The following is a 59,099-nucleotide window of genomic DNA, read 5'->3' as shown; positions in this document are numbered from 1 at the left end:
CTAAGCACATTACAACACACTTCTTCTTTTCGAACTGGTTTCCTGCACATGCAGGATCAGTTTTATAACTGTCTTTTCCAAAGGTCATGATCTCAAGTGTCTTCTGGCAACTCTGGTCATGATTTTGAGTGTCTTCAAGTTCTTTGCCTTCAGGTCTTCATTGATTGTGTCCATCCACCGTTTTTTGGGTCTGCCACCTGGGTTGTATCCCCCAGGTTCAAGGTTCAGGGTTGTCTTTGCTATGGATATTTCCTCATGGCGCATGACGTGGCCATACCACCTTAGAACATTACAACACACAATAATGATTTTTTAAAACGAGTATTTCAGGGCCAAATTTGTTCTTTCAGAGTCAAACATCACGATACTGTGGGAATCCATGACTGCACTCTGTGATGTATAACCTAACTGAAAAAAATAGGATTTATGGACGCCACCACATCTTGTTTGGACCTCAGTTTCACAGACTTTACATTAGGGATGCCATCCTGCAGTTGGGATCTGGGGATCTCCTGGAATTACAGCTCATCACCAAACTACAAAGATCAGTTCCCCTAGCAACAGTGGATACTTCGGAGGGTACACGGTACGACACTGTGCCCACTGAGGGCCCTGTCCTCCCCACACTCAATTCTCAAATCTCCAGAAGTTTCCCCATCTGAATCTGGCAACCCAACCCCCTTCCCCATCCCTGCTGGTGACCAGGAGAAACCTGGCAACTCAATGTTACATAGGACAAGGCAGAGAAGCAGAGGCGTAGCTCCAAGGGGACTGGGGGGGTTGCGCGATGCAGCGGGCGTTCACCCCTGTGGGGGCATAGTGAGGGTGTGGTGGGGGCATGACAGGGGCGTTCTGGGGCAGGATGGGGGTGTACTGGGTCTGGGCAGGGCGGAGGACACACCAGTGCACTGGGTGCTTTCCCACCCTTGCTACACCTCTGCGGAGAAGCATATGGATCTAGTCTTTAAATGACTTATGCTTATCACTGGCAATTAATTAAGTCAGATCTTAGCCTATCTTGAGGCTTCGAAACAGGTTGCAATATGTTTAAAGATGATATATGAAAATAAGATCTGAAAATATAATGTATGCACTAAACTTGTTTAACTAATGGAAATCTCCCACATGCATTTTTATTAACTATTGCATGTAGCTGCTTTGCAAAACATCTGGTGCTTCATCTCTGTTAATTGTAACATATTGTAAGAAGTTAGCATGTTTCCTTTTTTTAAGAAAGCAGGAAGTAAAGAAACGGTGTGAATTTCCCCATCTGGAGATCATGACAATTTTGTCTGTGTGATTGGTTTTAGGCCTGTAAACTTGACACCATTATCAAACTACCAGTATATGGTATCTCATGGGAGTTTATGTTCTTTTAGATTTTGTCAAATTACTTTGGTGGCCACAGCAACAATACAGAACTCCTGGCTGACTGTACTTTACACAAAGACATGTGGAATAAAGCCCTGATTTTTATGGGAAAGAGAGAAATGGAAATTGCTCCAGGAAGCTATATTATTTGAGTAAGGAGGAGAAAAGAAGAGCAAATAACCCTTTCTCTCTTGGCCACTTTTCTTCTCAAAATCACCTCCAGTAAATCTTCTAGCTATGTTCCCACTCCACAGAGTACCACATACAATTACACACTAATTCTTGCAAACATACCTCTGGGAGGTTAAATACCCGTTCCCTCCACTCCTAGTTGTTTATCCACTCAAAATCCAAGCCTCCCAAGGTTGCTTCTTCATATTTTAAATTAGAATGTAATTTTCCTTCAGTGCAAAGGCCAAAATGATTAATCCTTTACCAGCATAGAACATGTTGGAAAATAGACGCACTGGTGATAGTGAATACTTGTCTCCTGATGTCAACTCCTTTTATGCAGTTTAAGATATTTTAAAAATATCTTAATATGACAGATGAAGAAGTCAATTGAACTCTGACCAATTACATAAGAAGTCATACATGAGATGCTTCCCATGTGATCAGTAGGCAACAAGGTGGTTCTGTGGGATGGAGGGAGGTGTGTCATTGTCAGCCTCTTCTGTTCTGCTTTCTAGATTTTTCAGAGCAGTTCCTGAATCTAAATCCATTGCTAATATTGCCAGATCCAAGTCCAGACATAGAATCTTAACCCTTCATGAAGAGAATTAATTCTATTTGTCAGTGAGCCAGTCTCTGTCTATCCCTAATGAGCACTATTTAATCAGGCTGGAAACATGCAAAAGAATCCACTTGGGAAATGACTGATAAGTACAGGTCCAACCCAGTACCAGAAGTCCAGATCATTCTTCATGGGCTCCAAAAGTTTCCACCCCTTCCTAATGTTTAGACATATCTCTGTGTATACAGATCTGCTTCCTCCACTGCAATGAAAAAAAGAGCTCTCGTTAACTCTACATGTGTACCAGACATCTTGCACTCATAAGAAACTGCTGGATTCAGGTGTGTATTTCTGTGAATAACAATTATTATACAAAAGCTTAAGAGCTTCCTGCTCAGACCTCAAAGGATAGCAGCTGCAGTGCCACATGATTGCGTTGCAGGAAGGATTTAGAAATATATCACTTTTCAACAGAACAGCTGTGGGCAAAATTTTATAAACAGCAGCAATGATCACTGAGGCCTAATCATTGCGCACTTTAGTGTTGCACACAATGAACTGACTCCTGTTTTAAGAGGAGATCTTGGTGACACATGCAATATCTCCTGGGAATGTGTAAGGCCCTCTTTGTGCTGGGATCAGGCAGACATGCCACTTGCATGCATTGCTGCCTCTGCATCAGTGATGTCTGCACAGGCACCCTGATTCTCGCAATTTCAGTGGCTTAACCCTGAGGCTGAAAAACAGTGTGCCAAAAGCCCAGTTGATCTGTGTCCTCCAGGAAGCTTTCCCATGAGTTTCATAACATGTGTGGATTGGGCCTAAAGGATGGTTTAAATATACATGCCTGATAATTCGTAAAAATTCTCTTTGCTGCTTTGTTTTGCATTCTCTGATGAAAATAAAATGCAGTTATTACACCTGTCTTTGAAGAAAAATATGATCAGAAATAGGACTCGTTGCATTGTGATTTGTGCATGATCCCCTAGAGCTGTCAGAAAGTCATTGCACGATGATTTGTGAATGAAACTTTTTCAATTTACGGCAAAAATTAATTCATTGATGATGTGGAAAACATTGTATTTGTGGATGAAATGTCTAAGTATTTCCCTTTGGTTAGCCTTGCTTTGACTTCAGAGCAGCATTGTTAGACTATTTTTTTTAAAAGTAAAACAAAAAGTCCTCTCTCCAATTCCCCGAAGTCACCCACAAGGAAGAGAGGGAGGAGATGGGAGGAAGTAAGCAAGCAAGTGAGCACGCTTGGAATTTGAGCAATCTTCAGGGACCTAAAAAATGAGTATTTATTTATTTATTTATTTATTTATTTATTTATTTATTTATTTATTTATTTAATTCGATTTTTATACCGCCCCATCCCCGAGGGGCAATAAGGTGCTAGTTTGTTTTCCTCAAAACAAATAAACAAACCAACCCTGTCAAATCCAGCCATAACTTTAGCACTTATAGAGACCTTTTTCATAAATCAGAATTGTCTGTTTGACTTTCTGCTGATATATCTATACAATCATTTCCATGTAGCCAGAAGGGAGTTCTACTAAACTATGAGTAAACAGTAAAAAAAAATAAATGGAAAAAAGGATTCTTTTTCATACAGTGTAATCTAAAAGATTGCTTTCAATATATGCAAACCAAAAATCTTTTGTTTAACTTTAAGGAAGGAACTATGTAGCTACACGCCAGGCCTATTGCAAATATATTATTGACTTTGGGATTGAAAAGGCCTGCCTATGATTCAGAGCATGAACTTTGCTCATTATACACTGCAATAGATACCATGAAATTCAGTGAAAAGTAAATTCACCATCAAGGGTGACCACACCAGGTATAATATTTAGAGAGATGACATTGACAGCACATTGCAAAAAGCATACCGTATATATGAAGCTGCCTTCTATTAAATCAAACCATTGGCCAGGCCAAGTCAGTACTGTCTGTTCTTACTTCACAGTTTCAGAAAGAGGTCTTTCACATTTAATCTAATCCTTACAACTGGAGATGAAAGGGTCTGAACCTGATCTATATATATAAAAAGCTAACAGTGACTTTGTTAGTCACACCCTAACGCCGAAACGGCTGGACAGATTGCCCCCAAATTTTCACAGGATGTCCTTCCCCGTTCTGGGCAGGTAATCAGACCTTCAAATCGCCAAAAGTCCATACCTGAGCCAGGTAAAATGTCTTTTTCCTGGCACACCATGCCATGAAGCTGGCTGTGTTTAACTGTCACCCTTTGAATGGAGAGGAGACGTCTGAAGGGGGATATGATTGAAGTCTATAAAATTATGCATGGGGTAGAAAATGTTGACAGAGAGAAATTTTTCTCTCTTTCTCACAATACTAGAACCAGGGGGCATTCATTGAAAATGCTGGGGGGAAGAATTAGGACTAGGTGGGCCACTGCGAGTAGCAGAGTGCTGGACTAGATGGACTCTGGTCTGATCCAGCAGGCTAGTTCTTATGTTCTTAATGTTTGTGCAGCATGACTGTGGCCTGAGGGTTTGGTATGCCCTTAGAATGTTCGCGCAGATGGCCAGAGATGAGCAGTGAAAACAGTAAATAGGTAATACTATTAGATAATACGAGTGGAAGTGAAACACATACACACTTTGCCGTGTGAGATGTCAGGTTTTACTAGAACCAGAGGGCATACATTGAAAATGCTGGGGGGAAGAATTAGGACTAATAAAAGGAAACACTTCTTCCCGCAACGTGTGATTAGTGTTTGGAATATGCTGCCACAGGAGGTGGTGATGGCCACTAACCTGGATAGCTTTAAAAGGGGCTTGGACAGATTTATGGAGGAGAAGTCGATTTATGGCTACCAATCTTGATCCTCTTTGATCTGAGATTGCAAATTCCTTAACAGACCAGGTGCTCGGGAGCAACAGCCGCAGAAGGCCATTGCTTTCACCTCCTGCATGTGAGCTCCCAATGGTACCTGGTGGGCCACTGCGAGTAGCAGAGAGCTGGACTAGATGGACTCTGGTCTGATCCAGCTGGCTTGTTCTTATGTTCTTATGTTCAGGTGGGGTTCCCCCCTCCTCACACGCAGGTAACTTTCACTCTCTGTGCCTCACCCACTGCTACCACACAACACACATACTCTCATACACATCCAGCTCATCCTCACACACCTCACTCTGCCCTCCCTCACATCCAACCACCACTTTTACCCACTTCCTCACCCATGTTCGCCACAGCTCTTTTTTACTAAAGGCGAGCTGGAGTTTTCCTTTTTCTTCTAAGAAAATCCGCGGGGTGGGGATGAACCAACACTACTGGCTCCGCTTCTTTTGCACATGGCCCTTTAAGAACCCAGGGAGCTGGCCTCAATCTGAGCACCTCACCACCCTGCTTCTGCTGCCTGACTGGGATAGCCTCCTTCCCCCAGTTCTGCCTTATCCAAGCCAGGACTGTGCGTGTCAACCAGCCTCATGGACAGTGGGATTTACACTCTGGACAGTTCCGTTGTGGAATGGAAAGGGTTACCTTCTACTAAAAAAAAAGACACCACCATATAACAATGTGAATTGACAAGGGAAAGAGGGATTCCATTTGACCACCCCAAAAGGCTATGCTGCGGATCATTGGACCTGCATGGACATCTGTGTGGGTTGCAGACTGTGATGAGAAGGACAATTGCCACAGCAACGCATGGCCGGGCCCCGCTAGTTTATATATATATCTAAATCAGTACATTAATCTGTTTTGCATCTGGTTTGTATGCAAATATATATATACACACCCATATATACATATATGTATGTATGTGTGTGTGTATATATATATATGTATGTATGTGTGTGTGTGTGTGTGTGTGTGTGTATGTATGTATGTATGTATGTATATACATACACACACACATATATACACACACACACATATATACATACATACATATATAGATATATATATATACACACACATACATATATATGTATGTGTGCGTGTGTTTGTATATGTGTATATATATATGTGTGTGTGTGTGTGTGTGTAAATGTATATATATAAATATATATAAATATATGTGTGTGGGTGTATATTTGCATACAAACCAGATGCGAAACAGATTCATGCACTGAATCAGAATGCATCCCAAGTTTGTCAGTTTTCCTTCTGAGCTTGATAGACTTCACAAACCAAGGCACTCAGAGGAGCACTAGTCATATAAACAGAGAAAGCCCCAAGAGCTGTCAGCAAGTTATTTGGATCCATCTGGTTCCATGAACAGACCATTTTAATAGATCCCCTATGCCTGAAGAGTTCTGGTATCCTCATAAGTCGAAAGTCAAACAACAGCACACACCAAACTCTCCCTACACCGCAAACTACACCATACACTATCATCTCACCATTGCCTAACAGTGATATCAATAGGAAATCATCCTTTCTTAAGATAATGTATTTATGCCTTCAGTAATATATAATAACATATATTATAATTTATTACTGAATATATATACACACACACACATATATGCATTGATATATATTTAATGATTTTGAAAAAATGAAGTGACAGAAGATGGGACTTTCCTTCATTCTTGAAGCAGATTTTTTTTTTGCAACATTAGGTGCTCCTTTGTATTCAGATTAGGCTCCAGAATTATTGTGCAGTATTTGGAAAGGAAAATGCAATCCAGCAAACCAGCACTGCAGACCAAGATGGAGAAGACCTGCCTAGCTACTATTTATTTCCCCTTTTGTTCAGGTAAGACACCATAAAGAACATCTGAATGCTGAAAAGACCAGCATACTGAAAGTAACTAGTTTGGTTTCACTGAATGAACCAGGCAGTTTCCTGGCCAGGAAAGTCACTGTAAAACAATCAACAGCCAGGAAGCTCATGCAGCCAAAGACCATATAAAACTTGGTGACAGACCCTTCACTTCATGTGTGCCCTGTCCAGGCAGCAAGTATAGGTCAGAATCTGAGGAGGGAGAAATTCATAGCCAGATAGTACAGATCCCTATTTAAAGGCCAGAATAGAAAAAGGATGATGCAGTTTACCAAACTCTTACCAGCCATTTCCTCATCACATTCCCTGGCTCTTTAGCCATGAAGGCCACCACCATCATGGTTGTTTCAACCAATATGGAAGAGATGTCAGCTGACCACTGAAGAAGAAAGAGGACTGGAAGGAAAACAGCGGGAAGAAGAGGAGAATGTAGGAGATATATCAATTGTTGGCCTTGAAAACTGGACTTTCCAGGAACATAAGGAGATTTCTCAAGCAGTAGGGCAAAGGAAGCCGATGGTTCCTCAAGTTTCTTCATCAATAAGGAAAATTATAACCTTGGGGATAGAATGATCCTTGTCCTTGTTTGGATGACCTTCTGAATACTAATCACAATGACTGGATTCTGAGTTCACTCAGAATCGTACCTCTTATTTGCCACAGGGGGGCCTTACCCCAGTGAGCTTGGTTTGTGAAAAATGCAGGTATTTATTCCAAGTGCTGGTCAGTATCTGAACCCTTGCGGGGGAGGGTTGTACTATCATGATCATGTGTACTCTGGCTAACTGAACTGTGGGAATATGAGAATGTTTCTTCATGTGACTAGAGTGGCCATTTTTCTTTTCCTGTGTATGGGCCTAACAAAAGGGAACAGGCTTCAATATCTGAATTAGCATTTTTATAATCAAGAAAGATTAGTCAGTTAATTGCTCAATGTGTTAATTTTAATCAAAAAGTGATAAAGAGAACAGACTGCCCAAAAGCACCACCTTAGGCAAATGTTCTTTGAAATGAACACAAACGAAACCATATAAAATAAAACTCTCTCAGGAGTATTTAAATCCCCAGATTCACAATCTTCCCAAGAGGCTGAGCACTGAAGACCGCAATGGAAAAGAAAATGCTCTGGGTTTTCACCATTGTCCTGATTGTAGGGTTCAGCAATGCCTTGCTACGTAAGTGCAGGTTTTTAGTTGTTGGGTTTTTTTTTCTTGGGTAACGGTGGCTTGTATTCTGTGAAAGAATAAATAGCATGAGTTAGACTACATTCACAGAGCTATCCTAAGCGATTCCACACTTATAAGTCCATTGAAGTTAATGGGCTTAGAAGGATGTAATTCTTCTTAGTATGATACTGCAAATTTCAGTACTAAAAAGGAAGAGTCCTGTTTTTTGCTAGATGTGTAAAGATTACAGGGCATTACTGGCCAGCAATTTAGAAATATCTGCATTTACAAAGAGTTTTGAAGTGGGATGACAAAAATGAAGGATTATGACACTGTCTTCATTCACATGTCACTGGATTTTGCACAATAGCTACAGTTTATAAATGGATTACTTATCCCCACCAGAAAAATCCAGTTGCAAATGACAACTGCAGTGCAACAACAAAGACTGTCCCGTGCTGTGTGGATGAATAATTAGAAAGGGAGTAGGTTTTCAGGAACAGGGTGAAACTGAAAGCCCAGTCCGCAACTATTGAACTTCTATGCTTTGAGTAGATGCTACCTACATATTTTCAGACTCTTGAGACACATAAATCATTATTATAATTAAAAATAATCTCTCACACTGAAAATGTGAATTTTGGAGAAGTTATCAAAATTTTAATGACACTTATTTTAAATTTGTTTTATTTTTAAATTAAAAATTATGGATATGCTGTGCACTGTACTATATAATAGTACAAAAAATATGTAGTTGGGTAAATGTGTGTCTGAAAACTGAAATGAACTACTTTTAGGTTTGACTTTGAATTAGTTTTGGTGGTGAGTTTGCACTCTGTATAACTTAAGGAGTGGAATCTGCTGTTTACATTATAAATATGAAGTAGTTCTCCAAGAAGTTGTGATTGTCAGATTTCATGCTGAAGGGGGCGAGGGCAGAGAGGGAGGGGTATACTGCAAGTGAGCAAGTGAAACTGTGACTGTCATGGAGAAAAAGCTAAATGCTGAATTAAAGTGACTGAGAAGAGGATAACATTTTAATCTTAGCGGTAGTAAAACTGTCATTGCCAGCATTTAGCAGATAAAACTTCCCATCTTTATTCCAAGAAAAATCCTACCAGCTAATTTTTTAAAAGTAAAAGCATAAAAGCTCAAAATTAAAAGGCATTTTCATAAGATCATGAGAGAAAATTTTGAAAACTTTTCCTTATTCACTTGCTATAATGCTTTTGATAATGCTGCACAACCGTCTCCAGTTTCAATAATTTTCTGTGCAGCCATAAGGGCTAGAAATTTACCATTAAAAAAAGAAAGCAGATATGGGTTTTATGACACTGCTTGCCCATTCAAACAACTAATTCCTTCTTACTTTGCCAGTGAGTAAACAAAAACAATTTCAGTGTTATGCTAATGCAACTTGGATTGCTTTTGTTTAATAATTAGCAGGATCATTATGATTACAAAATGATTAAATAGCTACAGAATTATTATGTACCTACAGTTATTTATGTTATTGCCTCGCAGAAAACAGCTGTTGTATTGTGCTTTGTTTTAAATAGCTGAAGGAGTATGTAATGTTCCAGCAAAGTCGCGAGAAAACTGTGGCTACCCAGGCATTGGTGAAATAGAATGCAGTCAGAACAACTGTTGCTTTGATTCAAATGTGCTAGGTGTCCCATGGTGTTTTAAACCAGATTTTGCCGATGGTTAGTATTCTCATCTGTGACTTCTTGGCGGCGGGGTGGTGGTGGTGGTCAATGTTTCATCAATGTCCCTGATTACTTGCACAAAATTATATGAAGTGAATTGTTTGCAACAAGACCCTAAAATATTCTACAAATTACACCTTGGCACTTCATATGACTGTGCCCCAAACTGAGCTAGAGAAATTACAAGTCTTTGAGTTATGCAGTGACCTTGTGATGTTACACAAGACAAAAGCTATGTACATTTATACAATACTTATGTTGTAAAGAAGAAATCATACCTAAACCTCTGATCCCATATATTAGCAAAGCAGGAACTAGGGTCATAATATGAAGAAGGATTCCGCATCTTTAGAAGTTCAATTCTGCAGCTGCTGCAAATGTGTATCAACTCCACCCCTAAAAGCTGAACAAGGAAACCAATTGTGTAGGTAGAGGTAGCCAAATGGGATTACTTATCCTTGTGGTCAGGCTACAAGTTAATATTTTGGGATTGCAATCTTCCCGCAAAAGAATAGAGAACAGCAGGACAACTGGGGCATTATATCATGTGGATGCTCACCAAAACTAGTGCTCCCATTTGATAACCAAATCAAACTGGCCTTGTGTGAAAACAACCCTTGGTAGTAAAATCTGGTTTTTTTGTAATGTAATAGGCAGAATAGACCATTACCTACCAATCTGACATTATCATGTAAGAGAGGCTGTTTTAATAGAGACTGGCTGTTGAGGGTTTTCTGGGCTGTGTGGCTGTGGTCTGGTAGTTTTTTCTCCTAATGTTTAACCTGCATCTGTGGCTGGCATCTTCAGAGGCATGTGTTTCCATGGCTGTGATATGTCTCTGAAGATGCAAGCCATGAATGCAGGTGAAACGTTGGGGGGGGGGGGGGGGGGAAACCTACTTGACCGCAAACACACAGTCCAGAAAACTCACAACAGCCAGTTGTTTCTGACAGTGAAAGCTGTTGACAAGACTTTAATAGACACTTCTTCCAAGATACTTCTGATGGACCCCATCTCAAGGTTGTATATGTGTGGGCTTTGAAAATCCCTACATCTCATGCTGAAACTGGATACATCAAAAGCAGCAGCTGCAGACTCCTCCTCTACTCATCTTGTCATGTTTAATAAACAAAATGTAGGATGTGAGATTGTGTTGTAAGTTTCCCTATCCCCACATGCTGCAGCCAATGAAATAGAGGGAATGGAGGAAACTTGCAAAATGATCACAGGTTTTGTATTCCCAGATCCTACAGGGAGAGAGGTGCAGGAGTCTTGGGGCTGGCTTTTTTGGTGGCAGTTATTAAACTACTGTAAATGATCACTCTGACCTTAGTTTTTGATTGCAAATTATATTTGTGATTATTGCATAGTCTGAAGTGGGCTTATCTAGGAAATTCTTTGGGGTGAGAAGTGAAATTAAATGTTCCCACTAACTGTATTCTTTCAATTTCTCCATCTAGAGTGTATGCTATAAAATGTTTTCCAGAAGCCTGACAGGATGTTACAGAACACTTACCCAAGCCTCAGCCACTTCTCTACATGATCCTTTGCTGCCTTACAACAGGGCACCTGTTGAAATCCTGCTAAAGCTTATTAAGCGATTTAAGCAACAAATGTAAACTGCCACTTCAGTTTCTTCTTTTCTTCTGTTCAGAACTTTGTAGGAGCAATAAAAAGCCAAATCAAAATGATGTGGTTGGCTTCATCTTTCTTGGTCTTTTGTCAGCTGTTTTCTTTCCTCTGGAAAGCAGCAAATTCTGCTTCAGATTTTGTAATGGGTCTCAGATGTAGAACATATATGGAAAATTGCACTTCACATGAAGATAACAAAATGCGAACCAATTTTGTGAATTGAAATTTTGTTGTTTTTTAAAAATATGTAGGTAGTTTGTTTAATGCATTGAGCTGTAACTTAAAGGGAACATTTGCACACAGTGTTAAAATTAAAAATACTAGTACTTCCATGAAGTGATTTTATCATGTGGGGAATGTTGGGAAAAGTAAGTTTGAAGCGACTTTTCCATTTCAAAGAAGATGGTATCACTTGACTCTAAAGCCAAATACCTTAGGATCACAATAAGAGACCATTCAAAGGTTTGCGGTTGGGTTTCAGAAATGCCCTGATGGCCATGCTGCCCTGAAAGGAAATCTGGTAAGACAGAGGTGATGCTGACCAAAAAAGTTGATGTGCTTGGTAGGGATAAACTTGCCAATTTCAGATAGGGTTTGGTTTCATCTAGCTGATCATAAGAAAAGTCGTGGGATGCTTTTATATTTGAGTGCCTCTGATTCCAAGTCAAGTCTGCCTTTTTTCCAGTGGCATCTACTTCAGAGTATGTCTTCTTTGTAGATTCAGCTAATGTGCCTATGCTGAGCCATGCTACTGTAATCTTATGGATTTAATTTAAGGTACTAGTACCTGCCTTTCATAACCTGAGATCTAAATTGTTGAAGGATTACATCTACTGGTCTGACCCTGATTGTTCCCTCCCTTGCATTATCTACAGTAATGGAACAATTACAGAACAACTGACCAGAGCGTATATCTCTGTTGGACTTTAAATGGGCTTGTGAAGGTTTTATTTTAGAAGGCATTTTGCTAAAGTTGTTTGAAACAGCTTGTTTCGGCAGCATTTCTGATCTGTAATTTTTATTGATGAAATGCTGCAATTGTTCTTCTTGATTATTTTCATTACAGAAAAAACTTTAAGCTCCTGGAAAAACTGACTAAATTTATAAAATATAAATAACTAAATAAGACTGTTAAAAAAATTAGCCATTATTTATGCAAAACGATTTTCCCACAGCCTCCAATAAGCAATAACAACAAAAAATCAAGTAAAAACACACGATACAGTGATTCCAGAGCACTCAGAAGCAAATAGCAATGGGGCCTTCTCAAGAGAAGTTAGGTTAGGAAATCATACAAAAATTTACAAACGACAGGGTAAAAAGACCAACTGGTGAGGATTAGCCAAATTAAGTCTGAAGTTATGAGTTAGGGACAAATGTTTTGTATTTGGGTGCTGTGTGGTTTCCGGGCTGTATGGCCGTGTTCTAGCAGCATTCTCTCCTGACGTTTCGCCTGCGTCTGTGGCTGGCATCTTCAGAGGATCCTCTGAAGATGCCAGCCACAGATGCAGGCGAAACGTCAGGAGAGAATGCTGCTAGAACACGGCCATACAGCCCGGAAACCACACAGCACCCAAGTGATTCCGGCAGTGAAAGCCTTCGACAATACAAATGTTTTGTAGTGTGAGCAAAAACAAACAGTGCTCTTATTTGACTTGACTGAACATCTTAACAGAGAAAAGAAGCAGACCACGGATGCTGCTGTGGTGCAAGCAAAAATTATGTCCAGCAAGAAATGTAGCACAGTGCTGAACTAATCAATCATTCACAATGCAGTACTGATATGAAAAGTTCCATGTTTGTCTTTGTCACTGAGCAGTCATGATCTGCATGCCCCTGGGAATACACACCCAAGAAAACTTTTATCTGAGGAATGTGTAGCAGAGATAAATAACCAAGGAGTGTAAGAGGTGTGGTGACGGTAGTGGGTGAGATTACCCTCTTCTGAACGTCCTTCTGCTCATTCACACAAATAAGACCTTCTAACTTTTCAACATTTTTATTGATTGAGTGGCACTATTGTCCTGTTCTATGGGCCACAGAGCAAACATGTACTAGTCTTCTTTTACTTGGCAAAATAATATGACGTATAATTTTCTTCTGAATTACTTTATAGGCAGTGTAATTGGCACGATAGCTGCACAGAATATGGATTAATTTAAAGTTGGCTTGAATGATTTATGAGGGGAAAATGAGCCCTTCTTTGCTTACAGAATCCTCCCACTAAGATAAATAGGCCCACCAACCATCTGTTGTGTGATATGTACCTGGTATACATAGATGTTTTAATCAAAATCAAAACAAAGGTGGAGTTATGACACAAAAAATAGCCATCCATAGTTAAATATAATTTGGAAATAACTGAACAAACATGTGAGTATAAAAGACTATATGAACTATTTGAAGCAAATCTTGCAGACCTCACATTTCAAAAACAAAGTTTCAGGAAAGAGACGTTGCCATGGAGCACAAGAGGTTCTTGATATGGGCTGTTGTCCTGATTTTAGGATTCAGCAGCCTGGCAAATGGAAATAACGTACCATGTAAGTGGAACTACTTCATTCTTCTTGACTAGTGTCTATATGTGTGTGCATGTGCCATCAAATCACTTCATGAGGGCTACTTCATGAATTGATTACCTCCAAAATATCCCATCATTTTTTTCATTTTGGATACTCTCATCAGAGTTTTCAAAATAAGAGATAATCAGAAATGGTTTACCATTGCCATCTTCTGCATAGTACTAACCAGTCTTAACTGAAGTGGCACTCCCAGGTTGTACAAAAGATCTTCTTCTTGTGTCGTCTTCTGCTACTTATGCTGCCCCATAGCTACCCTTCAAGGATTCCTCTCCAGCCCATCACTATTGGAACTAATCTGTTCTGTTTTGCTGATGTGATTGTTGATTCCTGAAAGGGGTGGATTATCTTAGTCTAGTGTCTCAGTTGTGAACATTCTGCCTTAAGCGACTCTGCTAGAATTTAGCCTAAATTGCTTTTGGTATATTTCTCAGCTTTGCTGATACAGCAATTCTCACCATATTAAGGCATGTGTCCACAAGGGGGCCTGACTAATATAAAGTCCATTTAATAAGTTTCACTTTGTACATTATGCAGCAGCTGTGTTTGGAATAGTTATACTAGTTTTACACTAGTGTTTGCTGAGGGGAAACTGTGAAAAGGAGAGAAAAGTCTCCCAGTATGCAGATGCCATGGTCAGCTTGCTGGCACATGTCCCACACACATTTCCAGGTGTCTGAAAATGTGTTTAATTTTTGGTGTCCATTTGAGGCTACATGTATGGTAATAGGGTTTCTGGATATTACACCGATCCACTGCTTGGTGAAGAGGGAGGACAGGGAGGGGACAATTTAGCCCTGCTTTCAAACCCAAACAGTTGATAAGCATTCATCTGAATTTCTAATTGGGACGACACAGTCTTACTGGTAGATCTGGCAGAATAACTGAGTTCCTAGCCAGACAAGGATGCATGCATCTAAGCCTTCAACTGTCATAGATATAATAATATGTGCACTAGTTTTCATTTCCAAATTCCAGGGAAAACAAAATTAAGTATATCTATGTTTGAAATCAGTGATACTACAAGCTCTTGGATTTTGAGGTCTCAGCTCCAAATGATATTGTCAGCCTCCGAAGCAGGCAGCCCCCTGTCTTCCAGTTATCCAGAGTGACAAGCCTTTGTTTAAATCCTACTGAGGAACACACAGCCTCCTAAGATTTCCTGGATCTATATTCATTTTGGAAGATAAACCTTCCCCTCTGTTTCTGGGTGTTTCCATTACGAATGGCGAGTGTTTCGCCGCGTTGCGTTACATTTTGTGGTATCAAAGGGAAGTTATAAATTGAGTTAAACTGAAGCTGAATTAATAAAGAAAAAATTAAGAATATTTATTGATTGATTTGCAGATTGGTTTTAAAGGAACAAACTAGCACAGGTTTCCAGGTAGTCAAAGCAGAAATCTGGCTGAGGCACAAGAATCTAAACTGGTTATGATTTCAGAGAGTAGTTAAGGTTTTTCTGCAGTGCCTTCAGGCACAAACAGATTTCTGCTGACCAGCCACTAGGTTAGATCCTCTCTCACACACAGGGTTCCACCCATACCACTTTGGCCTTTCCTCATAGACTCCCGTGGGCGGGCAGCCTGCGGTCTTAACCATCTACCATGGGGGCAGGGCAGTAGCGCACTATCCTGTCAGGAGGAAGAGCTTCAACTGCTCACCACACTACCGAACAAAGCTACGCTGCATTTCTGTCTGCTCAATTCCCTGAACTGTCACTGCTCTCTCCCTATGGCAGAACTCAGTTTCCTCCTCTCCTGTTCTCCCTTCAGCATCTTGAAAGTGACTTGATGCTGGATCAGCACTCCTGAGAGTTCATCTGAGTGGATGATTTTTCCTTCAGGGATAGTATGGGGTAATAGTTAAGAAAATAAGGTTCTAACCTGGTGAACTAGTTTGTTTCCTCTCTCTTCCACATGAAGCCTGCTGAGTGACCTTGGTCTAGTAGTCACTGTTCTCTTGGAACTCTTTCAGTCCCACCTTCCACCCAAAGTGTCTGCTGTGGAGAGGGGAGGGCAATTGTAAGCCACTTTGAGACTCCTTAAATCTAGAGAACTCTTCATCCAGCTTCTCTCGCCTCATCTAAGGAGAGAGCAGCAGAGATGTTAAGCTCAACATAGAGCACCAAGCTGGCAACCCATGCTCCAGTCAGATTATTCCCTGGGGTACATATAACTCTTTGCAGGATTGGAGCTCAAACGAGCCATGGCCAGATAAAACCCAGGAACAGGTGGGCAGAAGAAATATCTTCAGGATATTTGAATCCCTGATCTAAGCAGAGAGCATTATCATCTCGATGCATGCTCTGTATGTTTCTGCTCTGTCTGTGAACCAGGATGTAGCCAAATACTAACCAAAGTGCCACCCCAACCTTCAGATTCTGGATTTTTACCCCTATCCAATTTTTCTTCCCCATTAAGTATCTTTATATTGTCATAAAATTGCTTTTTTGTTTGGAGTGAGTAGAATTTTTTTTCAGTTTCACACACACAAAAACACCCACTCCTCTTCTCTGCAAGGCATTCTGAATTTTTTTAAGTCTGCCAAAAAGGAAATTGAATGGCTCCAATTCAAAGAGAGTGATGTGTGCTTATTGAAAGCAGTAGGGCTGAAGTAAGAGTAAATTTCTTGGGAGTCCCTTGATGGCCTCTCTACACAAACAGCTGGTAGTTCAAGTAATGGCAGGGTGGTGGAATTAAAGGCAGGTGGCCTTTTTTTCTTGATAGTTCACTGCTGCCACATGGGTTTGGTTTTCCCAGATTGCTTTTTTACATTACAGTATGATTCTTTAGAGTAGCCTTACTGGATCAGGATGTATGAAAGAAGGGTATTGCCCTTGCTTCTTCATGTTGCTTTGTATTGCATGATATATCTCATTCAAGTGCAAGACGATCCAAAATGTATCATGTCACGGAATCCTGAGGACACCGTCTACTGAAATCAGTTGATAGAAAGCAATACAGCCTTCAGTTATTAGTTGGAAGCAGGATATATACATGTCCTTTTTCTTTGACAAGGTAGAGAATTCCAGTGTCATGCACAAAGTTCTGAAAATAACCTCCAGTGTTCAGAAACAAATTTTAAGTAGTGCAAATCTGCACTGTCTTTAACAGCTTCCCAACAATGTGCAGTTCAAACGAGTGACAGAGTGGACTGCGGCTACCCAGGAATCAGTGCGGAAAAATGCAACAACAAAGGATGCTGTTTTGATTCAAGTGTTCCTAATGTTATCTGGTGCTTCTTTCCCAATAATGATTCAGGTATCAATTTCACTTGTATCCTTACTTTCTGAATGATGTCAATTAAATGATTCCTAATGTCTTATCTCAGGACAATGACACAATGGCTACAGTTCCCTCTTCAGCATATCACAGTTCTTTATTCATGACAAAAGATTCTGTAATCGGGTGACCAGAAATACAACTTTCCAGTCTGAAAACCACTGCCAGCTCTGCACACACTGTGAAGTTTAAATGTATTCATTCCATGCTTCCGATGAGCTTTGAGCACTGAACAGTAAAACATCCATGTTGTTCCAGCAAGATTTTGGCACTGGGTATCATCTAACCATTGACGTACATGTAGCTGCATGCAGAGTTACAGCCTCTATTCACACAAAGTCAGTGGTTTCCTATAGTAAACATGTGATGCTACATTTGGAAAAAAACAGTATCTGCTACTGTTAGAGTGGCTGCATGCACCACCAGCCCATATACTAAGAATCAAACGTTCTTATGATGTCCATTATGATCAGATGCTCCAACAAATAATTTAGCTGCTAAACAAACTAACAAAGTCATAGGATTGAATGGTATGTGTGTGAATGGTATGTGTTGTTTCCTCTCTCTTCCACATGAAGCCTGCTGAGTGACCTTGGTCTAGTAGTCACTGCAAGCTGTATGTGAGATAGGATAGGACAGATAGCTGAAATGAGTGTATTTGCATATGTAATATTGCTTGCAAATTGCGGGAGGACGTGTCTTGCGTACTTGTTAAAAATAAAGTTTCCAAGTGCCCAAGTCTTATCACATGTGCACTATAACTCTTTGAAGTTATACTGCAAAAGCTCTGTTTCCTGCTAGTTTTAATTACATGCCATCATGAACAGCAGATGTTTATGAGTCCGTTATATAGTACTTAAAGGGTTGGACAAGGATCTAGGAGACTCAGGTTCACATTCCCAATCTGTCATAAAAGCTTGCTGAGTGACCTTGGGTGACTCGCACACTCTTAGCCTAAGCTACTTCACAGGGTTGTTGAAAGGATCAGATGGAGAAATATGTGTGCCACTTTGGGTCCTCACAGGAGAGAAAAGGTGGGGTTTAAATAAATAAAATGTAACTCTCTTTTCATAGTTTAAAACCCTCACATTCACCAGACTCCTGCTGACTTATCAAAATCTTCAGAGGGAGAGATTCAGGGTGTACCCATGAGAAATAAGCCAGAAACTCTCAACAGATAAACTTGAATCTAAACTTCCTGTACAGTGGCATATCTGCAAGGGGGACAGGGGGGCCAATTGACCCTGGGCACAATGGCACCCCCCCTGCAAAATCATCCCCCTCCTTCCCTGCGTTGACCTGCTCTGTCTTTAGGAGTCCAAGGGCTTGAGGGCAGGAAGTGGCCTGCAGGGAGGTTGGTGGGGGTGGCTCAGGGGGCAGCGACTCTGATGGGTGCTGCAGTGCCACTGTGGTGCCCATCAGAGGTGCTTCTGCCACTGAGCCCTGCCCCCAAGCATGGAAGGCACAGGGGTGGGGGGTGCCTGGAGGAGGTGTTGTCCCCGGGCGCCATTTTCCCCAATACGCCTCTGCCATGTGGTCTAGTCAGGTGTCTCAGCAAAAGGTCTGCACACTTTTGACACTATCAACTCTGTGTTTATTATCCTAAGTTCCATGGAGAAAGAAAACTGGGATGGAAAAAAAAATAAGCTGCTGAACCTAATAAGCTAGAATAAACTGATTTCTCTTGATTTCAGTTCCTATGCATACTCATGGAAGTCAATACAGTTTACACCAAAGTTATGTTTGCATGGCAATATTAACAGATTACAGGACTAATTGTCAGGAAGGGTCTTCCAGACATCAAGGGGGCATCTGTTATGTTAATGGATTTGTGTTTTCCTTCCCTCTCCTTCTCTAATGCTTAACAAGCTAGAAGGCGTCCAAGATTCTGCTCGAACCTTATCTCTTGCACTGACCTTGAGAAAATACCAAGTCACATTTCTGTGCTGTTCTGTTTCACTCTGCTTTCCTCTGTCTTTGATATGGGGTGTGAAATTGGGAGGGGGGAGTTCTCAGGAGGATAAAAGGCTGTACCCCAAGACAGTTCTTTAGAACTGGCTTCCTTAAGCCATGCCAGTTGATGTCTGGCAACAAGGGCTTCTGATTTGAAAATCTAGTCGTTATTTGAACTACAGATCTGGGGCTTGACACTAATACATTCATAATTCTGTTTTGTTTTCAGAATGCTTCTAAAATAAATGTGAATCAAGAATCTGCCTGTCTACTCTAACTGTTCCTCCAGAAGAAAATACAGTTTTCTCCTATCGAGAAATACAGTGCTCTCCTATCGATGATACTGCACATTGCTTTCAACAACATATTCTTTCTGCGCTCTGTCATACCTGTAAGAATAAAAGGATCAAATACATCTTGATTGTAATTTTTCTACTACAATCCTTCAAAAGTGGGGATATGCTGGAGGCAAGGAGGTAAAGGGATAACAAAAGTCTTTTCCTGCATACTTATAACAGATGTTGTACCCCTTGATTCTGTGGAAGGATATGATAACTCCCAGTCAGTTCAGCAGTAACTGGGGTTTAAGAAGACCAGCTTCCCATCAGTGCTCCCAACTCTCCGCCAGTTTTGAGCTAAAGGCACTCCCTGTTGTTTTCACAAATCAAAGGTCATCTGTACACCACCAGGGGAGTAAGCATATGGATTCATCCCAACCCTTAAGAGAAGTTGGTCATCCCAGGATCACAAATGCAAGTGAAAATAATATAAATAATACTGTCCATGTTGCTCTGAGACAGATCATTCTTAACACCTCTGCGCTTGAGATTTCATGCTTGAGACTTGTAGCATTCCATTGCATTTAATTCTTTCTTCCAGCCCAGCTCACACTAGAGTCAATGGCTCATTCCGCACACGCAACATAATGCACTTTCAAGCTGCTTTCACAACTGTTTTTGCCATTCCGCACAGCTTCAAAGAGCCCTGAAAGCAGCTTGAAAGTGCATTATTCTGCGTGTGCGGAATGAGCCAATGACAATAGAGAATGGAATGGAGCACAAGGATAGCCAGGAAGATGGAAGATTTCATTCTCCTTTGCCTGTGACCCCATTTTTGTTAGCAATAGATCCTCCATCCCCTGCTTTAGACATGAATAAGTGGACATATGCCTCTTCCCTCATCATGTTTCGTTTCACTATGGTGACTAAGGTTCATGTCAGGAAGCATATGGTTAAACTCAGATGGATTATTAATTAACAGTTTTCAAATATATGCCACCATAGGGGAAGGTGGCAATAATAGAGGTATACAGAATCAGAAAAGAAATATTTCATATCACATGGATAGCCCAAACTCATCAGAAGCTAACCAGGTTAATATTTGGATGGGAGACCATCGGATTCCATGCAAAGGCAGGTAATAGAAAACCACCTCTGAACATCTCTTACCTTGAAAACCATACAGGGTTGCCATACATTGGCAAAAAAAGTAATTACGTTTAGAATTCTGAAGAATGTTTTGGAAGGTCCAACAAATGATGAAGACTAGCTTACCACAAATTATTTTTAATTTCATTAGGGTGTTGTGGGATTTCTGGGCTGTATGGCTGTGTTCCAGTAGCTGGCATCTTCAGATGCAGACGAAACATCAGGAAAAAAATGCTACCAGAATACGGCCATATAGCCTGGAAACCCTACAACACCCAGTGATTTCAGCCGTGAAAGCCTTCGACAATCTAATTTCATTGTTTATTATTTCTTACACTTTCAATGGTTTATAGAGCACTGTAGGAAGAAGATAGATAAATATTTATTATTACGGCCTTTTGGCCAGCCAATAGAGCACTGTAGGAAAGTGTTCAGAGTATTATGTTAGGAAAATCTGGGTTCAAATTCTTGCTGAACTGTGAAAGCTGCTGGATGATCTAGGGCCAATAATTCTCCCTTATCCTAATGTATATCGTAGCAAAGATAAAACAGAAAACAGAATGTCACCTTGAACTGATGAACTTTTTGCAAGAAAGAAGAGGTAAAAATGTCATTGGTAGGTTATAGCTTTCCTTATTAGTTAATATTCTTACCCATCCCAAGATGTTCAGTGCCACTAAACGGTAATCATGTGTCCAAGCAAGCCCAGTCTGTTTCCCAGTGGAGAAAATATTTGAAGCTCAGTCCCTGTGGCCATTTTTATGATCATGGCTACAAGTGCTACATGCTTTACAGCCAGGGAGCCACTGACTTCCCTTCACCTTCCCATCCCAGACATGTGGTCTTTCTTTCATTATCCAGTTTGTGGAGCTCAGCCATTTCCAGGTGGGCATTTCTAGTTTAGGACAGATTATAGATCTGAGATAGTTTCATCTTAATGTTATGCCAGTAACTCAGTCCATTATCACTGCCTAGAAAATGCATCATATTGGTCTTTCCCACATGAATTGTTTACAATGTATCTTGCCACCAAATTTTACTTTTTCCTTTAATTCTACACACTTTTTCCTCTGTTTGGTTTTGGAAACATTTTCCTTTCATTGTTCCTCTGTTGTTTTCCCGAGCACTTTACCACAATTGTTTTTTCGATCTGTTTGAGTCAGCTTCCTTTGAGCACACAGTCATGTTGAAATCATCTTTAGTTCCCATGAAATACCTGGTCTTTATCCATGCCCCTGTGTAGTTGCCCACCCTCCCTTTCACCCATTTTCTCCTCCCCCATCTTGTACATTTTCAAAAGGATTTTTTTCAAAAAACCAAACAAAAGCCCACCCTCTCTTTTATATCATGTTAGTAATGTAATGTTAGGGCACAGACTCAAGGCCAAATAATGTGGGGTTATGTGGGGGGACAAAGGGGCCGAGGGGGGAGGCCACATGTTTCTGTACCTTCAGGTAATGATGCTTGCTCCCCTAGATTTTTTTTGTGCTTCCATTTTGTGTGGTTAGTTCTCAATGCTAGAACTGGCTGCTGAAACATTTTTTAATTGCTGCTTCAATGTAACTGTGCGGTAACGCTACAGCCAATGGCGGAGCGGCAAGGGGACAGGGGGTGTTGCACACCAGGAGCACACCTGGGGCGGAAAATCACCCCAGCCCCTCCTCCTTTTCCTTGCGACCCCCCGCGACCCCAAGCATCCCCCCATGGTGCCCCCGCCCACTTCCCACATTTACCCTAGTTCCTTTTCTTTTTCTAGTACTTTTTCAGGCTGAAAAAAGTGGCCTATTTACAGTTTAGGGTCAAAAATGGCCTGAGGAACTACAGTTCCCAGGAGTCCTTGGGGCTCACAAGGTCTCCTGAGAAGTATAGTTTCTCATGCAGAGGGGGGCACAGCGGGGTGCGCAGGGGGCCATGGGGCACAGTTTGGCCCAGCTACGCCTCTGGCTACAGCTCCTGAGTAAACAAAAAAGGGGGAGGATTATTCTTCTTCTTCATGGATGACATCCCACCACCATTAGGAATAATATGTTTTCAGCAGTATTATGTGGAATTAATATAACTGATGAGGCAAGGAGAAAAATGACAGCAGGACGGGTGGGGGGGGGCAGGAAAGTGGTGTGTGTAAGGATTTCACAGAAAAGGTTTCCAAGACACAAGGTCTGACCACTGAAAAATCTGCGGTAAACTGTAAATGCAGAAAAAGCCATAATCTTGCAGTTGGAAAGGAGTATATTATGTTTCTGTGAATGTGGAGCTGGAATTTTCGAAGGATAATTATGCCCTGGCTGCTTTAGGAATATGTTCACACTAAGGCTTGTTAAACGTATTGTCAAAAAGGAACAGAAGCTCTTTATTGTAAGAGAACTCCATACTTTGCAGGAATAATAGCATAAAGGTTTCTTATTGTCTATCTAAATTGGGACAGAGATAGATTTTATAGAGCTTGTGCAGCCCCTATGGAAGACAAAAAGAGAGAAAGAAAGACAGCAATAACTGGAAGGAAGAAATTCCTAAGAGTAGCAATCTGTGTAACAAAGGGACAGCAGAGGAGTCTGCTGGACATCTAGTTTCAGCATAGTGTCACAGAATCAGGGCTAACACTCATGTCACAGAAATTAGTTGGACTTGATTTGTTTCTGTTGTGCTCATTGGATCTGGTCACAGGACAGCTAATGAGCTGAGCACATAAATAATTTGGGAACTCTGGCCTTATGCCTGCCGCCTGCACTGTCACATATAAACAAGTGCTTTGTTCTTTGTTCTTTTTAAATTAAAGCTTGCATTTTAGCTCCAGAATTATGCAACCTCACAACCATTTGGTTCTGATGTACGAACTAAGAGCAATTATTCAAAGAGTCTTTGAGACAGAAGGAGAGAGGAAGTGCTGTGTTCCCCCAGCATTCATGTCTGCAGTTGCTAAAATGGAGCTACTTATTCCTAGCAATTCAGCATTTCAAGTAAGACAAGGGTTTCTATGATATTTTAAAGAGAATTTTTAGTGTCGGATTGTTTTGTGTAATTATTTTAAAAGAGTGGATGTACATGAAGTAGACAGTAGTATGGTTCTATTACTTGGGAACTTACTGTTTGAGTACTGTGCTTGCATTGATTTCTGTACTGCTTGCTTAAGACTTCTGATGTTTAAAGTGTAGCACCATCTTGTGAAAAAGATGTATTAGCCACAAACCCAACTGTGGGGGAATGTTTCAATACTGATCATGCATGAAACCAAGAACTACATTTGCATGTTGCTAGCACACCCTTTTTGGAAGATAGGATAAGAATTTAGTGTAATTTTTGTATTTAGAGCAATTAAGGGTTAATGTTTCCTCCCCTTCTCCCACTTTAGATCAGTATCCTTGAAGTCTACAAACTGAATATAGCAAAGGAATACAAGTCATGCTTTTTTCTGGCTGCTGTGCTGTGGTTAGGCTTTGTCTGTCCCCAAAATATAAGTCGTCCACCATGTAAGTATTATTCCTCTATATATTGAACAATCCAAGGCATTGGATTTATTGTAGACTAGAATAACTGCACAGGATTGCATTGTAAATAGTATCAGCCAACCTCAGTCATTTTAAACAGAGTAACCCTTTTCTGAGTCCATTGAAACTGAACAGAGACATGGCTTTCTCTCCTGGAGACCAAGCTCTCATCACCCAGTTTTAGTCCAAAATACTAACTACTGTCTCTGCATTGAGTCTATATGTGTAACTGGTGTACCATGCCATGTGCTGCCTAGGAGACATATGTGGTTGCCCATTTAGATTACTTGTCAATGTTTTCTAAGGGTATTAAATAACTGTAACATGATTTTTCAAAGCCCCGAGTAATTTTTGTATTACACATAGAAAGTTGAAATGAAGAGTTAAAAGTCAAGTGGAAAACAGAAAGTATCGAAGGTATCAGCTACATCTGCTGATGGATGATTGGCAAGATACCACCCCAGATCTTGTCCAATTGCCTGAAGGCTATGGTGGACTAGTTGCAAAAGAACTGGCTGAAGTTAGATTCATCTAAGACAGAGGTCCTATGGCTGGGGCAGGGAGGTACAGGTAAGATCTGGCAATTGCCAACCCTTGATGACACACAGTTAACACCTGTGACAGCCATCAAGAGCCAAGAGTCTATATGATTCCCCATCTGTGGAGGCTCAAGTCAAGAAGGTGGCCTGCCTGGCTTTTTACCATCTTCACTTAGCAAGGCTATTGGCACCTTACCTGTCCCAACATGACCTAGCTACAGTGATCCATGCAACAGTCACTTCTAGGTTAGACTACTACACCTTGCTCTATGCCAAGCTGCCCTTGGACCTGCTCTAGAAACTTTAGCTGGCATGAAATGTAGCAATGCAGGTTCTAAGAGGAACCTTGCAGCGATTGCACAGATCAGGTTCAAGGTTTTGATACTCACCTTCAAAGCCCTAAATGGTCTGAGGCCATTGTATCCGCAGAACTGCCTTTCCCATTATGTCACCTGAAGAGCATTGTGATCAGAAAATAACTTGCTGTCCATGGCCTGAAAGAAATCCAGCTGGCCTCAACCAGGGACAGGGCATTTTTGGCCCTGGCCCCAGCCTGGTGGAATACTCTGTCAGATGAGAAAACTCTGTCTGATGCAGTTCACAGGACCTGTAAGACAGAGCTGTTCCACCAGGCTTAAGATTGAGACAGCAGCAGTGTAGCAATGGTGTACCATTGAACTGCCTCCCTCTCCTCCTCCTAACATCCATCTCAACCCCTCCTATTCTGCAGCTCTGAGAATAGGATTTTAATGCTGAGTTCTAGTCGCCATCTGATTTTAAGTTACTGATAATGGTATGATTCTTAACTCTCATTTTATTGTATTTTGTTAGAAGCCACCCTGAGCCCATAAAGGGAAAGGTGGCCTGTTAATCCTCCTCCTCCTCCTCCTCTTTTCAAACAGATGCATGCCAGTGCCTTAAGGATATTAAAGACAGAGAAGACTGTGGTCGTGAGGGCATTACTGCAGAGCAATGCACAGCAAAAGGATGCTGCTTTGACGCCACAGAGCCCGGGGTGCCTTGGTGTTTCTATCCTTCTGGGGAGAGAGGTAATGATTCTTGACAAGCTTGTTTATGTTCATGGCATAAATGGGAAGTCACCCAGCTTTGGTTTAATTTGTCCAGGCCATATGGACAATGCTTGCTGTTCGTAAAGATAATTAGTGGATTACCAAAGAATCAAGCCAACCACATGGCTCAGCTTTAGACACAAGAAGAAAAAATTCCCAGGTAGAAATTACAGTTTCTTGTGGGGAAAACGTTGCAAAAATGCAGGGAGATTCCACAGACATTTCCAGGGGTTTGGAAAAAAAATCCAACAGAACCACCTAAAAAGCCTCTGTATTTATTGCAGTTTTAGAGACCAATGTGCAAATAAGAACAAAACGATAAGAAGGTCAAAGTATTGTCAAAGGCTTTCACGGCCGGAATCACTGGGGTGCTGTGTGGTTTCTGGGCTGTATGGCCGTATTCTATCAGCATTCTATCCTGACTGCATCTGTGGCTGACATCTTCAGAGGATCTGATGGTAGGAATGGAAAGCAAGTGGAGTATATATACTGTGAGGAGTAACATGCTACAGACTTCTCTGTGACTCACATGCCAGGCTACTCTATTCAGATGGCCTCACCTTTTGACCTCACAGTATATATACTCCACTTGCTTTCCATTCCTACCATCAGATCCTCTGAAGATGCCAGCCACGGCAGATGCGGAAGTAGCTAAACGGGGCCAGGAGATAGAAATGCTGATGAGATGGACGTCACGCTTCCGCCATACCGCCTGGAAACCACACAGCACCCCGATAAGAAGGTCAGTAAAGGATGACAAACAGAAAACAATAGCAGCAACAACAAAAATGTCCTTTATGGAAACTTCGCATGGTAGCCTATTCCTAAATAATTCAGGACACCAATTATCCTTAAGTAGGTGAATAACTTCTTTCTTTTTTTCCTTTTCTTTTGTAATACAACATGACATTTGGAAACAGTGAAGATTCACACCTGAAAGCCTTCTCCCACTGTTGAGGGGCAGCGTTGAAGTAGTGACACCTCACTGTTTTCTTTTTTCTGCTTAAGACAGGAAAGGACAAGTATATCGAAGCAGACATACATCATTTCTGAAATCATATTAAAACTATTTGAAGAGCCTCAGTGTTTCACTTTTTTTCCAAAAAATAATGTAGTCAAGTTAAAGGTATCCAGGCAGCCTCTGCACCTAAAAAACTGCACTTGGCCAATGGATTGTGGAAAGCCAAGTCTTTCAGATGATCTTTGCATCTCTTAATTAAATAGCAACTCCAAGGATCATAGTGTAGCAGTGTATGGGTGGGTAGGGAGATAAGAATGCAACCATAAGAACAGAATCCCTCCTCTCACTGGCATGCTCAGGTGTCCCCATCAATACCTCCTTCCAATCTGAGGCCCTTTCCGCACTGCGGAAAGGGTGCCCCTGCAAAAATCGCGACAGGGAATTCCTGCCGGGTGGAGGGGTCAATGGGCCATCCGCGACAGGAGGCGCAAGGCAAGTAAGCCGCCCCCTGGTGGAGACCGGGCGAGAGAGGCGGCTCCGCTTTACAGGTCGCCTTTTCCGCGATACCCTCACCCTCGTCGCGCCATTCGCGCCGCTTCTGTTGGACTTTCTAAAGACGCTCCCACGCTGCCCTCCGACCTCCAGGGGTCGGAGGACAGCAAGGGAGGGTCTCAGCAGTCCAGTAGAGCGACGAAGTTGATGAGGTGAGTGGGAGAGGGACGGGGAAAACAGCATGTTCGGCAGGGTGCCGATTACGCGCGACCGCCGCCAGCGGGAACGTCATTGTTTTCCATTTCAAAACCTCTCCAGGAGAGTGGTTTTGAGTGCGTGCGCACCTGACATACCGCTCTGGAGGGTGGTGGAGGGTTGAGCCGTGGTCGGGCATGCTGCTGCATTTATGCCCCTCTGCACATGCAGAATAATGCACTTTCAATCAACTTTCACAATTATTTGCAAGTGGATTTTGCTATTTCACACAGTAAAATCAAGGTGCTAAGTGCATTGAAAGTGGATTGAAAGTGCATTATTCTGCATGTTTGAAAGGAGCCTCAGAGTGAAGAGACTGGTTTATCAGGATCAGTATTGCTTAGTGTGATTGACAGCAGCTTCCCAAGGTCTCAGGGTAGAGATTTTTGTCATCACCTATCACCTGATTCATTTAACTGGAGAGGCCAGGGATTGAACCTGGGATGCTGTGAAATGCCAAGCTCTACCTCTGAGCTATAGTTCCACCCCAATTGTGGTGGGGCACTCATAATCACTGTGGCGGTTCCTGCACGGGCCCACAACTGGAGCAACGCCCCAGCGGGCCCACAACTGTTTATTCGAAAGTCGCTCACAGAGCAAGTCTTTTCAACAACAGCGATCTGCAGTCGGCGTTGTGTGAAGCGCCCGCCAGGAATTGGTGCCACAGAGCCTGCCCCCAACAATGATGGCCCACACTGGCCAATCTTGGCGCCGAATGCACGTGACTTCTACTCTGGGGAAAAAAGAATGCTGTTTGCAAAGCACAGCCATGCGAAGCACCAGGGTTCAGCTGATGCACTACCTGTCTATGGAATGCCCGCCCACGCGAACACTCCGTTGCTGCAGTGTTGCCAATTATACTGACGGCACAATAGTGTTATTGGCTGTGCAGAAAAGGCCCATGAGTGTCCACATGGATTCATCCCATAGTGTGAAAAGTCTTCTCACCGGCTGCAGTTGCATCTAAAAATCTGAGGCAGCCACATAGAGAATATTTGCATGAAAACGTTGATCTATGAGATGATCATGGCACAGGATCATGGCAGCCACCTGAATCAAAGGCATTTTCTATTTCAAATAGCTTTTGATGGGGGGAATTTAAACTAGTTGTCGGCTACCCCTTAGTCTGGACTGGATTCAACATGATATTGTTATTCTTAGCTGAGTCTATTTATTACAATTGTCCCCAATAGCTTCACTTCAATTTGCCAAGAAAATGTTTAAACAACAAGGAAGAATGGAATGTGGATATCCTGGCATAACATACAAGAGGTGCCGAAGAATTGGATGTTGTTATGATAGAAAGGCTTCTGATGAACCCAAGTGCTTCCACCCTCCGGTAAATGATGGTAATGGATTTATATTGATGTTCTTTAATTTTTCAGTGATTTGGGGAGTCTCAGAGAAGTAGATCATCATGCTCCCAGAACTACTGATATAAGTGAACTGATATAGCAAAGGTGACGGAGGATGCAACTAATCCCTTCTTCTATCTAGAATATAGCCACAAATGCTGAGGACAGGTTGATTTGTGTGTGGGAGGGGGGATTCCCCTTGTTCCTCCTATTCTCTGGGAGAGCACAAGGTATGAACACACAAGGCTGCATTATACTGAATCAGACTAGTGGTCCATCAAGTCAGTGCTAAGACTGGCAGTGGCTCTCCAGGGTCTCAGGTCTTTCACATCACCTGCTGCTTTGTCCTTTTAATTGGAGATGCCAGAGATTGATTCTGGGATCTTCTAAGTACAAAAGAAATGTTTTACCATGGAGCCCAGATCTGTTCCTAAAGGCAGATAATGTTAAGCTGATAAACCTCCCTTCCTTGCTATAACGGGATCCCCTGCATCATCAGAGTTCCAAAATACCAAAAGAGAAGTCCCATCAATGAGATAGAAATAATATGTAAACCAAGGTTCAAAATATAGGAGTTAGACTTCTTTTTATGCTTCATGCAATACAATCAGGGGTGAGGGGACCCAAAGGGGAAAACTTACCAGGAATCTTGCAAGGCTGAAGGCTCCAGACACGTTGGCTCATAATGCCTAAGGATAGCAGCTGCCTCACCTTTTGCCTCTGACATTCAGGGCAATGGCTTACAGAATCAAACAGCGAGACTGCCTAGCCTGTGAATCATTATTGATTAATAATAATGGATTTGTTATGACTAAATGCTGCATACTGAACTATACAATACTTTTAGTTTGTTGATATTCCATGTGGGTAAATAGGTTATGTTAACTATTGATGATGTTTGGGGGGTGGGCTGTAAAATAAAGACCATAAGACTATGTTTTGACCCAAGTTACCTTCTCTGTGCCCCTGCCTACAATACTCACCACTGGTAAGAAAAATGGAAAATCTGTTGAAATTACAGATGTTAGTAATATGGCTCACACTTCTGAACAGTGTCGCGACATTGTCTAATGGATAGGAGTGCAAGAAAAGAATGTGGATACCCGGGCATCACTGCAGAGGAATGCCAAGCAAGACGGTGCTGTTTCAATTCATATGTTGCTAGCACACGATGGTGCTTTCACCCTCTATCAGACACAGGTAATAGCATGCTAGAGAAAAATATCTAAAATCACGAACATCATATTTGCTTAACTGTATGAATTATTTTATTTACTCAGCTGCATTGTGAGATTCATGAATTCTATGATTTATTCGTCCCTTAATAACAGAATTAGGTGTTATTTGGTTTCTGACTCTTCAGTATTAGAATTATATTTGAAAATTATTTTGACATGGCATCTAACAGGGTTTTGTAAGGTAGTTCCTTGGCCAAAACAGCATAAAATCTAAAATTGCAACAAAGATGCATAGCTCCTATGCAACACCAAATGGCATCCATGCTGCCATGGAAGATAGATGAGCTATAATCGTGTAAAATGGTTGCTTTGATGTTATGTCTTGATGGACATTTTCTCATGCAATCATTGTATTTGCCATTTAACTAGCTGAGTACTGGCTCTCCTTCTGCCATTTTCTATATTTCCTTTTTTGGGATCATTTTGACATCAAAATTTTGACCAAAAATCTTGGTGCCTCATTTGCATGTTCAGACTAGTATGACATCATCATCTACTAGATCTCTCACTCTACCTTTCAACACTGTGAGCGCCAATGTGATGAAGTGATTAAGAGCAGATGGACTCTAATCTGGACAATGGGGTTTGAGGTCCCCACTCCTACACTCAAGTGGGGAAGTTTTATCTGGTGAATCAGATTTGTTTGCCTACGCTTGTGTTCCTGCTGGGTGACCTTGGGATAGTCACAGTTCTTCAGAATTCTCTAAGCAAGGTGCCTATTGTGGGGAGAGGAGGGGAAAGGGGATTGTAAGCTCTTTGAGTCGCCTTACAGGAAAGAAAGGAGGGTATAAATCCAAACTCTTCTTCTTCCTCAAGTCTTTGAAGACCCCTACTTTGCCTGGGGTTGGCCTGGTTTTGCATGGCCTGGTATGCAGTGGTGGGATTAAAATAATTTAGCAGCCAGTTCCGGTGGTGGGATTCAAATGATTTAATAACTGGTTTTTTACAAGGACCATTTTAACAACCAGTTCTGCCAAAGTAGTGCGAACCTGCTGAATCCCACCACTTCTGGTATGTATGGTGGAAGCCGCTTTTCTATTAGATACAGAGCTGGGTTTGAGTCAACTAGGGGCAAGTGAAAGCAAATTGGGGTGGGGGGGGTGGTTGGAATCAAAGCAGTAGGGATGAGAAATGCAAATTCATCCCTAAAATGAGGCCTTACAATATCATGTTTTTAAAATCTTTATTTCACTATTGTAGAGACTTAGTTACCCAATCCAGTCTGTGCTTTTGCTTTTCTGACTCTCTTTTGTTTTAAGGACTAATCAAGCAATGTGCAATGTCACCAAAAGAAAGAGTACAATGTGGGCATCCTAGCATCCCTGCTGAGGAATGTTTGGAGAAAGGATGCTGCTATGAGCATTTCCAGTATGCCCAAAAGGTCCCCTGGTGCTTTGAACCTCTAGCAAAGCAAGGCAATTTTTCACTATGAAGAAATGGATAGGAAGAAATTTATGCTGGCTGAAGAAGAGGCTTTGTGGAATGATGGGACTGGGAATTTTCTCCTGAGAAGTTTCTTCCCTGGCATTCTCACTCTGACTTCTATATATAATTACATGAACGTTTCTTGTATGCTATGCCTTCTATTAAATTATCCAGTTTGGGGCAGCTGTCTGGCTCTGTTTACAATTTCTCTTATAGGAAGAACTTTACAATCAATACTAATAAATAACAAGTGATATATTTATACTATTGATAACAAAGGACACATCAATTATCGCATCAGCCACCAGCTCCATAATTGAGATTATGCTGGTGTTCCACTGTTCTCTCACAACCTTTTCTGCTCATGAAGGCAGGCAGTGGCAACCACCTCTGAATGTTTCTGGTCTTGAAAACACTACGTGTCACCATGGGTCAGCTGTGGCTTAATGGCACACGCACTCATGGTAGCACCACGATGAAGTAAAAATGAGCATTTATAAGCAGCTTTTAGAGAAGGAAGCACCATGAGCCAGAGAGGACAGTGAAGATATCCTTTCCCAGAGCCTATAAGGCTAGAGAAGCATATATGTTCTGTGCAATCAGAATCATTCCTCAGTTTGTTGCAGATGAACTACATCACTCACCCTTCTGCTATGAATTTGGGCCACATCAGACATGAGGCCTACTTCTGTGTATGCGGTTGCCTACTTAAGAAATCTGACATCCCTAGCAAGTCTATTGCCAGCATGAATCCATAATTTTTTAAACAGGAGATGCAGCTATGTGTATGGATATCCACCTGAAGTATACATGTTTTCTGCTTGATTAGGGAGCCCCAAGCCATAGATTGTGGGTAGCTGCACTGCTGATTCAACAAGTTCAATCAACATTTCTATAAATGGCCTAATTATCCCTAGTAGCCTTGGCCCTCCCTCCTCCACCTTCAGATCTCCCCTCTAAAGGAGAGAGATTCTAAAAGTGGAAGAAATGTATGCAAAATTTCATCTGTTAACACATGCCATTTTTGTATACCAGCGGAAGTTGCTCTATGCATCCTATGCCTCTCCAAAAACTTCCTCAAATCTTCCATTAATCAGAGGGGCTAAAGTATATTATCTCATTTCTGCCCCCTAGTTAGGTTTGCTGACCACAGGTGGTGCCTGGTGTTGCCTGGAATTAGAACTGGCCCAATTATGCACAATGTCTCTGCTGTGTGAAGGATGGTGAATGTCTGTCACAGCAAGATTTCTTGTACAGACATATTTTCTGGACCCCTGCTTTCACTTTCCATCCTCTCCACAGCAACTGAAACCACTTAAAGCATGACTTTAATTTGCTTTGCCACCAGAGTTGAACAGATTTTCAAGAGAGCATAGCTTTGCTTCAGACATCTTCCCTCCACCCACAGCCAGTCTACCTAGCTTCACCCTGCTATCTATGTTTTTCCCTCACGGCCTCGCCCCCCCCCCTTTCATGTTCCCTTCTCCTTCCTGCTTCTCTAAATGCTTATATCAAGATATCGATATCTCAGTATAATAATAATAGAGAGAGCTTTTCCAAGTAATAGTATATGCAGGTCTCTTTTTGGCTCTATCCCACCTCCCTCACCATACTTCCGCCCTCCCTCATAATTGGAAGGGCTTTTTAAAAGCTTATTTCAAACCAGCTTATTTCAAACCAAAAAAGCTTATTTCAAACTGTCTTTTAAAACAAGTCTCTCTGTTCCCTGCTGCAGCAGCAGTGGCAGGCTGAGGGAGGGGAGGGGTGGGGGAGAGATGTGTGCTTTTAATGCTGATTTGATGGGTGGAGTTAACAGAAGCAGGAACTGAGAGCTGGCAGAGTTCAGCAGAAAAACTGTGCTGTGATCTGCTTCCTCATGTGAAAACAGAGAAAAGCAAGGAGACCCCACTACAAGCCTACAGTGAAATTAAGAGCCCCAATGTAAGCCTTCCATGCATAATGGGCCCCAATCTTCACACTGCATATATCAGTTCCTCTGGAGAAAATGAATGGTTTGGCAGGTAAGCTTTTTGGCATCACATCTCTGCTGAGCTTGCTCTACTCCTCAAACTGTCTCCTCCCCAAGCTACTCTCCTCCAAATCTACAGTAATTTCCCAATTTGAAGGTGGCAGCCTGGTGAGTCAGATGGCACCCAGCATAGAGGATCCTTCACACATCACATCAGAGCTTTCATTGGGTAACCCTAAATTGTTTTTATTGTATTTTGAGGAACTTACTCTATTTAATACTATCAAAAACTAGCCCATTTAATATTGCTTTGCCACTTCATCTCTTGACTGTGCATTCTTCTAGATCTGTACATAGCCCAAACATTGTTTGTAATCAGCTTTCATCATCATCATTCCAGTATCAATATGACTCTTATGTTAATGCTCTAAATATTACATAATACATATTAATGAACAAAATAAATGAATATAATCTTGAAAAAAATTGCCCTCTCAAATGGAGAACTAAAATGTTCACCATTGCCAGACAGGCATGTAATTATGGTCCAAGAGATTATTCATTGTCATTCAAAAGAACTATGGCATAGTGGCACAGCAGCCTCTGATCTGGAGAGCCAGGTTCGATTTCCCCACTCCTTTGCTTGAAGCCTATTGGGTGACCTTGGGCCCACCATGGTTCTCTCAGAACTCTCTCCACCATGCAAAGGCAAACAATAGAAAAGCATCACCAAAAGTCTCTTGCCTTGAAAACCGTATGGTGGTCTGGTCACTGTAAGTCAGCTGAGACTTGATGGCATATGCACACTAGAAATTTTTCCTGTCATTAAAAATAAGGAGGAAAACGTCTTTATAGTTATTTCAGAAGTACAGTAGATTGGCATTATTAGGTTTTTTATTTGAAGTGGGAAATTTCCTCAAATTCTGTATACTGAAATGTTTACTCAAAGAATAGCTCTGAAATAATGTGGGTGACATAAGAATCTGAAACATTAAATGCTTGACAGGTAGCAAGATTAATAAGACAGAACATAGCACTATTGTACTTCACATTAATTCATTCAGAATTAAACTATGAATGCCATCTGTAGCACCCTGGATTATTACCAAAGATAGGATGCCATTCATCTACCCACAAGCTTCTATTCTATTTGAAAGAGCATTATTTATTTATTTATATTTATATTTTAAACTTTTAGACCGCTCTTCCCTAAAGGGCTCAGGGCAGTGAACAATAGTATACCGGTAATAATTCAACACTTTAGAACATATTATATTAAAAACCATAAAACAATTAAAACAATTAAAACATACTTAATGGTTAGCACAGGTCATGGAGTTAGATATTTATCTAGTATTCTGAGATTTTACATAGACTAGTCCAGTGGTTCTCAACCTTCCTAATGCTGCGACCCTTTAATACAGTTCCTCATGTTGTGGTGACCCCCAACCCTAACTTTTATCCATTTTGCAGATGGAGAACACTGATGCAGAGAGTCTTAGGTGACCCCTGTGAAAGGGTCATTTGTCCCCCCAAAGGGGTCGCGACCCACAGGTTGAGAACCACTGGACTAGTGGCTGTAGACATCTATCAAAAGCAGTATGTGTTAAATCTGAATGTTCTACGTGTGTGTGTGTGTGTTTCACACATTGTTTGTAAAATGACCGCAGTCTCTTCATGCAATATAACGAACTCTAATGAAAATAACATTTCAAAAAGAAGCTTTCCTGCAAAATGAAGTTAAATTTCTTCACTTATTCTCTTACACAAATTATGAGGAACAGATGAGATTACCACATATATTGGAGGTGAGAGGCATATTATGGGCTATTGGGTTTGGCATTGCATGTAGCTGAATGTATGCTTGGTCTTTCCTCTGTTTTTCATTTCTAATAAAGTGGGAAAAAAGTTGGACTGATCTATGTCATATGATGTCATGTGCCTCAGAACTGATGTCCACTCCAAGAACAAAGGACAGAACCACGTATTTACTTCAAACCAGACTTTAAAATGTAATGATGTGGCTATGGATCGAAATTTGTCCTTTCTCCCATGGCTTTGTTCTTATAAGACTCTGCATAACTGAGAATATTATTTTTCTTAACTGATCCATATTAGCTTGAGGAAAGCATAAATAGTGATCTGATTATCTAGTATTCTTGAAGATCTGTCATAACACTGTGCTGTTAAGATTCTGCATTTGGTAGCTGAGGTTTTTCCTGGCTATCTTTTGTTATTTTTTACATTAGAAAGCAAAGGATGACCTATCAGTTCTACTTTTGTCATATTTTCCTATTAGATGATAGTTTTAAATAGTTGTACATTTGGGTGCTGTGTGGTTTCCGGGCTGTATGGCCGTGTTCTAGCAGCATTCTCTCCTGACGTTTCTCCTGCATCTGTGGCTGGCATCTTCAGAGGATCATCTTCAGAGGATCATCAGTTGTACATTTGATTTGCTTTGATTCTTTTAATTGTATGGTTCTTTGTTTATTTTACTATAAATGATATTAATACGGTTTAACTGACCCAATGATCTCATCATAGGTAGAATTTGTGATTGGTGTGAGCCTATTTTATAATAAAACTGTGCAGGAATGAGAGGAAGAAACATAAAGATCTGTTGCAGGCTTGAAGGAAGAAACCGACTGCACTTTGAATATGCAATAAAACTCCAGTTTATGGGAAGCCTGTGTAACCTAGGGGTTACACCTGCAGGTAATAGTTCTCAGTCCAGTGTCCCATACCTTCCTTTGAATGGTGATGTATTCAATGGTGGAGTTTATTATGCAAGCTATCTCAGTCATGTGGAATATCCCCATACCAGGATCAAGGATGTGCAGTGCTGTCATAGAGACACTCAACATGATTGAACTGACTTTGGCAGTAAGCCCAATAAATATCATATCTTACCACAAGACCTAGCACAATACAGAAGCAGTCTTGCTAGGCTCTTTGTAGCATAACAACACATGATTCCTTTGCTTCCTTCTCATTTATCGAATGGACTAATTCTGAATCACTGATGACGTGGCTGTTCCATATGTCCGCATACCATTGGTGTTTCTTCCCTTTGAAGACCTGCTGGCACCTCAAGTGCCACCTACAGATGGACAAGTCCCTTCCGCTTTAAACTGCCAGAGATTTTCAGGGATAAAAGCTGAAGAGGAATTCTCCCAGAAGAATTGTGAAGGCTGAAGTTGGAGACAGTGCTTGCACAAAGGCACAACACCTGTTGTATACGTTTCCATTCATCCATTTTAAACATTGTCATCCTAACAGCTGAATGTGAGAGTCACTGGACATTAAGGTAGAAGAACTTCTTCAGTGATGTCCAAAGCCTACTACACTAGTACCATATAAAGAAGGGAGGATGGTAGGTGGAACTTTCTCACTGTATCTTGAGGATGTTTCTCAGAGGAGATATTCCCCCCTCCCCAACACAGCTTATCTGTCTCAGCCAATCAAAAATCAGCACCTTAACCTATTCTTTTATGCCCTTACTAAACCACCAACATGGCCAACAACTTAAAACATACAAGATAAATTAATTCATTCATTCATTTCAATTTATATTCCGCCCTCCCCGCAACAACTCAGAGTGGCTTACAGTAATAAGGCATAACATATAAAACTCAAATAAACAATTAAAACAGCTATAATAACTAAAATCAAATCTAGTCTAGAGAAAATTAAATTAAAGATCGACTTAAATTAAATTAAGATCGACTTAAAACTTAAAACCAGTATTAGAATTAAAACCGGCAACAATTGTTATTGAAAAACAGATAAGGGATTAGGGGTTTAGGGCTGACAAGAGATGTAATTGAAGTTGCAGACAATTACAATTTCGGTCCTCAACTGAAAGCCTAGCGGAACAACTCTGTCTTACAGGCCCTGTGGAATTGCATGAAATCCTGCAGGGCCCTGATATTAGGTGGCAGAGCATTCCACCAGGTCGGGACCAGGGCCAAAAAAGCCCTGGCCCTGGTTGAGGCTAATCTGACAGTAGAAGGGCCAGGGAGCACCAGGAGGTTTGCTGATCTCAAATGTATCTGCGGGAAATATGGGATAATGTGGTTTCAGAGGTGTGCACGTCCCAGGCCACTCATAGCCTTAAAGGTCAAAACCAATATCTTAAACCTAATCCAGAATTCCACTGGTAGCCAATGCAGTTCGTAGAGGATGGGGGTGATGGGGGTGATGTGCTCCCTCATTGATGCCCATTAAGGTGCATTTTACACCAGCTTCAGTTTTCGAATCAGAGGCCCTTTCTGCACGGGCCAAATACGGTGCCCTGGGGACAGCAAAAACGCCGTCCCCAGGGAGCCATTTACACAGGCAGCAGCGCCGACCTGGCTCCCCTCCACCCCCTCCCAGAGCGGCATCAGGCCGCCTCCCAAAACCTCCTTCCAGGAGGGAGGTTTTTGGAACACAGCGTGTTCCCGCGGGCGCGGTGCAAATGGCACCGTTGGGAACATGCTGTTTTCCCTGTCCCCCCCCCCACTCATCTTGTCATCCTGCATTGCTCTACTGGACTGCTGAGACTTCCCTCGATGTCCTCCGACCCCTGGAGGTCGGAGGGCAGCATGGGCGGGTCTTAGGAGTCCAGCAGAGCAACACAGGATGACGAGGCGAGTGGGGGGGATGGGGAAGAGGCGGCTCCGTGCAGAGCCACCTCTCCCGCGCCGGCCTCTGCGGGGGCCACTCGCACGCTCCCGTGCGAACGGCCCCCACCCTCTACCGGCAGGATTTCTGCCGGTGCAGGGACACAGTGCGGAAAGGGGCAGAGTTAAGGGCAGGCCAGTATAGAGTGAATCACAATGCCTTCAATTGTGCCTCAACAATTGTTTTTAAAGGTACTGGCACCAAAATAGCATAGGAGCTGCTGGTGCTTGTCCTTTAAATGACCCTCAGTTTAAAGTGGGTCCCTGAACAAGATTCTGCCAGCTGTCCTCCATGGCTTCTTATGAAGACAAAAAAAGTGGAAAATTGTAACACTCAAAAATCTCCACGAATATTGAAACCAAACAGCCCCATCCAGGTTGCTGGTAGCAGCACATGGCCACGCTGCCTGCCCCTCCTACAGAGGCTTCCTCATGGCACAGGGAGTCTCAAAAAGCAAAAATCCTCCCCTCTGCCAAGAAACCTCTTTGGGACTGAATAATGCAACCTAGCCCAAATGTCCCGTCAATGGTGTAACCCAGTGAATGGCTGGAAGGAAGCTGACTAATGTTGGCTCCTTCCTCATACATGCTCTTGGATTGCTCCTGCTGTGCCAGCAGCAGTGGCCGGGACACAGGGTCAGTGTCTTGCGCCATGCCCCAGTGTCAGGGAAGACCGGCAGCAGCCACATGACAGTAATTTTGCCTCTCCACCAGGGTTAATGCTCTGGAGAGAGCAAATGCCCCAGTGCAAGGGCATGTCACTCCCAGAAGCCCTTTTGTCCCCCCCCCATTTTTTCCATGAACTGCATTGAAACCATTGCTGTGCCATTAAGTCTAACCAACCTAAAACCTGAAAAATCCAAAACTATGTAAAATGTGAGAATCTCAAACTATATGACATGCATAAATCTCAACTAGTGGAAAAATACAAGAATCTCAAAATAAAACACAAGAATCCACACAAAAAACCCCATTAATCCAACAGAACTCAACTCCAGGAAAAAATAAACTTGAATACTTGAAAGTGTCAGAACCTCACCTAAAACAGCTTGACAAGCTAACACCAAGCCCCAGCAAACTCAGGAGCACATGTAAAGGGGGTAGGGGAGGAAAAAACTATTACAGGAACTAGCAAACACCAGTTTTTGATATTCCTGGTAAATCCCAAATATTTCCAAAAAATTTCAGGACCCCCTCTTTTTTGGTATCCACCCCCCAAAAATCCCAGATATATCTGGGGGAGTTGAATATACCAAAAATATTTTAGTACTTTTGAGATATAAATATTTGTTTTGGTTATGCCCAAATGTACATCCTTAGTCCAGGAAAGACTGATCAAAGCTAGTAAAAGACTATCTTGGGCCCTTTCCGCACGAGTGGAATACAGCGCCCTAGGGACGGCAAAAATGCTGTCCCTGGGAAGCTGTACACACAGCTGGTGCTGCTGCATTGCAGCAGCACCAGCCGCACTGCCCACAAGCGGCGCAAAGGCGCCACTTTTAAACCTCGCTCATGGAGCAAGGTTTTCTGAAAGTGGCACCTTCCTGCCGGCATGGCGCGAACTGCACCGGCATGAGGGCACCGCTTCTGGCCACTGTGCTATGAGACAGAAACTTACCTTGCCTTCTGTGTGCAGCTCGGGACGGCTGCAAAGACACGCCCACACTGCCTTTTGACCTCTGGGGGTTGGAGGGCAGCATGGGCGTGTCTTTGCAGCCATCCCAAGCTGCACACAGAAGGCAAGGTAAGTTCCTGTTGCACAGCAGAGGCTGCGGGACTGCCCACATGGATCTGTTCAAGCAGTTCCCAACACTCCGTCAGCTTACTTTAAGCTGCCTTGGCCATGCGGAAACGGCCTTGGCTCCAACTGCCATATACTTATACAGCATTAGGCCTGAGTCCAAGAACAAAGGTTAAAGAGTTAGCAGTTGCATATTTTAAAAAACAAGAAAAGCTTAGTTCAGATTAAACTGTTTGTTGAAGGCCCAATGCTACATTGCATATATGTAGACCCATACTGATTTCTTAGAATCATAATGTGTCTACATCATCAAGGAAGTGCACACGCCTAAAAGGTGACAGCTTATAGATAAAGGGACTCTTAAAATATTTGACAATAGGTGAAGGCAACAACCTTGACTGATAGTATAAAAGATCTATGACACAAATCAAAAGATTTCTCCACCCTCCTACGTACCAATAAAAACAATGGTTCACTCTGCACAGCACAAATAAGACATTCTGAGGATGCAAAAAAGATATCTTGAGTCTTAGGGAGGAACTCTGCACAGCTTTCCCCCCAAGACACCCTCAGAGTGCTCTATTTCTGCTCTATCCAAGAAATATTCTGTATAGAATATCTTTTTTGAATACTTTCAGGTGTACCTACCCTTGTTTCTGCTCAAGCCAACCTATTTTGAGGATGCTTTAAAGTGGACCTTTTCCCCCTAAGTTGCCTGGAAGACGTCCCCTGCCTGGCTGTGCAGAATGCAGAATTCAAGAGAGGTCTTATTTTTCCCACCCAACTCTCTAGTCAGTTCCACCTTCTGCTTGTGCCCAAAGAAGAGAATCTTAGCTGCTCGGAGAGCTCTCATTAAAAAGCATTGGGATCGCAGAGGACAGTCCCAAAGCTTTTCAATAGGAGTCCTCTAAGATTCTCATATGCGTGTCTGTGTCTCTTCAAAGATACCTCCTCCAATTTTTTTAAAAAGAAAAAGTATATATTGCCAGAATTGGCAGGAAGAGCTCAGTAAAGCGATTTACTTTTCAGTCTAAAAGGGCACCCAGGATCAGAGTCTGAAAAGCAAACATCCTGGGGCAACCTTCAGCAAATGGACGCAGGGAGAATCCCTTCAGCAACAAACAAAATGTCAGGTGCAAGTGGATGGTGAAACTGACCAGAGACCTTACCAGTTGGGCCTGAAAAAGCCTCTTCCCTCCTCTGATGCCTGTGCGGTCTGGAAAACAAATGCTAGAACATGGCCATACAGCTCGGAAACCACACAGCACCCAAATGAGACATGACTTTTAAAAAGAAATTCCCAGGCTTTCTTTTTTTGGAGAAATTGAAGAGAAATTAAGAAGTCACATCTTTTTAAGACTTCCCCAGATGTCTTATTTGTGCTATGAGGAATGTACCAAGGATGCCCTTCATTTTTGAACCCTGTCCTTATGAGGGGGAAAGTGTGTTTCCAATTTGCTTTGTAAAAGCATTATGCTGCCTCCATAGCAACTGATATGCCAGGAGGAAGATGCCCAGTGTCTTAACTAGAAGAGGCATATGCAAATGTGCATGCAAGGACATGTCAACGACAGGTCAAGTCTCATTTTCACCTAGTTCCACCATTTGGCTTTATGTCCTGGAACAATGTGAAAATGCTACTAAGCCAGCCAGCTGATGCATTTCAGCAGTTTGCCAAGTGATTGGCTGCCTGGGAACCACCAAGCAGAACACGAGTAGCAGCAGCATGAGTACTCTACACCAAACTATATACCTTTCCCATAAAAATCCTTAGGGGCTACCTGAGAGCTCCCGAACCCTCAATGCAAGGAGGGGTTGGGAAGCAGCTGATTTTCATCAGCAGGTGAAGAGAAGAGCTGGATATCATGATGCTGTCTCATATGTGAAGCAGCTGTGGGAGGACGAAAACCATATAAGGGGCAACATGTGTCCCCCCCTTCTTTTTTTTACCCACCAACCAAATCTGTAAAGAAGTGGGCTTGTTTGAATGGGATGCTCCGAGTAGCAAGGAGATTAGAAGCTAAGTGTCCCGAGAAGGTGCAAAAATACTCTGTGTAAATGTTAAGTACCATCAAATCACTTCCAATTCATGGTGACTCTATAAATCAATATGCTTCAAAACATCCTTTTGTTAACAGCCTTGCTCAGGTCTTAGAAGCTGATGACCATGATTCTTCCTTTATAGAATCAATTCCTCTCATGTTAGGTCCTTTTTTCCTGCTGCCTTCAACTTTTCTTATCGTTATTGTCTTTTCCAGTAAGTCTTGGGATCATGTCTTAGATGACTTAGAATTAAGGGTGACTTAGAATTCAATTGAATACTTTTAGACAAATTTCCTATCCTGAATTTGCTTGAAAATATGTTCTTTGAATCCTGCCCCCCATCTTATCAAATCCTGGTACAATAGTATAAATGCATTTTATACAGGAAAAAGCACAGAACTAGTTGAGTACTGCCTTAAAATCTGTTACTGAGACAACATTCCGATTTTGTTAAAGTACCCTTGTAATAAAAAGGATAATTTCATGTCAGTTTTGATTTAGGCTAAATGCTAGGCTTTGTACTCCTATGAGCTTGAGGCAGAACTATGAAAAATATCTTAGAGGGATTTTTTTTTGCATTTCTTGCTCTCTTCCTTATCTTTCTTCTGCTTCTAAGGACCAACTTTGAAGGCCTCTAGATGAAACAAAGTTCCTTCCTGTTGGTATTAGTTCTAGAACCAAAAAACCCAATTGCTATTATTTCCTTTCTAAAATACTCAGAAATTATTATCATAGATTCCCACAGTATTTTAACTAGTCTATAAAAAGAAACTCTGTGTCTATAAAAAGAAACTGCTCAGATATTTGGAAAGAGCGGCCGGAAATCAGTGCGGCCGCAGTTGCTACCCAGGATGGACAGGAAGGAGTCCCCAGCTTCAGCCCGTGGAAGGGTGGAAGGGGACTCCTAGCCATGCCCTGGTAGGGTAGGCAGGTATCATGGCAATCACCCCATGACATCATGGGAGAGAGGCCGGCCAGAGCCTATAAAAGGCTGGGCCAGCCTTTGTCCCAGCCATGTGCTCAGGCTGGCCAGCAACTTGCTCGCCCAACTCTCCCCTTAGAGCTTTGGTGATTTTTTAAATGCATACTTCTTTGTCATAGCCATTTGCAGTTTGCTGCATGGGTATTGATCTGAAAGGACCAAGGGAGGGGAGCTAGGGAGCTACCCCTCTGTTGGTAGAGAATGCTATAGCAAGAGGTCAACCGTCCAGCTGAGCATCACATCAGTGCAAAGCGCCAGCAAGAGGCCAACTGCCCAGCTGAGCATCACAGCAGGGCGAAGCTCCAGTAAGAGCTGACTGCCCGCTGGAGCTCCCCAGCAGTGTTCTAAATCAGAACAAAATCCCATGCTGCGCCTCATGCTTCTGATTGATTAATAAACGGTGGCTACGGCCAAATAATTTACCCCAGCCAGGAGTGTGGTGTGGTTATTGGATCAAAGGACTCTGACCAAGGGTGGTTCTGCCCTTGGGTGGCAATGCTACCTAAAGACCAAACTGAAGTAATCAGAGTTGGACTTGCAATATCATTTATCTCTTCCGTTTGAGTATATCACCCTGATATCACCATCCCATATGGAGCAAATAATAGGTTACCTTCTCTAATCAAATGAGGAGTGATATTTGAGGTGGAGCGTGGCTGACAAATTGTTATCAAAACTCTGAACACAAACATGAATCATAGTATAAAATGAACCCTCTTTATGGTATAAGGTCCTGTTCTTGGCTGAAGTTCATGCTTCCCAAGAGTGGGGAATTACCATGGAGCAAAATAGGATCTGGCTACTCTCACTTATTTTAGTTTTAGGATTCAGTGCACTGGTTGAAGGAAAAAGACCTCCACGTGAGTATTTTTTCCCCTTCCTCGTGTAGAGCTGCTTGTAAAGTCACAGAAGAAAGATTAAAGTATCTTATTCAACAATTCATTAAGAATTTTATGGATGAGCGTTTCCTGGTGTCAAGGAACACAATGGCTAGCCAGCTAACAATATTAAGAAAAGCAGAATCACATCCTTTCATCAATTGGAATAGATAAGTCCTTGCACATTTTCACTGACAAATGTCTATGAAAAAAGGTAGGGAGGTTTTTTCCTCCCTAATAATTAATTCTCTCCAGCAGAATTACTTAATTAATGAACTTCAGTTATGGAGTTATTTATTTGTTTACTTCATTTCTCCCTAGCGGCTCATAAGACTTATTCCTATAGCTACCTGAACCAGCAAAGAAGGGAGAGGAATAAAAAATGCCTGCACCTACTCAATATCAAAGAATTGTTGATGTGGTACAGCATCAAGATATTGCCTTGACATTGCAAGTTGACTCCAAGATAAGTGCCAGCATAATAGAGTAGGTTTATGATTGAACTGCTACCACTGCCAGATGTAGCATAAGTGTTGAAGAAACAGTATGTATGACCAAGAAATGACAGGAAGAGACTATTGTGGACACAGGGATGTGGATAACATGCCCAATGCCCATAGGTATTTTAAAGATTGTACTTCTCCCAAGCAGTCCATTACACTGAGACACCTTATATTTAGTAGCACTAAACACATGTGGAATTTGTGTTATGCTTTCTTTCATAAGGCAATAGAATTCTAGTCCCTGTGATCTTCCCACGTAAATCAATTATTTATAGCAGGGAATTTATGTCAGTTACTGGTGTACCCAAGGACATATTCCTTGGTTTTAGTGGGCATAACTGTCTGCCAATGGAATGCTGACCCAAGGATCTATGTTTTCATGATTGAATTCTTAATTGCTTAGGAAAAGTGCTGCTGATGCTTCCAATAAGAACCAGCAGGGACATTATACAAATGATAAGATGCTTATGGAGTATGTGTGTGGTATACTATGATACTATGTGGGTGATATAGTGGGTAGAGTGGTACAGTTGGATCTGAAAGGTCTAAATGGGAATCCCCACTCTATCATGAAAGTTAACCCAGGCCCCTTCCGCACACGCAAAATAATGCGTTTTCAAACCACTTTCACAACTGTTTGCAAATGGTTTTTGCCATTCCGCACAGCTTCAAAGAGCACTGAAAGCAGTTTGAAAGTGCATTATTTTGCATGTGCGGAATGAGCCCCAGTGATTTTGGGCCAGTCACTCGCTAACCTACCACCAAGCACTGTTATTTTGAGCATAAAATGGAAGAGGGGCAAGCAATGTTGTAAGCCACTTTGAGTCTCCACTGTGGAAAAGTGGGATATAAATATTTGAATATTTGCAAATGTTTTTTGTTTTCATCAGCTGCATGCCGATGCCATTTGAATCCTACACTAAGAGTCAACTGTGGATTTCCTGGAATCACACCTGAGCAATGTTTAAATGCAGGGTGCTGCTTCAGTTCAAAAGTCCCAGGAGTCCCCTGGTGCTTTTTTCCAGCTCACCCCATCTGTAATGTATCTCCATTTTTTCTGCCTTTTAAAATAATTAATACTTCATCTTTAATACTGTATAATACAGAAAATCTATCAGTGTGTCTAATGAAAGATTTAATGATGGTAACAGAGGTGGTAGTTTTGTCCACTCCAGCATGAACTCTGTATTTCAGCTTTGGTTACATTTTATTTAAATTGTGTGTTGATCAGCAGCAAAGTTCACCCTAGCAGCTAGCTGGAGCATTTGTCAGCATAGGCATGTAAGATAGGTTTAAATAGAAAGCTTAGGTTTAAATATCAGACAACAGTCATCCTGCTTTGTAGAGAAGATGTCATGAAGCTTTTTCCTCTTGCAAAGTTCAGTGCTCAATGGTACACCTAGGGGAGACAGGGGCCAGTGTGCCAGGCACCATTTGCATGTGTCACATGGGGGCACATCTTTGGCTATCCCTTCCTCCCTTCCCACAGAAGTGAGGAGCAGCTTGGGCTGCATTACCTTGCTGTCTGTTTTTCCTGCACCCCCTCTGGTCAGCGGTCACCAAGGCTCATTCCGCACATGCAGAATAATGCACTTTCAAACTGCTTTCATTGCTCTTTGAAGCTGTGCGGAATAGCAAAATCCACTTGCAAACAGTTGTGAAAGTGGTTTGAAAACGCATTATTTTGTGTGTGTGGAAGGGGCCCAAGCTTGGAGAAGAGGCAAGCACGCAGGCAGCAGGCCAGTAGGAAGGCAACCAAAGCAGTCCTCACACTGGATGGGGCAAGCAAGGGAGGGTGAGTGAGGGAGCAGGTGAGCAAGGGAGAGAAATTGGGCATGATTTGCTCTGCTGGGTGCCACCAGCTTGGCTGGGGGAGATGTGCAAGGTGTGACCTGGTGCTTGAGGCAACAGTTTGTGTCCACGGTGATGTAAGTTGAGCCAGGCAAAGGCTGCTGGGTTGTGGGAGAGGAGGTGTCTACCTATTGTGATCTTTTTGTCCTTGCTTGGGAAATTTCATAGCCGCTGGGAGTCTGTCATGCAGAGGCGCAATTTCACTGCTTGCCCCAGGCACCATTTTATAAGTACACCACTGTAAATTATCCCACCATCTTCTTTCTCATGAAGCACCATGAGCAGTGTACATAAAAAGAAAATCTATTTGGCTGCCACATGCAAAGTAAACAGAATCCAAACTACAAAAGAGAATCCACTTTGCAAAGTCTAAATTGCATGTGTGAATGGGTCTCTTACATTTCTACAAAAGAATAACAGGAGGGAGATTCAGAGGTTAGCATTTTGTTTCAAATTGAACATTTTGGTGTATATCTGTGTATCTGACTACCCTAACTTTGAGTTATTAGTGCAAGCACATTAGAAGATTGAGGAAAAACTCTGATTATTTGTTTTGAGCTGCAATGTAACAGAAGAGTAGCACCACACTGGCAAAAACACAAACATCACAGGCAAAGATAGAAGACACAATACTTCATGGGAAACAGCACCTGGACCTCTGTGTTTACAGATGGCATTAGCAGCCATCTGGTAAACCAGGGCAAGCATGACAACATTGATCCTCCTTGATCTGAGATTGCAAATGCCTTAACAGACCAGGTGATCGGGAGCAACAGCCGCAGAAGGCCATTGCGTTCACATCCTACATGTGAGCTCCCAAAGGCACCTGGTGGGCCACTGTGAGTAGCAGAGAGCTGGACTAGATGGACTTTGGTCTGATCCAGCTGGCTTGTTCTTATGTTCTTATGTTCTTAACAAATTGCGAACGGGATCTATTTATTTTCTTTGTTCTATATATAGATAAAAAGGTGTGTCCTGCTAATGTGAAAGTCAGAAAGAACTGTGGGTACCCAGGAATCACTGCTAAAGCATGTGAGGCAAGAGGATGCTGTTTTGAGTCTCACCCTCCAGCTGTTCCTTGGTGTTTCTTTCACATCCGGGTAGCACAAGGTAAACAAACAGTCTCATTTTTCTCCGTGAATAAACACAGTTTATGCTCTATAGTGGTGAATGTATTACTATTAATTATCTAGCTCATATGATTGAGTGCTGTTTTTTCAAACGAATTGCACCAACCTCTCTCTCCTCATGAAGAAGCACCACTTGGTGGCGTTCCTACAAATGGTTCCTGAGCCCAGTTGTCAAGAGCTAACCCAGGTCTTTCCCTCAACTGATCATAGCCCTATACAGCTGGCACTGTGTAAAACAGTGATTCCCCCAACCTCTGGAAGTGCTTCCAGATTGTGAAAAAATAGGGCTACCCATGCTAACTACCAGCTGTGGGGACCTCTTGAGATGTCCACTGTGAAAGGCTTGAGGCAGCCATGCCATGCCTGAGGGAGACAGAAGGCAATGCCCAAGGAGAAAGAAGTTCAAATAGCAGCATCTTGGAATGCACATCTGTCTCCTCTTGTGCCACCTCTAGCCTCTCCCTAGAAGGCCTGCTGAACTCTGAAGAACTTGAAAAGGGATGCCCAATCTCTTCTCCAATGCTTTCACCAGTTTCTAGGTTCCTGGGGTGAACCTGAGAGCCTGAAGACTCTTGTCCCTCAGGAGTTTAGCCCAAAGGACAATTCAGGCTGCTCTGATCCTGAGGCACAACAGCTGGAGGGGGGGCAGCCTGAACAGCTGATCCCTGCCCAGTGCGAGGACCTACCTCAGATACCTCTGCAGCTGGTGCTCCAGCTGCAACTTCAATGAAAAGGGCTCCTTGCCCAAAGACACAATACAGAAGCAACGCTGGAAAAACAATGATGGAGAAAAAAGTGAAAAACTAGTACCAGGAAGAAGCAAACTGAGAGACTTTTTAAAACAGTTAACAACATGGAAAATCCAAACCCAAAAGCTCAAATTCTTTAAAAATCTGTTAGAAACAAAGAAAGTGACAAGCAGGTAAATAATTTTAAACAAGCCAAGAGGATCCAGTGAAACAATACAAGATTTTTAAAAACAGCACAAAACCCCCCAGCACAATGCAAAACCAAGGAGAACTATTTTTAAAAGAACCAAAAAGGAAACAAAAGCTCCCTCTCAACCACAACTCCCCCTCCCCCAGAAAAACAATCAAACAAAAAACACAAACTTGAAATGATATATATTTTAAAGGCTGATTATACACTGGTGCTCTGCCCCATAGCAAAGGTATGTTTCCTTTGGGGCACAGATTTCATTACGGACACATTCATGCTTATGGTGCCGAAAATCCCAGAAGCCTCGCAGTTCTTGAGAACAAGGAAACCTTGACGTTTTCCCTTGCTTTGAGGTTTCTTCTCCTACTAGTCTCCCTCCCCCCCAAGCCTTGCAAGTATTTCTGGGGGATCAATGACCAGCTTTTCCCCAAAAACAAAATTTAATGACGATGAGCCTGTACAATAGTAATATCAGAAATATTGATATGAAATTTAAAAAAGAAAGCTGGCAATCTTGTGATTGACGGGAAGTAGCTTGAAAGTGGGGGCAGGTAAGCTGCACAAGCCATGCAGCAGGCAGTGGGGGCACTTTTTTGTATGTAAACAAGGAAATGTGAAGAGACCCCACTGTGAGTGCACCGCAGAGGAAGGAGTATAGCATAAAGAGCTCCATGCATAAAGGGCCAAAGTCTACTGTGGACACACTAGTCTTGAAGATGTCTGGACACAGTTCAAGAAGAAGGTCTTCCAAGGTAGGCAGCAGCATTAAGTAGACAGACCAGAGCAGCACCCCAAAATACCTAGCCCTGAAATGGAATCAAGCTGCAGCCAGGCCTGCATCTGATCTTTTTTGCCCATTCTGGACTGTCAGAGAATAGTCATGATGGGACAGACAGCTAGTATTCCCCCTAACATGAAATCCCATTGCCAGGGAGAACTGCCCTCCCTGAATAGAGAAACCTGTTAATGGTGGGAAAACTGGCCCAGGAGCCTTAAAATGCTGGTCCTGGATATTCCCAAATATTTATGGAAACATCTGGGACCAGATTATCAATCTTCCAAGAATCTTGAACATTTTTCTAAATGCCCAAATATTTCAGAAAATTATTGAGAATGTATTTTTGGATATATATTTGAACCAGAAACGTCTGAATGCAATCCCTAATTATACCTTGTTGACGTCATTTATGCCAAACATCATTTACAGTAAACTTAGTACATTCCTGTGCTATTTCTATTGATTCTTGTGAGTTTAGAATGAGTTTCATACCAAGGTTTATCCTATCACATTAGAGCTTGTTTAGCAGAGAGCCAGTAAAAAGGTATTCACCAGTGACCAACTTTTTCTGAAATGAATATTTGAATCCTATTTTTGTGGGGTCCTTTTCTAGCACATCTAGAGCGTTCCCTGAGAGAGCAAGGGAAGGGGAGTGAGTGAGTGAGGGGTGGCATGCAAGGGAAGGGGACGGAGGGGGCCCAGCATCTGGACATGGCCCACCCACCCTAGCGGAGGAAGGGGGAAGGGAGGGAGGGGGAGGGGTGGCATGCAAGGGAGGGGAGGGAGGGATGGCATGCAAGGAAGGGGAGGGAGGGGAGGGAGGGAGGGGGAGGGGGAGGGGGCTGGCATCTGGAATGGCCCACCCTAGCAGAGGGAGGGAGGGGGAGGGTTGGCATGGAACGGAAGGGGAGTGAGGGAGGAGAGGGGAGAGAGTGAGGGATGGCATGCAAGGGAGGGGAGGGAGCTCCCTTGCTCTCTCAGGGAGCGCTGTTGTCTCCGCTGTTGAATCCTTTTCTAGCACATCTAGAGCACACCTTTCAGTTCCAACTGCAGACATAAAGCACGTCTCTGATCTGATCACAAATGAGGAGGAAAATAGAAAGTCTTTTTATGGCCCACCAATAATCCTGCTGAAAAAGAAGCAACTGAGATAATAAATGCCTTAAAAATAAGGGTGGTTATTCTGGGTAGAGATGTGTTTTTCCAGTCCTATCAACTTCAGTATATATTGTAAGAGTCACACGTAAGATGCTTCAAGATGTAGGATAGACAGCCAAGATACACAATGCACCTCTGAAATCAGCTAGATCTACATAGCAAAACTAGTCTACAGAGTAGAACACATACAGACGCAGACTAAAGGTGTAGCTGGACATAGGTGTGTGCTGGACTGTGGCATAAGTATATTGTGTGTGCTACAAGGATTTTTAAAGAATGAACGAAGTTAGTATTTAAGCACATAACATGTGCTAGTCACTCGCTACTGTCAGGAACTTGGATTCTATTTTATCCTTTAGAGTTGGAGTTTTGTATGCTCAATCCTGGTAGACATTCAGAATTTTTAGTTTAGCTGTTCTGGAAGATCTACCATTTGGATTACTGTATATAAGGAAAAAAACTAGGCTTGTATCCAGCCATTCAATTTCAGCCAAATTCCCTTTCTTGAGATAGCTCCTATCCTACATGTCTTTTTTTCATGCAAGTGCAAAGAACCCCAGCATACCCTCTTTACAATAACAGAAAAGGTGATTAATGGAGGTAAAGAATTAGTTGGAGCAATTAAGCTTCAATGAAGATTTTAACTGTACTTTAAAATAGAATGTCAACGTTGACCATACTGTCCATATGGAAGGGAGTAACCCCGTTCCTTATATCTGTTATTTTTCTTTACTTTTTTCAGAGTGTTAAAAGGAAGTTTTAAAAAGGGACTTTCAAAAGGAGCTTCCCATCAACTGAAACAGCCCAACAAGAAAGAAAGACATTTTGCACACTGTGATCAAATGATTTCAATTTCCAAGTTATTTTTCCTTGTGCTCATGTCTTACAATGATGCATTCAGTCACAGATTATGTTCTTTATAGAATTTTAGTGCTTGACAACTTTTAAAAGCAATAAAATAATCAAAAGTCTAAATATTAAAGATGCAACATTCTTTCAGTTATACAGCCAAGGTTTGCTTCTTGTATTACTATTAATGCTGGAACCAATGCAGGACAGAGGTCAAAAAAAGTGGATTAGTATTTGGGATATCCAGATTTCAAGCTCATTGAGTGATTTGTTAATTAGAAAGCCTGTAACCAGTTCAGTCTCTAAACACTCTAGTATAAGGAAGCAATATCATTTTAATTTATAAGACATATATTTGAGAACTGAACATGAAGTACCAGTTTGCCAGCAGAGAAAAGTGGAATGACAATGTTATCATTTATGAAGTATTAATGCTGTGACTAGGAGCAGCAGTGGCGTAGGAGGTTAAGAGCTCGTGTATCTAATCTGGAGGAACCGGGTTTGATTCTCCACTCTGCCGCCTGAGCTGTGGAGGCATATCTGGGGAATTCAGATTAGCCTGTGCACTCCCACACATGCCAGCTGGGTGACCTTGGGCTAGTCACAGCTTTTCGGAGCTCTCTCAGCCCCACCCACCTCACAGGGTGTTTGTTGTGAGGGGGGAAGGGCAAGGAGATTGAAAGCCCCTTTGAGTCTCCTACAGGAGAGAAAGGGGGAATATAAATCCAAACTCTTCTACTCTTCTTCTAAAAAACAACAACCCTGAATGAATATGCAAATGGGTATTGGGCTCATGAAAGCTGCCACTTGTCATCTGGATGTTCCATCAGAAGAAAAGAATCTAAACAGGAGCTACAGTGGCATAGTGATTAAGAGCAGGTGCACTCTAATCTGGAGAACCGGGTTTGATTCTTCACTCTGCCACTTGAGCTGTGAAGGCTTATCTGGGGAACTAGAGCAGCCTGTGCACTCCCACACATGCCAGCTGTGCACTCCCACACATGCCAGGTGACCTTGGGCTTGTCACAGCTTTTCAGAGCTCTCTCAGCCCCACCCACCTCACAGGGTATTTGTGGGGGTGGTGAGGAGATTGTAAGCCCTTTGAGTCTCCTTACAGGAGAGAAAGGTGGGATATAAATCCAAACTCTTCCTCTTCCTAAACAGATAACTGATCTGAAACAGTTTTTCCCCAAAGTAATCTGAATCCCTCTCCAATGGGATTTAAAATATTGCCTCCATGGAATTATTGCTTATGAAAATGAACACATAATGGTTATAGGACAGTTAGGCAGTCAGTAATGTTACTCCATGCAACAGGAAGTGGCAGAGTGAAGTTATAGTCGTTGGCAGTCAATACATCTTTGGCAACAAGTAGTTCATATTAACTGACACTGAGAAATATGCCAGCTACAAAAATGCCATACAAGGAAGTAATGCTTTCTTGTAACCACATGATAGTGGAATTTTTTGTTGTGTAAGCATGAATAAAGTATAAAGTGTTAACCAACAGCTACCATAGCATACTGTCACAAAAGTGCATTATAAGCCTACTAAATTCATTATGATGTCTGCACAGGATAAACATTTTAAAATATTAGATTTCATATACATCATCATCAGTACATCTAATTATGAACATGGATATCTTAAATCCAGAGACTGGAGCTATGAACAGACATGACAGCTCTTTTTACAAACCTCAGAAAAGCGCCAGGTTTGCTGATAAATCTAAAATCTCAAAAAAAAACATTAGAGGTGGGAGGGGTTTTTTTAATACAAAAAATGAAGTAGCACATGCACCTTTAAGAAATGAATGCCTTCAGTGATAAATTAGATGCACCCGAATAACCGGGGGCAGCCATTGCTGCCGGGGTGAGCAACGGAGCGAAATATGGGCATGCATGGTTTTGGCGGCATGCTGCAGAACCGGGTGCAATGATTGGCTCCCAGCCGTGGGGCGAGGGGGAGGAGCAACCCCAGGAGGCCATATATGGACGCCTAAGCTCAGTCCAGCGCCCTTCCCGGCGAGACCCAGCAAAGGCGTGGTAGATTTTTGGTTGGAGTCACCGTGTAAGGCCGGAAGGGAGACTGGATTTAGCTTGACGCTTTGCTCACTCTCTTTCTCTCTCGCTTCCATTCTTACTTACCTTCCTTGTTTTCCTGTCCTTTTCTTTCCTTTCCTTTTGGTCGACAGCCGGTCTCGAAGTCGGAATGGGGCCGAAGAGCAAGGAGCTCCCTGCGGGGGGGGGGCCGGCACCTTCGGGCAGAGCCCGAGCCCTCTTCAACAGGGTCCGGGCCCAGACCGGCCCGGGGACCCAGACCTGCGGACCGAGAGAGGCCCGTGAGTGGAGTGCGCATCCCGAGGCGGCCTTGTGAGCTGACCACCGCGCCCAGCGGCTTTGGGCCCCTGTCCCCGACCCGGCCAGGGAGCAGGCGGTTGGGCCGAGGGAAGTGTAGTCCCCTCCCGGCTGGGGAGGCTCTTCCTTCAACTTCCGACTCTGCGCCCGGTGGTCCCCGGCCCCGGGCCTGCCCAGCGAGCCAGGCCCGATTCCGCCCTGGTCCGGGAACCTGGCCCGGACCGCGGCTGCACCTGCCACCACCTTTCTCCAAAGCCCTCGGCAGAAGCGGTGAGAGGATCCGGGGACCCCTGCGGCGCCAAGGGAATCCTGAACCCACTGCCCGGCGGCGGCCGGCAGCCTTGGCGCGGGTGGAGGCACCACAAGTGGGGCGGCGGGGAGGACCTCCAGCTTTCCCCCACCAGTCCCGGCCGGCGTCCACGTCAGTGGGCGCGTCCCGTCGGCTCCCTCTCCCGAGGGCGAGAGAGGCGGGAGGAAGAAAAGCGGGGTCATCAGCCGGCGTTCCCGTTCCTCCAGACGGTCTTCCAGCTCTTCATGCGTCGGGTGGCAGGAGTCTATTGAGGGTGATGATGACTTGCAGGCTAAGCGGGGAGTTTTGGTTCCACGAAGGCGTGAAGCCGATTGGGGGGGGGGGGTTGGCGTGGCGCCCGTCCCCTGGCCCGGCCCCGGCGACAACGGCAATCCTCCTGGGTTCCCATCTCCCCAGGAAACTCCGGGGAGCAGGCCCTTGATGGGTACCTACGTTGGATATTTTTTCAAGTTTCCTCGGCGGGAGGGGGAACATGGCTTGTCGGGCGGGAAGGCCGACAAAAAGCGGAGGGACCCGGCAGCGGCCTAGCGGAATTTCAACAACTGGCTGCAGGGTTTCACGAATACCTAGCCCCTCATCCGGGGCCGCCTACCCCCTGCTTGGGCTTGGCACTTGGCGGCCCATATGGCCCCATATTAATGCCATATGTAAGTGGAACCAGCGGCTATAGCCCAGCCTCACGACTTGAGAAGCGATACGCCATAGAATGCTTCCAGCACTTAAGAGCCGTTTCCGCTGGGATCTCATTCACGACCAAACATGGATGAGTGCGTGGTCCCAGCCTACCATGAAAGGAGCCGCAGAACCCCCCTTCCCGGACAAGTCCGCCAGGGCTTACTCAGAGGCGGGCGGGGGCCAAGAGGCTCTGTTGGGAATTTAATAGAGGTGCTTGCCAGCGGCCCAAATGCAGGTTGGAGCATGTTTGCTCCAACTGTTCTGGAAATCACAGCCGGGCGGGCTGCCTTAAGACAGTCGGCCGCCCTCCCTTTCGGCAGGCCCAGTCCCCTGGCACTGGGCCCTCCCAAAAAGATGCCGGTGGCCAGGGCGGCGTCGCCGCCGCCCAGAAGCACTGAACTCCTTGCCCCACTGCAGTCTTTGGCCCCCACACCCATCTGGGTGGGGGTGCTGCTGGACTGGCTGCAATATTATCCCAGCACCAGGCGCTGGCCTTATATGCTGGAGTGATGGTTTTCGACAGGTTTTTAGGATCCCTTATAGCGAGGCCTCAGGAAGGCCTACCAGAGGCGAGAGCAACTTAAAAATCTGTTCGCGATCACCCGGGCGTGGTGGCTGACAATGGCTTCGCAAAGAGGGAAATCAAGGCGGTCAGCATCGCCGGACCCCTTCGGCTCTCCCTCTCCCTCCCTAACCTTGGGATTCTCCCCCATCGGCATAGTGCCTAAGAAGGCCCGGGGTTTCGTTTTAATTCAACACCTCTCCTACCCGGGGCGACTCAGTGAGCGATGGTGCATCGACCCACAGGCTACTGCACAGTCCGATGCAGCCACCCTGGGCGGGGCTGTCTGCACTCATCAGACAGGCCAACCGCGGGTGCCCACTCCTTGGCAAATGTGACATCCAGTTCGGCCTTCCGGCTCCTACCCATCATCCCCGCTGGATTTCGAGCTGCTGGGCATCCCACTTCCAGAGGGCATGTGCCAATTGCGTGGACAAGGCCATGCCCATGGGTTGCTCCTTTACTGTGCCGCTTTCAAGGCTTTCAGCACTTTCCTCGAATGGGCTTTCAGGCAGCGGGTGCCCTCCGGGCTGGTGACCCATTACTTAGATGATTTCTTGTTCATCGGCAGGCAGGGCACCGGGGAGTGCGAGGTCGCCCTGCAGGCACCAGACCATGGCTGCCGGTTGGGGTCCCCTGGCCCCAACAAGAGCGGAGGAGCCCCTCCCCCGCCCTCAGCTACTTGGGCATCCACCTGGATACGGTACTAGGCACGTCATCACTCCCTGGCGATGAACTCCTGGCCTTAACCACCCTGCTTCAGTCCGTCCTCCCCCTCTTTGCGCAAAATGCAGAAGTGTCGCCTGGTGCAGTCCTTACTGGGCCCACCTCAATTTCGCCTGCAGGGTGGATTGCACCGGGCAGGAGCCTTCCTGTTCCCGGCTGGCGAGATCGTTGTCCTGGCTGCAAGTCCCCTGACCACCACATCAGGGTCTCCCGGGGCCTAAAAGGCGACCTGCAGGTCTGGCTGTCCCTTCCTTCAAAGGCTTCAGCGGCATCTCCTTGTGGCAGAGCACACTCTGGAGCCCGGCTTGCAGTTGCAGGTGCACTCTGTGATGCCTCGGGGCTCCGCCCGGTTTTTTGGTGTGTGTATTTTCAGGGGTCAGTGGGCACAGGGCCTCTGGCCTCCAGCGTGGCACCACGCGGGGCATCACCAGGGACCTCACTTTCCCTAGAGACTTTTCCACATCTTGGTGGCCGGTGCACATTTGGCTGATCTCTGCCAGGCTCAACAAAGGGAATTGTTTTCTGATCTCGACAACCAGGCGGTGGTGCGCATGGTGAACAAGAGCAGTCCTAGCAAATCTACTTGCGGGTCATCGCGTTTGGTTTGCAATCTTGTTCTTACCTGCCTCACCTATAACATTTGCTTTTTTAAAGAGCTGCTTTTCGTTCCAGGTTTGCAAAATGGGAATCGCTGATGCTTTTATCCTGCGCCAGCCAGGTGGATCGATTCCCGGCGTCCTGGCCCAGGGCGGAGCTGTTCCCAGCGACAGTGCGGCGTCCCTGTCGGAACCTTGGCAGCGACCCGTCATCACAGGTGTTTTTTTGAACTTCGTTGGCGCTGGCCATGCGTTGAAGCAGTACGACAGAGCCGTAGCGCTGACTTCGAGGAACTACGCTTGGCGTCCAAGGGGCGCCCTGTCCGATAACTGGCAGAGGTGGACCGCGCAGGCCGCGCTTCTACCCGAGTAGTGGGTACAACTCCATGGGCAGGGGATGCACCCGCGTTCCATGTAGGGGTGCAATTGGCGAGCATCGCCTTTTACTGCAGGGTTTCCGGGACTTCCCAGGCGTGACCAAGGCGTTTGTTGTTAAAACGTCGGCTGGTGGCGGGCTGGCGGGTGGGCCCCAGTCAGAGGTTACCTCCAGCGCCCAGTCACCAAGGGGGAGGTGTTAGAAGAGGCGGTCACCGGGGAGCTGCGGCAGGTGTGCGGCTTCACGCTATGGCGGTTGCACTTTTCGCAGCCGCTTTCCACCTGGTGCACCATGGGGCTTTCCAGGCCCGGGGAGCTAGTTGCCCCACCAGGGACCCGGCCGTCCAGCACCCGGGCGCTGCAAAGGGAGCATTTAGTCCCTGTCGGGGACATGGTTCATCGCGTGGCTTGCCCATTCTAAAACCGACCAGGAAGGCCAGCGGTGCCTGGGTCACCATGCCACCCGGCCCTGCCGGTGGCGGCAGCCACCGGCCCCCTCACGCCTCCACCTCATCTCTCTTGGCTCCGGCACGGAGGCCTTACCGGCGTGGAGTGGCATGCTCCCCTGATACTGCGGGGACGGTTACCCCCTCACCAGGTTCCAGATGCTGGCTGATTGATTTCAGGGGCATGCCTGGCTCGGGCCGGGCTTTTGCCGGCCGCCGATTCCGGGTTGCACTCCTTCCGGTGGGGGGGCCGCCCGCGTCCGCGGCGCAGGGAGGGCCAGGTGCCGGAGGGACTATCCGCACCTTGGCAGGAGGTGGCGGTCAGGGAGCCTTCCGAGGGCTTCTGACATTCGCCCCCATCTGACTTGTTGATTCTCTTCACGGAGTGCCTCCAGGGCCGCCTTGCAGAACTGTTTTTCGACAGGTTGTGGGTCATGGGGGCACAGCCTGAATCAGCAAGTCGGGGACTACAGCCCTGCTCATCCGACTGGGGCCAGCATCACCGGACAGGGATCACGCAAGAAGTCACATGGCTGGGGCAAGGGCACATGCTTTGGCATGAGCTGGAGCCCAAACTCATCGAGTACATTTTTCAGTTAGCCACACCCGGATCTCCTGGTCATCCCACCTGGGGGAGGAGGATCTCCCGGCCAGGTGGGGCTTGGAGGCTCCGTCATCGCGGTGGCCACCTGCAGCCTGAGAACCTCGCCATGGGCATCGGCCCAGCATGACTTTGGTTTGGTCGAGCTGCTTCAGCGGGTCCCACTGGAGAGGCGGTGGACCCCACTGCTGTGGACCAGAGCTTGCAGGAAAGTAAATAAGGCAGCCGCCAAGGATTGGTGCTCTCCCTCCGGGAGGGGCGGTGGCGGAACCAACGCTGAAAATCACCCGGGACAACAAAAAAGAACTGTTTTGCGCGCCCGGGATGGCGTCCATACTGTCCTGTGGGGCATGGACTTGTGGATTCAATCGGTCGGGTACACCCTTAACTGTTGGGTCCAGGCTAGACAGGCTCGAGGCTTGAGAAGACTTGGGCGGGGAGCTGCAAGGGGCGCTTCGTGGCGCGGGTTTGCAACGGGTTTCGCACATCTGGGGAGAAAACGAGCCTTCCGGCTGGGTCTCCCAGGCTTGTGCCCTGTGGAAGGGCCGGGGGTGGGGCGGGCAGGCTGGCAGGCTGGCAGGCCGGCAGGCCGGGCCGCTGCCCGACACCCCAGGGAGTGGGGTTGGGTCGGGCCGACAGGCGGCCATGGGCTTAGCCGGTGCCCGACACCCCAGCAAGCACGGGAGGAGGCCGGGCTGTCAGGCGGCCATGGGCTTAGCCGGTGCCCGCCTCCTCAGCATGGGCGGGAAGGGTGAAGCCGGAGTGCTATCTCTGGGGCTTCCCTTCCCGTCAGTCCCATATATTGGGATGTGATGTGCGACCCGTTTGCCGCCCAGCTCTAATGTACATAGTTCTGTTTTGATTGTGTTATATATATATTTAATAAACTGGGCTGCGGCCCATTCCTTTTCCAGCCTGTCGTTGTTGTGTGATTATTGAGCGAAGAAAGGTCTCACCATCTGCAGCAATTGCAAGGCAATCGCAACAATATTGCTATCTTCTAACCCTTCCTTTCTGTCAGTAAAAAACAGAGGGAGGGAGCAGAGTTCCTCCCGGGCCTGTCAGCAGCCACTGGGCAACTTGATACACATGACCTGCATGACTCAACCAGGCCTGGCCGTCTGCCACTGTTCAACAGAATACACCCCAAAAAGCCACCATGATGTAGTGGTTACAGTATCAGACTAGAATCTGGAAAACCAAGTTCAAATAATCCCTCTGCCTGGAAAGCATGCTGGGTGAACTTGGGCCAGTTACACATTCTCAGCCCAACCTACCTCCCAGAGTCATTGTGAAGAGATATAGTGGAGCGAAAGAGAATGATGTAGCCTGCTTTGGGTCCTCATTGTGGAAAAAGCCAGGGTGAAAATGAAGTAAAGAAATAATAAATATAGCTGAAGGTGGGGATAGATAAAAGGTAGTTTACTTGGTGGGTGGGAAGGAGAGAAGGAAGTACGTAAAAGAGAGAATATAGGAACTTCCTACAAGAAAAAAAAGGAAATAGTGCATAACGGGCTAAGGAAGAAACTGAGATGC

The 59,099-nt window shown here is 44.0% G+C and overlaps 1 protein-coding gene across 1 annotated transcript; it reads left to right on the top strand.

The window, feature by feature from the left end:
* The first annotated feature begins 7,971 nt into the window (after nucleotides 1-7,971).
* On the top strand, nucleotides 7,972-51,036 carry LOC125431313. The gene is made up of 14 exons (XM_048494079.1): nucleotides 7,972-8,038; nucleotides 9,589-9,735; nucleotides 11,393-11,459; nucleotides 13,789-13,913; nucleotides 17,063-17,209; nucleotides 19,702-19,756; nucleotides 23,387-23,567; nucleotides 23,960-24,077; nucleotides 25,537-25,683; nucleotides 28,606-28,761; nucleotides 29,821-29,967; nucleotides 45,101-45,247; nucleotides 47,022-47,171; nucleotides 50,809-51,036. Exons 1-14 carry the CDS (start codon nucleotides 7,972-7,974, stop codon nucleotides 50,814-50,816), a joined length of 1,662 nt encoding a protein of 553 aa, XP_048350036.1. The 3' UTR covers nucleotides 50,817-51,036.
* Nucleotides 51,037-59,099: the final 8,063 nt, after the last annotated feature.

This window comes from Sphaerodactylus townsendi, linkage group LG04, assembly GCF_021028975.2.
Source record: "Sphaerodactylus townsendi isolate TG3544 linkage group LG04, MPM_Stown_v2.3, whole genome shotgun sequence".
NCBI lineage: Eukaryota > Metazoa > Chordata > Lepidosauria > Squamata > Sphaerodactylidae > Sphaerodactylus > Sphaerodactylus townsendi.
The sequence above is the reverse complement of the archived record's forward strand: the minus strand, read 5'-3'. Positions and strand labels throughout refer to the sequence as shown.

Bases quoted from the DNA above. Each gene is read 5' to 3' on its own strand.
- LOC125431313 (XM_048494079.1), top strand. From the start codon at position 7,972: ATGGAAAAGAAAATGCTCTGGGTTTTCACCATTGTCCTGATTGTAGGG. The intron at 19,757-23,386 runs GTAACTGGGGTT...TTTAAATTAAAG, and splicing joins AACTCCCAGTCAGTTCAGCA to CTTGCATTTTAGCTCCAGAA. The intron at 28,762-29,820 runs GTAATGGATTTA...ACTTCTGAACAG, and splicing joins CCACCCTCCGGTAAATGATG to TGTCGCGACATTGTCTAATG.